Source organism: Ranitomeya variabilis, chromosome 4 (assembly GCF_051348905.1).
Source record: "Ranitomeya variabilis isolate aRanVar5 chromosome 4, aRanVar5.hap1, whole genome shotgun sequence".
NCBI classification, from domain to species: domain Eukaryota; kingdom Metazoa; phylum Chordata; class Amphibia; order Anura; family Dendrobatidae; genus Ranitomeya; species Ranitomeya variabilis.
Window position 1 is genome coordinate 605,621,475 of NC_135235.1, and position 72,089 is coordinate 605,693,563.

The window sequence follows — 72,089 nt, forward strand, 5'->3', positions numbered from 1 at the left end:
AATTGGTTCCAGGGGTACACGGGCAGCAGTGGTCTGGTCAACGGAGGCCGATTGTAATGAGTGTCTGCCAGTTAGTAGTCAAAAACAACAATTAAATGTGAATGTCTCGCATTAAAACAAAACAAAAACACTAAAGGGTGCAATCATTAGGTTCAGGGGTGGGATCCTCTGCGTTGTTTCAGACCTACTAATTTAGCGCAAAGTATTTACTGTGGTAAATAGAGGACACTGCCCCTGACTATGTTAAGTACCATCATACATGTCAACACAATGGTATTGTCAGTGGCAGGTATGGAAGGATGTCATCGCATAGACTAAACATTGGTGGAAGTGTGAGAGATAACTGTGGAAGTGGTAGAGCAATGTTTGACCTGGGGGTGGGTGAACTCTCTTGTGGCCGGCGGTACAGGCCCAGGGCCCCTCATGTTACAACAGTGTGTCTGACGTTGGGTGCGCACCACCACCGCCAGAGACACTTTATTGTACTATGAGGGACCCAGTAGCAATGCCGTCGACCAAAAGCGAGCACACCCACCTCTTCAGACAAACAACAGTCTCACGGGTGCTTGCGCCAAGTCGCGATATCACGGCCCCGTGTGGGGAGTTTGGCCATTTAGGGAGGTGTAAACATGTCGTATGCTGGACAATCAGCTGCAGAAAATTAGACATTAGAAAAGTAGTTCACAGTAGTCCACAGGCAAGAGCTTTTCATAGGAAAGCTAGGTGTCGGCCGGGCAAGGTGGGGCAAAAGATTTCGAAATCCAGTTGTGGTTCATTTTAATGAATGTTAGATCGTCAACATTTTGGGTAGCCAGACGAGTCCTTTTTTCGGTTAATATTGAACCTGCAGCACTGAATACTCTTTCTGATAGGACACTTGCTGCCGGGCAAGCAAGCTCCTGCAATGCATATTCTGCCAATTCTGGCCAGGTGTCTAATTTTGATGCCCAGTAATCAAATGGGAATGACGGTTGAGGGATAACATCGATAAGGGATGAAAAATAGTTAGTAACCATACTGGACAAATGTTGTCGCCTGTCACTTTCAATTGATGCAGCAGTACCTGTCCTGTCTGCGGTCATAGCAAAATCACTCCACAACCTGGTCAGAAAACCCCTCTGTCCAACGCCACTTCTGATCTGTGCACCCCTAACACTCCTAGTCTGCTGCCCCCTGGAGCTCGTGTGAGAACGATCACGTGCGCTGTGTGCTGGGAATGCCTGAAGCAAACGGTCAACAAGAGTTGATTGTTTGGTTGCTAATATTAGTTCCAAGTTCTCATGTGGCATAATATTTTGCAATTTGCCTTTATAGCGTGGATCAAGGAGGCAGGCCAACCAGTAATCGTCATCGTTCATCATTTTCGTAATGCGTGTGTCCCTTTTTAGGATACGTAAGGCATAATCCGCCATGTGGGCCAAAGTTCCAGTTGTCAAATCTCCGGTTGTGATTGGTTGAGGGGCAGTTTCAGGCAAATCTATGTCACTTGTGTCCCTCAAAAAACCAGAACCCGGCCTTGCCACGCAACCAATTTCCAGTGCCCCCGGGAAAGCTTCCGCATTAAAAATATACTCATCCCCATCATCCTCCTCGTCCTCCACCTCCTCTTCGCCCGCTACCTCGTCCTGTACACTGCCCTGACCAGACAATGGCTGACTGTCATCAAGGCTTTCCTCTTCCTCTGGTGCAGACGCCTGATCCTTTATGTGCGTCAAACTTTGCATCAGCAGACGCATTAGGGGGATGCTCATGCTTATTATGGCGTTGTCTGCACTAACCAGCCGTGTGCATTCCTCAAAACACTTAAGGACTTGACACATGTCTTGTATCTTCGACCACTGCACACCTGACAACTCCAGGTCTGCCATCCTACTGCCTGCCCGTGTATGTGTATCCCCCCACAAAAACATAACAGCCCGCCTCTGTTGGCACAGTCTCTGAAGCATGTGCAGTGTTGAGTTCCACCTTGTTGCAACGTCTATGATTAGGCGATGCTGGGGAAGGTTCAAAGACCGCTGATAGGTCTGCATACGGCTGGAGTGTACAGGCGAACATCGGATATGTGAGCAAAGTCCACGCACTTTGAGGAGCAGGTCGGAGAAACCAGGATAAGTTTTCAATAAGCACTGCACCACCAGGTTTAAGGTGTGAGCCAGGCAAGGAATGTGTTTCAGTTGGGAAAGGGAGATTGCAGCCATGAAATTCCTTCCGTTATCACTCACTACCTTGCCTGCCTCAAGATCTACTGTGCCCAGCCACGACTGCGTTTCTTGTTGCAAGAACTCGAACAGAACTTCCGCGGTGTGTCTGTTGTCGCCCAAACACTTCATAGCCAATACAGCCTGCTGACGCCAGTAGCTGGCCCATAATGGGACAACTGGTATGTAACAGTGTCATCTGCCGATGGAGTGGTTGGCTGACTGCGGTCTGTGGAAGAGCTGTAGCTTCTGCAGGAGGACGAGGAGGAGGGGGTGCGAACGCCTACAGCCAACTGTTTCCTAGACCGTGGGCTAGGCACAACTGTCCCGAAATTGATGTCCCCTGTGGACCCTGCATCCACCACATTCACCCAGTGTGCCGTTATGGACACATAACGTCCCTGGCCATGCCTACTGGTCCATGCATCTGTAGTCAGGTGCACCTTTGTACTCACAGATTGCCTGAGTGCATGGACGATGCGCTGTTTAACATGCTGGTGCAGGGCTGGAATGGCTTTTCTGGAAAAAAAGTGTCGACTGGGTAGCTCGTATCGTGGTTCAGCGTACTCCATCAGGGCTTTGAAAGCTTCGCTTTCAACTAACCGGTAGGGCATCATCTCTAACGAGATTAGTCTAGCTATGTGGGTGTTAAAACCCTGTGTACGCGGATGCGAGGATAAGTACTTCCTTTTTCTAACCAGAGTCTCATGTAGGGTGAGCTGGACTGGAGAGCTGGAGATCGTGGAACTTTCGGGTGTGCCGGTGTACATGGCAGACTGAGAGACGGTTGGAGACGGTATTGTTTCCGCCGGTGCCCTAGATGCAATATTTCCTCCTACAAAACTGGTGATTCCCTGACCCTGACTGCTTTTGGCTGGCAAAGAAACCTGCACAGATACTGCCGGTGGTGCGGAAAATGGTGGCCTTACAGTGACGGAAGGGATGTTGCGTTGCTGACTAGCTTCATTGGCCGAGGGTGCTACAACCTTAAGGGACGTTTGGTAGTTAGTCCAGGCTTGAAAATGCATGGTGGTTAAGTGTCTATGCATGCAACTAGTATTTAGACTTTTCAGATTCTGACCTCTGCTTAAGCTAGTTGAACATTTTTGACAGATGACTTTGCGCTGATCAATTGGATGTTGTTTGAAAAAATGCCAGACTGCACTCTTCCTAGCATCGGATCCCTTTTCAGGGATTGCAGACTGAGCTTTAACCGGATGGCCACGCTGTCCTCCAACAGGTTTTGGCTTTGACACGCGTTTTGGGCCAGATACGGGCCCGGCAGATGGAACCTGTTGCGATGTTGATGCCTGCTGCGGCCCCTCCTCCACCTCCGCTTCTGAACTACTGCCGCCTGCACCCTGTTCCCCCAATGGCTGCCAATCAGGGTCAACAACTGGGTCATCTATTACCTCCTCTTCGAGCTCGTGTGCAACTTCGTCTGTGTCACTGTGTCGGTCGGTGGTATAGCGTTCGTGGCGGGGCAACATAGTCTCATCAGGGTCTGATTGTGGATCAGTACCCTGAGAGGGCAATGTGGTGGTCTGAGTCAAAGGAGCAGCATAGTACTCTGGCTGTGGCTGTGCATCAGTGCACTCCATGTCAGAATCTACTTGTAATGGGCATGGCCTGTTAAGTGTTTCACTTTCTAAGCCAGGGACGGTATGTGTAAAGAGCTCCATGGAGTAACCCGTTGTGTCGCCTGCTGCATCCTTCTCTCTTGTTGTAGTTTTTGCTGAAGAGGACAAGGAAGCGACTTGTCCCTGACCGTGAACATCCACAAGCGATGCGCTGCTTTTACATTTACCAGTTTCAGAAGAGGAGGCAAAAGAGCTAGAGGCTGAGTCTGCAATGTAAGCCAAAACTTGCTGTTGCTGCTCCGCCTTTAAAAGCGGTTTTCCTACTCCCAGAAAAGAGAGCGTTGGAGGCCTTGTGTAGCCAGACGACGAAACTGGCTCCACAGCTCCAGACTTAGGTGGAATATTTGTATCCCCATGACCACCTGATGCTCCACTACCACTACCATCATTACCAGCTGACAATGAACGCCCACGGCCACGACGACCTCTTGCACCAGACTTCCTCATTGTTTTAAAAACTTAACCAAAGTAACTTTATTTGTTGCTGTCAAACAACTTACACGGTGAGCTACAACTTCAGTATGATTTCAATATCCCTTAACAGGTTGGTGAGACCACAAGGAAAATCAGGCACAATGTTACACACTCTGTTTTCTGTGGCACCAAATCACAGAGATGCCACACACGCAGGACTGTCACTCAAGCACAAATGTCAATATTAATCTCCCACTGTTTTCTTTTTTTTTTTTTCTTTTACAGGGAGACTTTAGAAACCAAATAATAAAAAATAAATAGGCTTTCTATGGCCCACTGAGTGAGAGATGGCACACACAGGAGTCAGGAGTGGCACACAAGCAGAAAGGGCAATATTAATCTCCCACTGTTTTATTTTATTTTTCTTTTTCAGGGAGACTTTAGAAACCAAATAATAAAAAATAAATAGGCTTTCTATGGCCCACTGAGTGAGAGATGGCACACACAGGAGTCAGGAGTGGCACACAAGCCCTGACTGAGGCCAATATTTTTCTCCCACTGATTGATGTAGTGTTTTTTTCTCAGGTAGAATTTAAAACCCAAATCAAGCAAAAAATTTAATAGGCTTTCTATGGCCCACTGAGTGACAGATGGCACACACAGGAGTCAGGAGTGGCACACAAGCCCTGACTGAGGCCAATATTTTTCTCCAACTGATTGATGTAGTGTTTTTTTCTCTGGTAGAATTTAAAACCCAAATCAAGCAAAAAAATTAGGCTTTCGATGGCACACACAGGAGTCAGGAGTGGCACACAAGCAGAAAGGGCAATATTAATCTCCCACTGTTTTATTTTTTTTTTCTTTTTCAGGGAGACTTTAGAAACCAAATAATAAAAAATAAATAGGCTTTCTATGGCCCACTGAGTGAGAGATGGCACACACAGGAGTCAGGAGTGGCACACAAGCAGAAAGGGCAATATTAATCTCCCACTGTTTTCTTTTTTTTTTCTTTTTCAGGGAGACTTTAGGAACCAAATAATAAAAAATAAATAGGCTTTCTATGGCCCACTGAGTGAGAGATGGCACACACAGGAGTCAGGAGTGGCACACAAGCAGAAAGGGCAATATTAATCTCCCACTGTTTTATTTTTTTTTTCTTTTTCAGGGAGACTTTAGAAACCAAATAATAAAAAATAAATAGGCTTTCTATGGCCCACTGAGTGAGAGATGGCACACACAGGAGTCAGGAGTGGCACACAAGCAGAAAGGGCAATATTAATCTCCCACTGTTTTCTTTTTTTTTCTTTTTCAGGGAGACTTTAGAAACCAAATAATAAAAAATAAATAGGCTTTCTATGGCCCACTGAGTGAGAGATGGCACACACAGGAGTCAGGAGTGGCACACAAGCAGAAAGGGCAATATTAATCTCCCACTGTTTTCTTTTTTTTTTCTTTTTCAGGGAGACTTTAGAAACCAAATAATAAAAAAATAAATAGGCTTTCTATGGCCCACTGAGTGAGAGATGGCACACACAGGAGTCAGGAGTGGCACACAAGCCCTGACTGAGGCCAATATTTTTCTCCCACTGATTGATATAGTGTTTTTTTCTCAGGTAGAATTTAAAACCCAAATCAAGCAAAAAAATTAATAGGCTTTCTATGGCCCACTGAGTGAGAGATGGCACACACAGGAGTGAGGAGTGGCACACAAGCCCTGACTGAGGCCAATATTTTTCTCCCACTGATTGATGTAGTGTTTTTTTCTCAGGTAGAATTTAAAACCCAAATCAAGCAAAAAAATTAATAGGCTTTCTATGGCCCACTGAGTGAGAGATGGCACACACAGGAGTCAGGAGTGGCACACAAGCAGAAAGGGCAATATTAATCTCCCACTGTTTTATTTTTTTTTTCTTTTTCAGGGAGACTTTAGAAACCAAATAATAAAAAATAAATAGGCTTTCTATGGCCCACTGAGTGAGAGATGGCACACACAGGAGTCAGGAGTGGCACACAAGCAGAAAGGGCAATATTAATCTCCCACTGATTGATGTAGTGATTTTTTTTCAGGTAGATTTTAGAACCCAAATCAAGCAAAAAAATAAATAGGTTTTTTATGGCCCACTGAGTGAGAGATGGCACACACAGGAGTCAGGAGTGGCACACAAGCAGAAAGGGCAATATTAATCTCCCACTGATTGATGTAGTGATTTTTTTTCAGGTAGATTTTAGAACCCAAATCAAGCAAAAAAATAAATAGGCTTTCTATGGCCCACTGAGTGAGAGATGGCACACACAGGGGTGGCACTCTAGCAGAAATGCCAATCTTAATCTCCCACACAAAAAAAAAAAACAAAACAGGGACTGTCCTACAATTACTATCTCCCTACAGTAATCTCAGCCAGGTATGGCAGGCAGCAATAAGGAGTGGACTGATGCACAAATTAAATAAAAAGTGTGGAGAAACAAAAAAGATAGCTGTGCAGAAAGGAAGGAACAAGACGATATGTGCTTTGAAAAAAGCAGTTGGTTTGCACAGTGGCGTACACACAGCAATACAGCTATCACGGAGCCTTCTAGGGCAGCCCAATGAGCTACAGCGCTGAGAAAAAAAAAATGTAGCTTCCAGTGTCCCTGCACACCGAAGGTGGTGTTGGACAGTGGAAATCGCTACAGCACAAGCAATTTGGTGGTTAATGGACCCTGCCTAACGCTCTCCCTGTTATGACCCCAATGGCGAGGGTCTCAGAGGAACGTGGAAGTCTGCAGAGTACAAAAATCCAGCTCATAGGGCAGTGGTAACTGGGTTGACCATATATCTACTCCTAACGCCAACACTAGAAGTAGCCGGGGATCATTCCTACGTTGATTCTAGATGACACGCGCCAGCCGGAGAATCTAGCTACCCCTAGTAGAGGAAAACAAAGACCTTTCTTGCCTCCAGAGAAGGGGACCCCAAAGCTGGATAGAAGCCCCCCACAAATAATGACGGTTAGGTAAGAGGAAATGACAAACACAGAAATGAACCAGGTTTAGCACAGAGAGGCCCGCTTACTGATAGCAGAATAAAGAAAGGTAACTTATATGGTCAACAAAAACCCTATCAAAATCCACACTGGAAATTCAAGAACCCCCGAACCGTCTAACGGTCCGGGGGGAGAACACCAGCCCCCCTAGAGCTTCCAGCAAGGGTCAGGATATAGATTTGGAACAAGCTGGACAAAAATACAAAACCAAAACAAATAGCAAAAAGCAAAAGGCAGACTTAGCTGATATAACTGGAACCAGGATCAGTAGACAAGAGCACAGCAGACTAGCTCTGATAACTACGTTGCCAGGCATTGAACTGAAGGTCCAGGGAGCTTATATAGCAACACCCCTAACTAAGGACCCAGGTGCGGATAAAAGGAATGACAGAAAAACCAGAGTCAAAAAACTAGTAACCACTAGAGGGAGCAAAAAGCAAATTCACAACAGTACCCCCCCCTTAGTGAGGGGTCACCGAACCCTCACCACGACCACCAGGGCGATCAGGATGAGCGGCATGAAAGGCACGAACTAAATCGGCCGCATGAACATCAGAGGCGACCACCCAGGAATTATCCTCCTGACCATAGCCCTTCCACTTGACCAGGTACTGAAGCCTCCGCCTGGAGAGGCGAGAATCCAAGATCTTCTCCACCACGTACTCCAACTCGCCCTCAACCAACACCGGAGCAGGAGGCTCAGCAGAAGGAACTACAGGCACAATGTACCGCCGCAACAAGGACCTATGAAATACATTGTGAATAGCAAACGACACAGGAAGATCCAGACGAAAAGATACAGGATTAAGGATTTCCAATATCTTGTAAGGCCCAATAAAACGAGGTTTAAATTTGGGAGAGGAGACCTTCATAGGAACAAAGCGGGAAGAAAGCCATACCAAATCCCCAACGCGTAGTCGGGGACCCACACCGCGGCGGCGGTTGGCAAAGCGCTGAGCCTTCTCCTGTGACAACTTCAAGTTGTCCACCACATGATTCCAGATCTGCTGCAACCTATCCACCACAGAATCCACCCCAGGACAGTCAGAAGGCTCCACATGACCCGAAGAAAAGCGAGGATGGAAACCAGAGTTGCAGAAAAAAGGCGAAACCAAGGTGGCGGAACTAGCCCGATTATTAAGGGCAAACTCAGCCAACGGCAAGAATGTCACCCAATCGTCCTGATCAGCAGAGACAAAACACCTCAAATAAGCCTCCAAAGTCTGATTGGTTCGCTCCGTCTGTCCATTAGTCTGAGGATGGAAAGCAGACGAAAACGACAAATCAATGCCCATCCTACTACAAAAGGATCGCCAGAACCTGGAAACGAACTGGGATCCTCTGTCTGACACAATATTCTCAGGGATGCCGTGCAAACAAACCACGTTCTGGAAAAACACAGGAACCAGATCGGAAGAGGAAGGCAGCTTAGGCAAAGGAACTAAATGGACCATCTTGGAGAAGCGATCACATATCACCCAGATAACGGACATGCCCTGAGATAGCGGAAGATCAGAAATGAAATCCATGGAGATATGTGTCCAAGGTCTCTTCGGGACAGGCAAGGGCAAGAGCAAACCGCTGGCACGAGAACAGCAAGGCTTAGCTCGAGCACAAGTCCCACAGGACTGCACAAATGACCGCACATCCCTTGACAAGGAAGGCCACCAAAAGGACCTGGCCACCAGATCTCTGGTGCCAAAAATTCCCGGGTGACCTGCCAACACCGAGGAATGAACCTCGGAAATGACTCTGCTGGTCCACTTATCCGGGACAAACAGTCTGTCAGGTGGACAAGACTCAGGCCTATCAGCCTGAAATCTCTGCAACACACGTCGCAGATCCGGAGAAATAGCTGACAAGATAACTCCATCTTTAAGAATACCAACAGGATCAGCGACTCCAGGAGCATCAGGCACAAAGCTCCTAGAAAGAGCATCGGCCTTCACATTCTTTGAACCTGGTAAATACGAGACAACAAAATCAAAGCGGGAGAAAAACAATGACCAGCGGGCCTGTCTCGGATTAAGGCGTTTAGCAGACTCGAGATACATCAGATTTTTGTGATCAGTCAAGACCACCACACGATGCTTAGCACCCTCGAGCCAATGACGCCACTCCTCAAATGCCCATTTCATGGCCAACAACTCCCGATTGCCCACATCATAATTTCGCTCGGCAGGCGAAAACTTCCTAGAGAAAAAGGCACAAGGTTTCATAACAGAGCAACCAGGGCCTCTCTGCGATAAAACGGCCCCTGCCCCAATCTCCGAAGCATCCACCTCAACCTGAAAGGGAAGTGAGACGTCAGGCTGGCACAAAACAGGCGCCGAAGTAAACCGGCGTTTCAACTCCTGGAAAGCCTCCACGGCAGCAGGAGCCCAGTTAGCTACATCGGAGCCCAGTTAGCTACATCGGAGCCCTTCTTGGTCATATCCGTCAAAGGTTTCACAATGCTAGAAAAATTAGCGATAAAACGACAGTAGAAGTTAGCGAAGCCCAAGAACTTCTGAAGACTCTTAACTGACGAGGGCTGAGTCCAATCAAGAATAGCTCGGACCTTGACTGGGTCCATCTCCACAGCAGAAGGGGAAAAAATGAACCCCAAAAAGGGAACCTTCTGTACACCAAAGAGACACTTTGAGCCCTTGACAAACAAAGAATTTTCACGCAAAATTTTAAAGACCAACCTGACCTGCTCCACATGCGAATCCCAATTATCAGAAAAAAACAAAATATCATCCAGATAAACAATCAAAAATTTATCCAGATACTTCCGGAAAATGTCATGCATAAAGGACTGAAAAACTGAAGGCGCATTGGAGAGCCCAAAAGGCATCACCAAGTACTCAAAATGACCTTCGGGCGTATTGAATGCGGTTTTCCATTCATCACCTTGCTTAATGCGCACAAGGTTGTACGCACCACGAAGGTCTATCTTGGTGAACCACTTGGCACCCTTAATCCGGGCAAACAAGTCAGACAACAGCGGTAAAGGATACTGAAATTTGACAGTGATCTTATTTAAAAGCCGATAATCAATACAAGGTCTCAAAGATCCGTCCTTTTTTGCCACAAAAAAGAATCCCGCACCAAGAGGGGAAGAAGACGGACGAATATGTCCTTTCTCCAGAGACTCCTTGATATATGAACGCATAGCGGTATGTTCAGGTACCGACAGATTAAACAGTCTTCCCTTAGGAAATTTACTGCCTGGGATCAAATCTATAGCACAGTCACAGTCCCTATGAGGAGGCAGTGCACTGGACTCAGACTCACTGAAGACATCCTGATAATCAGACAAATACTCCGGAACTTCCGAAGGCGTAGAAGAAGCAATAGACACAGGCAGGGAATCCCCATGAATACCACGACAGCCCCAACTTGAGACTGACATAGCCTTCCAGTCCAGGACTGGATTATGGGTCTGTAACCATGGCAGCCCTAAAACAACCAAATCATGCATTTTATGTAAAACCAGGAAACGTATCACCTCGCGGTGTTCAGGAGTCATGCACATGGTAACCTGTGTCCAATACTGCGGTTTATTTGCTGCCAATGGTGTAGCATCAATACCCCTAAGAGGAATAGGATTTTCTAATGGTTCAAGAGTAAAACCACAGCGCTTAGCAAATGAGAGATCCATGAGACTCAGGGCAGCACCTGAATCTACAAACGCCATGACAGGATAAGATGACAGTGAGCAAATCAAAGTTACAGACAGAATAAATTTAGGTTGCAAATTACCAACGGTGACAGGACTAACAACCTTAGCTATACGTTTAGAGCATGCTGAGATAACATGTGTAGAATCACCACAGTAGTAGCACAAGCCATTCCGGCGTCTATGAATTTTCCGCTCATTTCTAGTCAGGATTCTATCACATTGCATTAAATCAGGTGTCTGTTCAGACAACACCATGAGGGAATTTGCGGTTTTTCTATCACATTGCACCGAATTAGGTGTCTGTTCAGACAACACCATGAGGGAATTTGCGGTTTTGCGCTCTCGCAACCGCCGGTCAATTTGAATAGCCAGTGCCATAGTATCATTCAGACCTGTGGGAATGGGAAAACCCACCATAACATTCTTAATGGCTTCAGAAAGGCCATTTCTAAAATTAGCGGCCAGTGCACACTCGTTCCAATGTGTCAGCACGGACCATTTCCGAAATTTTTGGCAATACACTTCAGCCTCGTCCTGCCCCTGAGACATAGCCAGCAAGGCCTTTTCTGCCTGAATCTCAAGATTGGGTTCCTCATAAAGTAAACCGAGCGCCAGAAAAAAACGCATCAAGATCAGCCAATGCCGGATCTCCTGGCGCCAGCGAAAAAGCCCAATCCTGAGGGTCGCCCCGTAAGAACGAAATAACAATTTTTACTTGCTGAGCAGAATCTCCAGATGAACAGGGTCTCAGGGACAAAAACAATTTACAATTATTCACGAAATTCCTAAACTTAAACCTGTCTCCGGAAAACAGTTCAGGAATCGGTATTTTAGGTTCTGACATAGGATTTCTGATAACATAGTCTTGTATGCCCTGCACACGAGTAGCCAGCTGGTCCACACTTGTAATCAAGGTCTGGACATTCATGTCTGCAGCAAGCATAGCCACTCTGAGGTAAAGGGGAAGAAGAAAAAAAAAAACTCAGAATCTTCTTTCTTATAATCCCTCTTCTGCAATGCATTAAACATTTAATACTGGCCTGGCAAACTGTTATGACCCCAATGGCGAGGGTCTCAGAGGAACGTGGAAGTCTGCAGAGTACAAAAATCCAGCTCATAGGGCAGTGGTAACTGGGTTGACCATATATCTACTCCTAACGCCAACACTAGAAGTAGCCGGGGATCATTCCTACGTTGATTCTAGATGACACGCGCCAGCCGGAGAATCTAGCTACCCCTAGTAGAGGAAAACAAAGACCTTTCTTGCCTCCAGAGAAGGGGACCCCAAAGCTGGATAGAAGCCCCCCACAAATAATGACGGTTAGGTAAGAGGAAATGACAAACACAGAAATGAACCAGGTTTAGCACAGAGAGGCCCGCTTACTGATAGCAGAATAAAGAAAGGTAACTTATATGGTCAACAAAAACCCTATCAAAATCCACACTGGAAATTCAAGAACCCCCGAACCGTCTAACGGTCCGGGGGGAGAACACCAGCCCCCCTAGAGCTTCCAGCAAGGGTCAGGATATAGATTTGGAACAAGCTGGACAAAAATACAAAACCAAAACAAATAGCAAAAAGCAAAAGGCAGACTTAGCTGATATAACTGGAACCAGGATCAGTAGACAAGAGCACAGCAGACTAGCTCTGATAACTACGTTGCCAGGCATTGAACTGAAGGTCCAGGGAGCTTATATAGCAACACCCCTAACTAACGACCCAGGTGCGGATAAAAGGAATGACAGAAAAACCAGAGTCAAAAAACTAGTAACCACTAGAGGGAGCAAAAAGCAAATTCACAACACTCCCTGCTTCTAATGAAGCGGCAGCAACCTCTCCCTAAGCTCAGATCAGCAGCAGTGAGATGGCGGTCGGCGGGAACGCCCCTTTATAGCCCCTGTGACGCCGCAGACAGCAAGCCAATCACTGCAATGCCCTTCTCTAAGATGGTGGAGACCAGGACCTATGTCATCACGCTGCCCACACTCTGCGTTCACCTTCATTGGCTGAGAAATGGCGCTTTTCGCGTCATTGAAACACGACTTTGGCGCGAAAGTCGCGTACCGCATGGCCGATGCAACGCTGGGATCGGCTTGGTTTCATGAGACGCCGACTTTGCCAAAATTCGGCGACTTTTGAAAATGAACGACCCGTTTCGCTCAACCCTACTCATAACTACTTTCTTCACCTGATCCAGGATAATATCATCAAACGAAATATCACATTCATCTGAGCCGAGTCTCTTATCCACAACATTCAATACATGCGACACAAGCCCAGAATCAATCCATTTCTCATCATACAACTTACTATAAAACTCATTCACTCTGTGACAAAACACTCTGGGATCGCCTTTGCTGGGGTCAAAGGTCACGTGGTTTGCGCATTGAATTCTGAGGCGACAGCAGGTTTCCAAGTTGACTGACCTCAGGTCCGGTTTATTAAAGTGAAAGCAAATAGAAAAAACAAAACATAAAAATAAATCCTAGCCTGTCCGGTGCTAACTAAACAAATACGTTGCTATCTAACAACTGGGGGGCTTCTCCCTCCCAGCTAACATTACACAGATCATGAGCACAGCTCTCACTCACGTTTGTCTCACACAGACAGGCATTCTGTGTGCCCCAGGCTGACGCTGAAAACCCCCAGCTGGTCATCCTTTATTCCTACACTTATTAACCCCTGAGTATCCTGAAAATACTGAGCGGCCTAATTCACAAAGGACAAGTACCTGGGCGAGATATACCTGCCCCCGACTACCAGACCGACATGACTCTTACATATCCTCCCCCCCTGCTCAGACCACTCAGGTCGAGCAAGAATACTCTCGAAACAGTGTACTCGGGACAGGGCATCAGCGTTCCCCATCTGCACCCCGGGGCGGTGCTCCACCGTGAAAGAGTAAGCCTGCAGGGCAAGGAACCACCGGGTTACCCGACTATTACGGTCCTTGTGGAGGTGCATCCACTTGAGAGGGGCATGGTCCGTGAGCAGCCTAAACTTCCTACCTGCCAGGTAATATTTGAGGGAGTCGAGAGCCCATTTGATGGCTAGGCACTCTTTTTCAACCACGGCATACCTCTGCTCATGTACATTCAGTTTCCGACTGAGGTAGAGGACCGGGTGTTCGACTCCGTCCCTTACCTGGGAAAGTACAGCTCCGACACCAGTATCAGAAGCATCAGTTTGCACCACAAACTCGCTGCTGAAAGCAGGAGTCACTAGTACGGGCTGAGAGCACAAAGCCCGTTTCAGACTGTGGAAGGCCTCTTCAGCCGCTGAGGTCCATTTTACCATGACGGAATCCTTCCCTTTGGTAAGATCCGTCAAGGGGGTAGCCATGGCCGCAAAGTTGGGTATGAACCGGCGATAATAGCCGGCAATGCCCAGGAAAGCTTGAACTTGTTTCTTGTTCACTGGTTGCGGCCAGCCCTGAATTGCCTGTATTTTGTCGATCTGGGGTTTAACCACTCCTCTGCCAATCACGTAGCATAAGTATCGGGCTTCTTCAAGGCCGATCTGACATTTCTTGGGATTCGCCGTTAAGCCTGCGTCTCGCAGGTCATCAATCACCGCCTGTACCTTCTGGAGGTGAGCTTCCCAGTCCATGCTGTAAATTATGATGTCGTCTAGGTAGGCAAAAGCGTACTGCCTGTGGGGCCTCAAGACTCGATCCATCAATCTCTGGAACGTTGCTGGGGCTCCGTGAAGTCCAAACGGCATGTAGATATACTGGAACAGCCCTTCCGGTGTAGCAAATGCCGTCTTCTCTCTGGCTGCCTCGGCCAGAGGGATCTGCCAGTACCCCTTTGTTAGATCCAGGGTCGTAATGTATCGGGCTTTACCAAGCCGGTCGATCAACTCATCGACCCGGGGCATAGGGTACGCATCAAATTTAGAAACCGCATTCAGTTTCCTAAAGTCATTGCAAAACCGTATAGAGCCATCCGGCTTAGGTATCAACACGATTGGACTGGACCAGGCGCTGTGCGACTCTTCAATGACTCCTAGGTCCAACATTGCCTTCACCTCCCGGGAGACGGCTTCATGGCGTGCTTCCGGAATCCGGTATGGCTTCACATGAACTGTGACACCAGGCTCTGTGACAATCTCATGTTTCACTAGCCTAGTCTGGCCAGGTTTTTCCGAGAAAAACTGTTGGTTCTGTAACAAAAACTGCTTAACCTCAGACTTTTGTCGTTCAGAGAGAGTCTCGGCAATGTGCACCTCCGGTACGGTCGGTGAGCAAACCGGACGGGGCCGATCCGCTGTTAGGGCAGCGCGGTCTTTCCAGGGTTTTATCAGATTCACATGATAAATCTGTTCTGGTTTTCTCTTACCAGGCTGGTGCACTTTATAGTTCACTTCACCAACTCGTTCCATGACCTCAAAGGGGCCCTGCCATTTCGCCAGAAATTTACTATCCACCGTAGGGATTAGGATCAACACCCTATCCCCGGGTGCAAACGTACGGACCTTGGCGCCTCTATCATAACTTAGCCTCTGGGCTCCCTGGGCCTGTAACATATGTTCCCTAACAATGGGCATGACAGCAGCAATACGGTCCTGCATTTGCATTACATGGTCTATCACCGTTTTAAAGGGAGTGACTTGACCTTCCCAGGTTTCTTTTGCGACGTCCAACAGTCCACGGGGACGACGGGTGTATAATAGCTCGAAAGGCGAGAATCCTGTGGAAGACTGGGGAACTTCCCTAATGGCAAGCAGCAAATAGGGTAACAAGTAATCCCAGTTCTTCCCATCTTTGTCTATCGCCTTCCGGAGCATCTGTTTTAAGGTTTTATTGAACCGCTCAACCAACCCATCTGTTTGAGGGTGATAGACAGATGTACGCAACAGATCTATTTGTAAGAGTCTGCAGAGCTCCTTCATTACCCTCGACATAAAGGGAGTCCCCTGGTCGGTGAGTATTTGTTTTGGAATTCCTACCCGACTAAACACTTGCACCAATTCTTTGGCGATCGTTTTGGTAGCAGTGTTACGCAAAGGGATGGCTTCCGGGTAGCGAGTGGCATAGTCCATGATGACGAGGATATGTTGGTGCCCACGTGCGGACCGGGGAAGGGGCCCAACGAAATCCATCCCAATTCTCAAATGGGACCCCAATGATTGGGAGGGGTACCAAAGGGCTACAGAACCGAGGTTTAGGTGCCGAGATTTGGCACTCTGGACAGGACTCACAATAGTTACGCACATCATTGTCTATTCCAGGCCACACAAAACAATGCAATATCCTTTCTGTGGTTTTTTGTACCCCCAGATGTCCCCCCATTATATGTCCGTGGGCCAGGTCCAGTACCTTCCGCCGATAAGGTTTGGGTACCACTAACTGTTGCACAGTGTCTTCCCCTTTTTTTCCTACCTGGTAGAGTAAATCATTTTCAAGAACCATGTACGGGTACGCTAGCCTAGTGTCAGGTTCTATGGGTACGCTATCTATCACTTTTACATTTTTCCTAGCCTGAGTCAGGGTAGGATCTTTCATTTGTTCACTGTGGAAGTCATCCAACTGAACTCCCAAATCTGGCAGGCAGGGTGCGGGATGGCTGTCTGACTCCGTCTCTCGCTGAGTTTCCTCAGTTTCCTCAGTTTCCCCTGCCATAACTGAGAAGGGGTACTGAAGGTTAGATTCAACAACCTCCCCAGCAACGTCTTCCTGTGGGACCTCCTCTAGGAGTTCAGGACTTCCAGATGGCATGGGAAAAGATTCACAGCTACCGTGTCGGAGCAACTGATTTTCCCACAACTGCCAGAAATGGGGAAAATCCCTACCCAGGATTACATCCTGTAACAATGCGGGAACGAGTCCCACTTTGTGTTGCACAGACCCATAGGGGGTGGAAATCGATATGACCGCTGTTAAGTACGAGCAGGTGTCACCATGCACACACGTTACAGAAAATTTGTCAGACGAACCAGAAGGAAGTGCCACCAGACTAGCTTTCACCAGAGTCACCACACTTCCAGAATCTAGTAAAGCCACAACACTTTTCCCATCAACAGATAATTCACACAGGTGTTTTGCTATATCATTTTGACCCGCCTTCACATTCACCAGCCGTGTAACCAAAGACATGCGTTTCTTAGAGTCTATAACATCGCACTGCATGGGTTCAGTGGTAACAGGACAGTTCGCAGAAACATAGCCCTTCTCACGGCAGCGGAAACACCTAACAGGCCCCCTACTGAGACCACCGTCCAATACTCTCGGTCTCGGAGTGCGAGCAGTCCCGGGCTCCTCCCCCACAGTTTTTGGCGATTTTCCTTCACCCGTAGTCGCTGGAACAGTCTTACCGGTTCCACGAGGAGAAGGCACAGACCGGGTGCTAGCAGTTTCGTCGGGAAGTCCTTCTGCCACGGAATAACGCTCGACCAACTCCACAAGTTGATCCGCTGTCGTGGGATTTCCTTGGCTTACCCACTTTTTCAGAGCTGGAGGTAGCACTCTCAGATACTTGTCCAGGACAACCCGCTGGATTATTTCTGGGGTTGTCAGTACCTCGGGTTGCAGCCATTTCTTTGTCAAGTAAATCAGGTCGAACATCTGAGACCGCGGCGGTTTATCTGGCTGGTATGTCCACTGATGTACCCTCTGTGCATGGACAGCTGTTGTCACACCTAGCCCGGCCAGGATCTCAACTTTCAGCTTCTCAAAGTCCTGAGCGACTTCCGGGTCTAAGTCATGGTAAGCTTTTTGGGCCTCGCCGGAGAGAAACGGAGCAATCAAATCGGCCCATCGTGCCTTCGGCCACTTCTCCCTCAACGCTGTCCGCTCAAACGTTGTCAGGTATGCCTCAACGTCATCTTCTGCAGTCAGCTTTTGCCAGTATCGACTCACATGGATCCTTCTGGACTCTGCTTCTGGGTCCACCTCAGGCATGCTCACCAGGCGCTGCGCCACCTGTTGGAGAAGCTGGCGGTCTGCAACCGTCATGTCCAATAACTCCTTCAGCTGTGCGGCCATCAAGCGATTAGCTTCATGCTGTGCAGCAGTGGCCTGCTGCTGTACGGCAGTGGACTGTACTAGGGCTTTCACCATGTCTTCCATACTGTCGCCTGTGCCACGCGATGCCCGCATTCTCCACCACAATGTGACAAAACACTCTGGGATCGCCTTTGCTGGGGTCAAAGGTCACGTGGTTTGCGCATTGAATTCTGAGGCGACAGCAGGTTTCCAAGTTGACTGACCTCAGGTCAGGTTTATTAAAGTGAAAGCAAATAGAAAAAACAAAACATAAAAATAAATCCTAGCCTGTCCGGCGCTAACTAAACAAATATGTTGCTATCTAACAACTGGGGGGGCTTCTCCCTCCCAGCTAACATTACACAGATCATGAGCACAGCTCTCACTCACGTTTGTCTCACACAGACAGGCATTCTGTGTGCCCCAGGCTGACGCTGAAAACCCCCAGCTGGTTATCCTTTATTCCTACACTTATTAACCCCTGAGTATCCTGAAAATACTGAGCGGCCTAATTCACATAGGACAAGTACCTGGGCGAGATATACCTGCCCCCGACTACCAGACCGACATGACTCTTACAACCCCTTTCAAAACATTCGTCCCAGTCACACAAGATCCGTCTTCACCAACTATTTCACTCAAACCCAAAAGATGAAACAGACAAGGTCCTAAAAAAGGGGATCACCACAACAAGGATATGGCAAAAAAATATATACACAGCTTTATTGAAATATATATATACAAACAAGGGTAACAAACACATTGACATATAAAAACACTTAAAAAGCATACAAATGCTATACACAACAGCCCCTAATACGGCCGTACCCCACATAGGACTCGAGTCATGTACATATGATGTAATTACCTAGAACCAAATTGCTAATAGAATGAAAGAAATAGGCCAAGCTACATAGGCACTCCCCTGGGTACTGCAAATGGAAACAGACCACTAATAGTGTGAATGCAAAATAGCAAAAGTATAAAGCCCACATAGACATACAAGACCCCTGACGAAGCTGCTCGGTGTGGTGGCGATACGCGTTGGGTCTCCTTGTAGCCCACATTAGGACTCCTTTTCCAGGCGCTATAGGCTTGGGCATCATGTGCCCTGGGTAATATGCTATCTCTACAGCTCACACTATCTTGGTGCTATTTTTCTGTATAGTGGCATGTTAGATTGTTGGTCACATGCTATTGAGGCACTATGCTGTTATATTTTTTGCTGCTTGACATTTATGTAGCGTAATGTACACACCTGTCGTCTCTACATGCTAGGCAGGTTTGTGCATGTGTCTCCCTTATCTAGCACTTGCAGTGCAGGGATTTGTATGTCTATGTGGGCTTTATACTTTTGCTATTTTGCATTCACACTATTAGTGGTCTGTTTCCATTTGCAGTACCCAGGGGAGTGCCTATGTAGCTTGGCCTATTTCTTTCATTCTATTAGCAATTTGGTTCTAGGTAATTACATCATATGTACATGACTTGAGTCCTATGTGGGGTACGGCCGTATTAGGGGCTGTTGTGTATAGCATTTGTATGCTTTTTAAGTGTTTTTATATGTCAATGTGTTTGTTACCCTTGTTTGTATATATATATTTCAATAAAGCTGTGTATATATTTTTTTGCCATATCCTTGTTGTGGTGATCCCCTTTTTTAGGACCTTGTCTGTTTCATCTTTTGTGTATGCTCATATGTCTCAGGTCCTGGTGGTATCCCATGATCCGTGGTGCCCCCTTTCCATTATATGCATTTCACTCAAACCCAACTTCCTTCCATTCATTTTTAAAAAAAAAAATACCTCTTGCACTTTTCATTTTTTTCTAAATGCTCTATTTTAGTTCCTTAAATGATTTCCTTTCCTTTTTCATCCATAAGACATTTTAACTAATTCCTTGCAGCCACAAGCTGATCAGACATATCCATCCCACTTGCAACACACCCACACAACCAGTCAATCTTTCTGCTTAAATCATTAAATCTATTACGATATCTGGTAGCTTTCCTGTAGCCCCATTTTTTAAAGAAATGTTTAATCTGCAACTTCACCCAATCCCACCATTCAAGCACACCATCAAAATCACGCTTACCCCACCTCCAACTTGCATACCTTCTCTCCAACTCATTCATCACCTCTTCATCCTCCAACAACCTCAAATTCAACTTCCACACCCCTCCCCGATACAGTATGTCCCCATTCGCACTCAACACTCCACGCAGGCATTCATGATCAGAAAAAGGTACCCTATGTTGAACAAAACATATTTTTGGAAAATAACATCCTATCTATTCTAGATGTTATATTACCTCGGTCAGCATATGTTGGCGGTGGTGGAATGCCATACCCAAAAATTGCAGCATCAGAGAAAGAAAAATCAAGGATTAGTTGGGACAACTTTTTCTCTGTAATGTCCACATTTCCTTCTGTGGCACAATTAAAATCACCAACAAAAACAGTGGGTATTTTTCCTGGAAGAAAAAAATGCAATTTCTCAAGAAGAGCAAGTCGCTCTTCCTTTTTTGTAGAACAGTATAAATTAATAATTCTAACCTTCCACCCCCTATAAGTTAAAAAAACAATAATACACCGACCCACCTCCACAACCGTATAACTATCAATAGTAATATTTTTGTTACTAACTAAAATTCCCACCCCATCATTTTTATTAGAACCTGATCCCGACCAGACATGCTGGCCATATGGCCAGTCTTTATCCCCTGGAGATTCAGAAATCCTGCATTCTTGTAGGCAGTAGACATCTGCACTCAGATCCTTAAGATAGTCCAGAACAGTAGCTCTATGGGTGACAGATCTAGTTTGCCTAACATTAAGGGACACAATGTCCCTACCAGAATGATGTGGCATAAAAGGGAAATCCCTCAAAACCTGCAAAAAGAAACAAACAATGTTCAGCCCATATCAAGCACATCAAAGTTATTGGCACTTGATGGGATACCAAATGTCACTTCATCAGGAGAAAAGACATCTGACAGGTATACAGATAACCCACTGGACTATCACACACAGCAGCAACAGAGGGACGCTCAGTCCTTGGCTTCTTCCTGGAAACACTAGGCTCTTCCTCATCAGAGGACCTGGCAGCAGACAAGTCTCCTTGGCCACCACCCTCAGGTTCCTCCGAGGCAGTATGACACTAAGATATAGCTGGGGACTTAGACAAATCCATTTCCCCCTCTCCACGGACACCAGACTGGAGAGGGAGAGGTGACTCCACTTCTGAAATTTCCATGCCAAAGCCATCTGGCCCAGGAGGCTGGACCTGGGCATTCTCAAGTATGTCCTCAATCTCCGAGTCAACCTCTTCCTCACTGGGAGCAACTGCCTCCCCGATATCTGCTAGGGGGCTCAATGGGAGTTTCAGCAACATTAGTCGGAGCAGCAGGCCTGACCGCGGTCACTTGTGCAAAGGACCTAGGTGTGATTCTGGCCCTACACTCCCGAAGGACATGCCCATCCTCACCACAAGCATCACATTTTACCTGGTTCTTACAGTCTCTCGCCATGTGACCAGTCTCGTTACACCTCCTGCAGGTTGGCTGATTACTGCTGGACTCTTGGGTGTGGCCATATGTACTACACCTTCTGCAAAAGAAAGCATCAGGAAAATACAGAAAGCCAGTATCTCTTCCAATTGAAAAGTACATGGGCGGATAGTGAATACCCCCTGGTCCCTGGGGGTCCACCGCAAACCTGACAAAGTACTTGTATTTACCTGTCCACAAGCCCTCCTCTTTCTTGATCCTGTGAAAAAAGGCACAAAGATACAATGCCTCATCAGGAAAGCAGTAATACTATCCTGGGAGAAAAAAACGGATTGTGCATAAACACAACCACTGGGACATCCCCCTTAGAGTAACGAACGGTGAAAGTAAGTCCATCTAAAAGGGTGCTCTCTTTAATGCCATTCAAGGTTCTGAAGAGGTTTTGGCAAGCAGCCAGAGCAGAAAGGACCAGCACGTACGTTCCATCTTTCCTAAATTCTTGCAGAGAAACGATATCCGTCTTTTTTACCCTTCAGGGCTTCATAGAAGATGGCATTCACCAGGTAGGACAGGGAGAAGTGTCCCTTCTTTTCTTCAGCGATCTCAATTCAGAATCCATTCTTGACCCGGGGGTCCCCGGTCCCAGCAAATTTCAGCTTGACTCCTATAGTCACTCCTCAGGGATCGCCTTCCTGTTTCTTTCTCACTATCCCCTATGGCAGCATTTGGCTTAAGCCACTGAAGTGGCGATGCCAGAAGGCCGAGGGACAGCACTCAAAGAACCTCCTGGAAAGACACAAGATCTGAGCCAAAAGGCCAAGAAGCGATAACCTGAAATGGTTTGCCACTTCTGCCGCACCAAGGCCTAAAACTGACACCCATTGTGGAGACAGAGCAAAAGATTGCCAAGGGGAAGACATTTCCAGAAACTCTGGATGCATTCTCAATGACAGTTCTGCTGTGTGTGTGTGTGTTCAATCTGTGCACAACGCATTTTGAATCTGCATAACTCCACCTATTTTAACACACACTCCGTCCCCCTTTTGTTCTAAATTGTTCAACTGAATGCGAGAAACAGAGGGAAATTAAAAAACAGACAGGCGAGCAGTTGTCTTCCGAGCTCTCCTTGAGCTGGGCGTAGACCTTCCCCCTGCCATGTGGCCTGCTGCTGCTCCAGCAGCAGACTTAAGATAGCGGCCATTTTTCACTGCCTGTTATAGGCCAAGGGCCCATTGTGACACGTGAGAGTTCCGGAGACAATGGATAAAGGCTCATTGTGGCTGCACGTGAGGGTTCCGTGCTAAGATTCTATCTACTGCAGGCAGCGCTCCTGGTTGGTAAAAAACATTAGAATACTCACACAGGTGTAGATGGACAAGAAAAGCATATTCAAGATCAGCACAGGCACCATTTTTCCTTTTTTTTAAAAAAAATGCATATAATACACCGCATTTAAAAGTCAGTGGTCCACAAGAGGGAGACAATGTTTCACAAAAGAATTCATGTGTTCACAAATGTGGTATGTATGTCAAAACTACTCATTGGATACTTTAATTTATTGTTCAAAATATTTTTATTCAACAAGAAGGTGAAGTGTACAAACATTATAACGGTAACCATTGATATTAGTACCAACATTCTACTTCCCCCCCCCCCCTCATCAGTAGCTCCACTACCACTATGGTGATACCACAGCAGTTTATACATCAATTTGTATACAATGTGAGAAGGGGCAGAGCAGGTCACACTTACAAGAAAGAGCAAACAAAAAATAACAAAATATGTTAAGAGAAGAGAAAAAGAGAAAGAAAGAAAAGAAAGAACGGAGATCAGTACAGGTATAATGATAGGACTCCAACAACCTACTACCTAGTAAGTTTCCATTATAAGGAACGAGGTAGTACACCCTGTGACACCCACAGCTGTATGGATACTTTAATTTAAACACCAAGTGCTGACAGCAGGGGCCTAATTTTGTAGATGGCACAGTATATTTGCAACACTGCAACAAAGGACTAATACAGGCCTACATCTTAACACACCTGTTGCAACCAGTAAAGACAGATTGATTGATTGCATATTGAATGCAATACAAAGTTTGACATACATAGGTGAAAGCAAGGCAAGGCACACAAAATGTTGCAAATGGTCAAGTGAAATCGAGCAAAATGCTACATTTGGCATCTGAAATGTGCTTCTTTGACCCTGAAATTAATTCACATAAAGGGTTAAAAGACAACTTGCGCTGATTTCAATTCAATCTGTTTTTAGAAACCGGATCAGAGAAGGAGTGCACTGGTCCCGGAGATACTGCAATAACTGGTCAATGCTTGGAGTGGACAGAGCAAGCTCTTCTTCCATCTCCCTGTTCTAAAAATCCATTTAATATATGGTCCCCAAATAGGCAACGTATCAGATATTAAACTGATAAGAACAGATTTTTTTTTTAAACCACTCAGGTTTATATTTGAACAAACAGTAAACAAGACTTATTAAACAATATAAACTGTCGCTCATAAAAACATCATTGTGGTTATTTTATTCATAAACACAAAGAAACATGACACAAAACACAACAAAATCTCTATAGTTCTGTATCTGAACTTAAACATTTGTAAAGTAAAAAAACATAAATCTCAAGTATAATACTTGTAACCTTTATCAAAAGCAACAGTCGCAATAGTGTAAAGAACAATCATACAATCTAGGTTTATCCAAATGCCCATATAAGTGTCTTGGTATACTATATTTTCTAAAAAAAAAACCTTCTCATCTCTACTTAATTGTTTCTTAACACTGTCCAACAAATGAACTAAACGCTTTTCATTATGTAACTTCTCTAATATTTTATTATAATAACGTTTGTCCTTAATCTGTCCTTCTTCTTGCTTCTCCTTTTCCACTTGTGCTCCTCCTCCCTCTATAGTTCCTTCCATTTGACTTACTCCTCCCACATTACTTTCAACCTCTGATCCCCAATCCATTGAGGATTCTGTAACAACTTCCAGCTTTTTTCCTTCCACTTTATCTTCACTATTCTTCTGAACAGAGACTACACCGACAGTTCTCTCCACCACTTGCAAAGATTCTGCGCCTACCTCCATTTCTATTGATTGACTCTCATATACTCCTTTCTTCTTCTCCTTTCCATTTCGCTCCACTTTCCCCTCCTTTTTCTGACGCTTTTCCACTGTCTCTTCTAACTTTTTGCTCTCCTTCCTCTTAGGACACATGTTTTTACATGTCCCAATCCACCACACAGATTACATATCTTCTCCTTACTGCAGTCCTTGTACTCATGTCCTTCTTGATAACATTTCTTACAAAATATCTTCATGCAATCCTCTTTACTGTTACCATACTCTTTACAATTAAAGCAAAACACACCCATTCCAGCGAAAAACAAGTCGCCTGTGGCCGCGCCAATTTTAAAACGGGCTGGGGGTAGAACAAACTTGCCATTTCCATCTCTGTTCAACTCACAGCTCATCTTCCACTTGCTTGTCTGGAACCCACTCTGGTTGAAAACTTTGCCTTTACTAGTCACACTCTTACAATATTTCTCCAGAAACAAACAACATCTTTTTCAGTTATGTACGTTGAGTAAGACTTCACCGTAAAAAGCTTCCATCCAGAGTCATAGTGAGGTATCACCACGACTCCAGTCACTATTGGATCTTCCTTCATCTTACTCCATAACTCCAAAAATTTTTACAGAGGTACTTCCCCTCCAAATGTAATGTCATAATAACCCTGACAGGGATAATCCATTACAGATAGGATGTCTTCTTTGCTCACCTTAAATAGGCCCAACAACAAAGTGTCCATCAGGAATTCCAGCTCTTTCCTTCCTCGCCATTTCTCCAAAACAAAAACGAACAGCGTTCCGGATCCGCATATATTCTGGGATTCCTTCCATTTCACCAGCAAACGGTAACCCCAATTGCAGGAAACCTTCAGTACCGAAGTACCAGGCAAGGTGATCGCCTCTCGTTGTCTGGGGACTAAGCCGACCTGCCGATAGCAGCAAGGGGGTGAAGCTCCCTCCGCTAAGAGAGAGCGATCCCCCAAGGCCAACAAGCCGTGTACCCCAGACACCTCAGGCCAAGACCAAGGCAGCAACCGCTAGATCAGGTTTCAACAAAATTTTATTTTATCATAAGACGTACAACAAGAAAGTTAAAATGAAACCTTTTGTGCAAAAAAACATAGACATTTACAATAATAAATTACAACAACATGAACAACTTAATATAAAACAGTACTCCACATATAAAAACACCATCTACGATTTGCTACTCTCTTCCCCACATCTTTAACATCCTTTAAAAAATAAATAAACATTTCACTAAAAGCCAATTTAATACAATCTATTACAGAAATGGAGTCATGGTTAAAAAGTAAAATGTTTCTAACTTTCCAGATTGCACTTTAGGCACAGTTTATTATACACCAACATATTTTGAACTGGTGTGTAGTGGGGCAATTAAAAAGTCCATATAAAACATACTCGTAGCAAAAATCTTTAAGACCGCAAATTCTTTTTAAAAGTATCCCCAATCTCCCCCAAAGTTCTTGTGCAAAACAGCAGTTCCAGAAAAATGTGCAAAACTGTCTCATCCTCCCGGCAAAAGTCTCTTGGGCACTTTGCCCGCGCCACCAGGCCTCTTCTGTGCTGGAAGTCTCTGGTTGGGAGGCACTGGTGGGCAGCCATCCAGGCGAGGTCATTATGGATGTTGGCCAAGATCTTCCCAAAAGCGTTCCTCCACACACGCTTGGATCTACTCCATGAGAAGTTGCTCACAGGGGACACTCCTTCTTCTCTTCTCAGATGAACCATCAGTTTTTTTCTGGACCAGAAGAAGATCCGCATCCAAGTCTTTTAAGTTATGAGTCCTTATTACCTTCTCTAAAACAATAAAATGGTTTGGCGGGCATAATAAAATGGGTGCTGATAAACATGGCCTAAACCATCTTTTAAAGATAAAACCACAAGTATATTTTAGAAACAGACTAAAAGTAGAATAAGTGTTAAAAGCTTTAAAACAAAAACAAAAGAAATTTACATACAAATACAAATGCAAATCAGGGACATCTTTTCCTCCATTTTGTTGTTTCTTGTACATTTCTGTTCGCCTCAGCTTTTTCATTTTTGATCCCCAAATGAACATAAAAATACATCTCGTTAGTTTTTTTTAGCTTCAACTCAGAAGGAGGATATACCATGGCAACATAAAGCATCATAGGCAACAAAACAGATTTAATGATTAAAATTTTCCCTTCAATCAAGAAGCATCTCAAATTCCAGAAGGAGAGTTTTTTCACTATTTTATGCTGTACCTCCTCCCAGCTCACGTGTCCATCATTTTTAGCATCAAATATAATTCCCAAGATTCTTACATTGTTGTGCTTCAATTTTACTGCTGGTAGGTCATTTGTATCCCAGGAACCCAAAATCAAACATTCAGTTTTATTAAAATTCATTTTAAAACCTGAAGCCTGACTAAAAAAATTGGTGCACATTACCACTCTCCGGAGTGAAGCAGGATCTGTACAGATGTTAGTATCATCATCCATGTAGCCAAACACTTTGACTTGGGCCCCTCCTCCACCCGGGACAGGAACCCCCCGGACTACTTTATCTTTCCGGATCATACACAGCAGGGGCTCCATAGCGCAAATAAAAAGAATTGGGGATGATGGACACCTCTGCTTCACTCCAGATTCCAACGGGATAAAAAGTGTTGAAAAACCATTGACAGAAATTTGAGAAAACACATTATTATACAAACTCCTTGTTAGGAGTCGAGTTCCCACCGCTGCACAGGGGGAATCTCGAACCATATCTGCTGCGGTCTCCCATTCTTCTCCAGCCGCAGTGGAGTCTGCTCAGCGAAGATGTCGGTCCCAGCATCTTGCTCAGTCCCACTCTGTGCATAGGGTTACTACTGTTTTTCCAGCTTCTGCCATTGAAGCCAGTGCTGGGCAGCGGCAAGCAGACGCTTTTGGGACTAAGTCCTGCTTTTCCCCTTCTGAGCATGCCCAGGGCAAGATCTCTTATTGGAGATCGAGGGTCACATGCTCAGATACTGCAGCAGATCCCATTGGTCCTTCAGGAAGGTCCTGAAGGTGCTCAACTTCTGTGGCAGCTTCCCATTGGTCCTTTTTTGGAAGGTCCTGTTCATGCTGCAGCTATATAAGCTTCGCATGACCGCGCGGCCATACGCTAGTGTAAACGTGTGTGTGTTGATGTGTGAAAGTCGTTCATTAATTATCCCCTCCCTTGTGTATGACTGCTCGCGTAAGATGGATGATTGCTATCTAGCGCCCGACTTAGCCATCAGCACATGACACACAATACAGCGTCTAACTGCTGTGACCGCCAGTGCGGCGCCGTGCGCTTTCACAGCGCTTTCCTGACCCAAACCTGGGTGGTTAGTGGCGTCTGCCAGTGCGGCACCGCACGCACTCTCGTGCATCTTTAATATTATTTCTTTCATTCTGACACCCCAGTTGCAGTGTCGAGCGCAAGAGGTCTATATAAACTCAAATCCTGTGTCTTGGGATTGAGTTCTGAGACTCCTTGCTTGCGCTCTTGGTGCAGTACCGCAGCCCTGTGACGCAACAGGGTTGGCTTCCTTCACACAGGGTGAAGTTAACCCTTGTGTGTATCCACATTGTACCACCATATAGTCCATCATTACTTGGCAGCAGGTTCCATCTCTGCACGGTGGACCCCGGGCTGCGAACGCACCTTACTCTATCTTTCTTATTATTTGGTGTGTTCCGCTAGCCCTAACACTCATAATACGAGATAAAAACAAGTCAGGTATCGCCATTTGTTTTAAAACTTTAAAAAGATACTCATGCAAGACCCTGTCAAATGCCTTTTCAAAGTCCAGCGCCAACAGGGCCAGGCTTTGACCTCTATCCCTACAGTACCATATTGCATCTCTAATAAAATTTAAAATCTCTGCAATATTCCTCCCTGGTAGTCCACATACTTGTTCGGGTTGTATTAATTTATTAATCACAATTTTAAAACGACAAGCAATAATTTTAGCTAAAACTTTATAATCCATGTTGAGGAGGGTGATAGGCCTCCAATTCCTGAGGTCATCACGAGCGCCCTTTTTCTTATAAATTAAAGACACTATCCCCCTCCTCCATGACATAGGCAGCTCTAAACACATAAAAACCTCCTTAAAAAGTGCTAAATTATCCTCCTTTAAAACATCCCAAAAAGTCAAATAAAATTCAACAGGTAGACCATCTGCTACTGGGGCTTTCCCTTTTGAAAAACTTTTAAAAACACTAAAAAGTTATTCCATGCTAACATCTTCTATTAAAAAGCCCTGGTCTACAGAACTTAACTTAAAATCAAGGATATTAAGAGCATCTTGTAAAAAAATCATTATTTACACTTTTTTTTACTAAAAAAGAACTCTATAAAAATTAAAAGCCACCTTCTTCATACCTTGCACAGTTGTCTCTCTTCCAAGACAGGTGATCGTCTCTTTTTTCTCCATCACATTTTTAAAAAAGAAACTTGTGCACTTCTCACCTTCTTCTAAATGTTACACTTTAGAGTTAAAAATTATTTCTCTACCTTTTTTATCTAGGCACAATTGTATTTCATTTTTTAGGCTTGCAATATCGTCCTCCACCTCTAGTCTTATCTCTTTAAACTTATGGAGAGTCTGCAGTCTCATATTTAAATTTACTTAAAACTGCATTTTCAGCCACCCCTTCCTCTTTCCTTCCCTGATAAAGAAAAATCTTTATCTTTAATCCTTTCCCACCAAGATAGGATTTTAATATATGGAGGCTTTAGCTGTCTCCATTCCTGGTAGGCATTACAGAAATCTGACCTCACCTGAGGGTCCTCCAGCAAATGTACCCCCAGACGCCACAAACCTCTATTTATCCTCAGCTCCCCTTGATACTGTCTTTAAGCTTAAAATGTAATGATCAGAGAATAAATTAGGCACTAAAACAAATTGTACAGGGCTAAAATCCTCAGATAAAAACATGAAATCGATCCTTGAGGCCACTCCCCGACCGGACCATGTAAATCCTGGGTCCGTCGTCGAAAGCGACCTCCAGGCATCGCATAACTTAAAATCAGTCTGCAAACTATTAAGTAAAAAACAAGATTCATCTAGCTTACGAATTGAGTCACCCCCTCCTCGGCGCTCATTCACATTAAGACAATTAAAATCCCCAGCTACCAAGAGAGGAGATGACCCTACACAGAAACCCGGTAAAATTTCAAACAACTGTATACGCTCCTGTATGTCTGGAGCGTACACATTAATGACGCTGAAATTAAAATTATTAAAACACAAATGCACTAGGATAGCTCTGCCGGGTACAATCTCAGTAACAGAGGAGATCATGATGTTATTACCTAGGTAGAGCAGACCCACACCAGCAGACTTGGTCTCGTTCGAGCACGACCATACAGAGGGCCCTAGTTTCCAGTCCTTTTTTAGCTCATTATACCGGATACCATTCTGTCATGGACATTTGTCAAAATCTAAAGTCTCAAAAAAATCAAAAAGAGCAGCCCTGCGAACAGGGCTCTTTAGAGATCTAACATTAAGTGAGAGACACCTCATGGATGGCATTTATGTCATAGGGGAGAAGAGACATCCATAATTTCTCCCATGAGCTCATCAATCACCTCTGGCAGTGAGGTAAAGGAGTCAATGTTCTGGGGATCCGAGGAACCAGGTAGTGGATATCCCGGAAGAGTCAGTATTCAGCCACACGTCTCCGCTGGCAACACACACATCTGGAGACTCCGGATTGGGCTCCAGAAGAGTATTCCCTCGTATCTTCTTTCCAGAAGGCTCAGGCAGCTCACTCGTACAATCGTCCTCTGTAATAGCTACGTGGCCTCTTACTTCCTGGGGGACCTCCAGATCTGACATAGTGGCCTCATCCACACCATCACCTATAGGGAAAAAAACTGCAGTCTGCTGGCTCGAGTCCCTGGGAATGACTGGGGTCTTCGCCACAGTGCCCCCCACTGCCAACGTAGTGGGGGCGCTCTGCTCCAACACGCCAGCCTCATTCGGGACCATCAACACAAGGGTCTCCCCCCAACGGGAGAGTCCCCCTGCTCCAGTCCTTGGATGGTCCACCCTCTGCCCTTTTTCTGGGACTTTGACACAGGAGGGCCTCCCTGAGGGCCATCACACTCCTGCTCCATCCCCACCATCTCCTTATCGGCGCCCTTGGCCTTCTCAGCCGCCTCACCTGCAGTAGGAACAGTGGGACTTGGCTCAGGCCTTACTCCGGTCACTGGGATACTCGGCTCAGCTTGGACCGGAACAACAGCGTGTTCCTGTCTTGGCACGGGACCCTCAGCCGCCTCTGCATATGTCCGGATCTTGGACCTATGCGGACATCCTCGAAACGTATGTCCCTCCTCACCACACGGGTTGCAGGCTTTCTTCTGAGGGCAATCCTTGAAAGAGTGTCCGAACTGGCTCTGAACTGGCTACAGTTACTGCAGCCGAAAGCCCTCCCTTCCTCACAGTTCCACTAGGCATGCCCCATCTTGCCACATTTCCTGCAGTACATGGGTATACCTGCATAGTATACATATCCTCGGCTTTTCCCGATGGTGATGGTAGAGGGGGATGTTCTGTTCCTTCAATGCCTCTAAGGTCTCTTCTCAGTCGTACCTGGAATTTCCGCTTCCCACTCTAGAATCCGACGGCATTTTTCACTTTACCCTGGAAAACGACTTCATCGCAATAGCGACGCAGACAAGTTGCAATGTCAAGCATTTCCACAAAGGTCTTTAGGAAAATAAACAACTACCTGTACCTCCTCCTGGATGAACAGCAGGTTGAAGACCAGGTCTTCCAATTCATCTGCATGAATGTTCTCATTCACTTTTTGGACCAACTGCTAGCAGCAACCTTGGCTCCTAAAGGTAATGGTATAAATACCTTTCTGATCATTGTCCTGAAACCAAAAGATGTCTTCTCTGCTGAACTCCAGGATCCCAAGGAGGACGGTGTTGCAGATGTAGCGGATCTCCTTCTCCTTCCTGAATCTCTCCAGGACCTCAATAGGAATGGTGTTCCTCATCCGGGGTTCCCCTGATGCAAAAGAAAGTGCAGCCGGCATCCTTTCGAATAAGTACTCCAGCTGTAAATACAAAAAAAGGCTAGCGCCCTTTTAAGGCGATCGCAACTCGTTGCTCTGGACTAATCTTTTCTCCCTATAGGAGCAGGGGGGTGAAGCCCCTCCGAAGTGGAGCGATCCCCCCAGGCTGAGAGAGAGGGTACCAGAAGCACCCCACCTGACCACAATCTCTCAGACAAGCTGATCGCAGCCAAAAGGCCGAGAAGCGATACCCAGAAATGGTTTGCCACTGCTGCCGCACGTAGGCTTAAAACTGACAACCATTGTGGAAACAGAGCCAAAAGATTGCAGCAGGGAAGACATTTCCAGAAACTCTGGATGCATTCTCAAGGACAGCTCTCCTGTGTGTGTGTGTGTTCAAGCTGTGCACAACGCGTTTTGAATCTGCATAACTCCACTTATTTTAACACACCCTCCATCCCCTTTTGTTCTAAAGTGTTCAACTGAGTGCGAGAAAGAGAGGGAAATTCAAAAAAACAGACAGGCGAGTAGTTGTCCTCACAACCCTCCTGAAGCTGGGCATACAGCACCCCCCCGCCATGTGGTCTGCTGCTGCTCCATTTTACACTGCCTGTTATAGGCCAAAGGCCCATTGTGACACGTGAGAGTTCCGGAGACAATTGGTAAAGGCTCATTGTGGCTGCATGTGAGGGTTCCGTGCACAGATTCTATCTACTGCAGGCAGCGCAACTGGTTGGTAAAAAGCATTAGAATACTCACACAGGTGTAGATGGACAAGACAATGCATATAATACACTGCATTTAAAAGTCAATGGTCCACAAGAGGGAGACAATGTTTCACAAAAGAATTCATGCGGTCTGGTATGTATGGCAGAACTACTCATTGGATACTTCAATTTAAACACCAAGTGCTGACAGCAGGGGCCTAATTTTCTAGATGGCACAGTATATTTGCAACACTGTAACAAAGGCATAATACAGGCCTACATCTTAACACACCTGTTGCAGCAACCAGTAAAGACAGATTGATTGATTGATTGATTGCATATTGAATGTAATACAATGTTTGACATACATAGGTGAAAGCAAGGCCAGGCAAGACACACAAAATGTTGCAAATGGTCAAGTGAAATGAGAAATGTGCTTCTTTGACCCTGAAATGAATTCACATAAAGCGTTAAAAGACAACTCACGCTGATTTCAATTCAATCTGTTTTTAGAAACTGGATCAGAGAAGGAGTGCACTGGTCCCGGAGATACTGCAATAACGGGTCAATGCGTGGAGTGGACAGAGCAAGCTCTTCTTCCATCTCCCTGTTCTAAAAATCCATTTAATATATGGTCCCTAAATAGGGGACGTATCAGATATTAAACTCATAAGAACAGATTTTTTTGTAAAACTATTCAGGTTGTTTTATAAACAACAGTATGTAAGTCTTCCAGAAAAAACCATCACTGTTGTTGATTAAATATAACTCATCATCATGGTTATTCTTTATTTATTACTTCAGAATATAGGAACAGAAATCAAGTGTATAATAACAATAATGCACTCATTAGGGTCCTGGAGCTTCTGGTACTTCACCAGATAATGCCATTTTAAAACCTTCCAGGTTTGGAAGGTTTGGAATGGCATTTACAGGAATCATTTTTCTTTTGAATAATCCCAAATTTCTTACATCCAATAAGCTTTCCATTACACATACCATTATCAACCATAAAATTCTTTCATTCATCTTACCACATGCCCCCATTCCAAACATTGCTACCCTCCAGTTAATGTAACTCACACCTACTAGTTCTTTACAAAGACCACCCACACCTTTCCACACACTATACGCATAATCACAGTCCCACATCACATGTCTCACAGTTTCTCTCCACCGCATCCATCTCTTGGACATACATTCATTCTAATCAAATCCCTTCTTTTTTGTACCCCTCTTACAGGCAGTATATCGTTCATGGACATCCATACCACATCCTTCTGTTTATTCGACATTCCACATGTATCCAACTTTTTCCATGTATCCGTTACCTCATTGAACCTCAAATCCTTGATGTTACATTCATTCTCATTCGCTCTCATTTTTTTCCTTCTTTTGTTTTTTTAAACTCATTCATAGACACAGCCAACAAATCATTCTTCCTAATAACCTCTCAATCACCTCATACCACACAGGACACTTAAAGGCGACAGGCACGCTTCCATCTCTTTTCACCCAACATAACCCATACAACATCCATCCAGCCATATATCGCACCATATATGCACCTTTGTTTCTTTTTTCCAACCTTCCTCTAGTTTTAGGGTCGTGACTGACCCGTTTTAGGTTTTAAATGCATACAAATTCTACATACATTTGTTTATTGCATCAAGACTTTTTGACTTTCTTAGGAACTTATTTTTAAACAAAATACAATAAAATAAAACAATTTTACTAAATTGTAAAATGCTCTTATTAAAATTATAACATTTGTGTTGTTGGGGTCAATTTTGACCCAGGTCTAATATAAGAGTCAAAAAACAATAATAAGTCCCAAAACTGAACTCATAAACACAATATAAACCAGCCCACAACCAGCTCTACCTCCAACAACTTGAGTTAGGGACATGTCCAGGCATGTATGGCCAAATCAGCTTAGAGTTAGTACTTTGCAGAGTATGCATCTCCAGTTCTCTTGAGGTTCATTTGACAATATTTTTATATTGAAAATGAAGGGTATGCTCTCAAATGAAAGGCCCGGGGGCCACAACAAAAATATTAAAATCAATCCAGCCATGGATGAGTAACCCTAACAAGGTAACTAAGAGGTAAGAAACAAATTGGATCATAAATAACTGTTTTTAGGGTATCCTAGGAGTGATTTAAGACACGGGTCAAAACCGACCTGTTAACATAAGAAAGAGTAACCGAAAGCTAACACCATACAAAGGTTAAGAGTACCACTGTTTTAATATAATTGAGGTTCAAAAAAATTTCAATGTCTGGAAAATTCAGACCACCATTCTCACATGTTTTATATAGATGTTCTCTTTTTAATTTTTCAATTTTACTACCCCAAAAGAATGTAAATATTAATTTTTGTACTCTTTATTTTTTTGTATGGGGATGGAAAAACTCCAGCCACATACAGTAAAATGGGCAGTATCACTGCCTTAATTATGAGTACCTTTCCATTCAATGTCAGGTCACGCATACACCAAAAATTCAACTTTTTCTCTATTCGTAAACCACACTCATCCCAGCTTTCTGTCCCCCTTCAATCCTCATTATACCTTACACCCAGCACTTTAATTGGTCCTTCCATACATGTCACACCGTCCATCCTAATTCTACTATTGCCAAAACATTTAAAACAACATTTACCCCAATTTACCCTAAAAGCAGACGCACCACCGAAAAAATCCAATAATAACTTCACTCTACTCATTGACGCAATACTTTCACTCACAATCACCACATCATCCATATATCCCAGTACCTTAACATTCTTTCCTTTACTTCCAGGTATTAACATTCCTCTTATGATTTTTTTCTCTCCTAATCATACATAACAATGGTTCAATGACGCTGATAAACAATACAGGGGACATAGGGCACCCCTGTCTGACTCCTGACCTGATCAGGAATTTATCACTCAACCATCCATTCACTAAAATTTCACTTGACACCTCCTCATACAGACATCTCACACCACTTAAGAATTTTTTTGGGGAAACCCATTTTTTTCAACACTTCGAACATAAACACATGCGACACTCTATCGAAAACTTTCTCAAAATCCAAAGCCAACACCATATACTTCTGCTTCCTATCTTTACAGTCACCCAGTACATTTCTCAACAACATCAGGTTATCATTTATACATCTCCCAGGCACAGCACAAATTGGTCATCTTCCACAACCTTACCAATTACTTCACGCATACGATTCGCTGGTATTTTACTATAGACTTTATAGTCCGAATTTAGCAGTGTAATTGGCCTCCAATTCCCCAATTTTTTCCTTTCCCCTTTTTTATAGATGAGCACAACCACGCCTTCCTTCATTGATTCACACAGTTCCCCATTCTCCCATATATACTTACATACTTCTGTCAGATCCCCACCCATGCACTCCCACGCTTTCACATGCAATTCTATTGGTAATCCATCTTTCCCTGGTGTTGTATTTTTCTGAGCACTAAACGCCACCTTTTTGACCTCATCCAGAATCACATCATCACACAGGTCCTCACATTCATCATTCTCTAATTTTTTCTCCATGCTGTCTAACACTTCAGTCATCAATCCAGAGTCAATCCATTTTTCTCTGTACAGTGTACCATAGAAACCCTTCACCTCCTTCATCACACCCTCCCCAGTTACACTTGTTATGATCCGGTGACCCTGGAGCCGCATGTGACTATCTCTGGAGTTAGTGGTACCTGTACTGACCACAATCCTAATACTGACACCGCAACTAGAGGTAGCCGTGGGATGTACCTAACACTCCCTAGACACCTCGACACAGCTGGAGGACTAAATACCCCTAGAGATAGAAAAGGAAAAACTATCTTGCCTCAGAGAAAATCCCCAAAGGATAGACAGCCCCCCACAAATATTGACTGTGAGAGGAGAGGGAAATAACATATGCAGACTGAAATCAGGATTTAGCAGAGGCCGCTCTAGCTAAATAGAAAGGATAGGACAGAGTACTATGCGGTCAGTATTAAAACACTAGAAAATATCCACCACAGAAAATACAAAATCTCCACATCTAACTAAAGATATGGAGGGTATATCTGCATCTCCAGAGATACCAGCTTGGCTGAACAAATCCTTAAACAGACCAAGCTGGACAAGACAAAACATGGAAATGAACTGAACTATAAGGCCCACAGCATGTGGACTGCAAAAAACAAAGCCAGAACTTATCTTTGTTGAAATGAACAGCAAAGCAGGAGAGACCAGGCTGGGATGTGAATCCTCCAGGAACAATGGGCAACTGGCACTGACTAAACGGTCAAGCAAGACTAAATAGCCCAGTCAGACTTGCAATAAGTGGACACACCTGATGAATGCTGCAATCCAAAGACAGCAGCGCTACCACTTATAACCACCGGAGGGAGCCCAAGAGCAGAATTCACAACAGTACCCCCCCTTGAGGAGGGGTCACCGAACCCTCACCAGAGCCCCCAGGCTGATCAGGATGAGCCAAATGGAAGGCACTAGTGATGGGTAAAATGCGATTTTTGGGTGAGCCGACTCTTTTGGATCGGCTCACCAAAAAGAACCGGTTCTTTTGGCTCCCAAAATGGCTCTTCATTTTTTACCTTTGCATTTTAATTTACAGCCAAATTCTGGAATGTTTTAATCCATCATTTTAGCAAAAATCTTCACACATGGCCATTTATGACATAAAAGAGTATAATTTCCAGAATAACCAGATTTTATATTATTTGCTGTAAAAAGTAACAAACACAAAATCAACCTGCAAATCAGCAACAGAATACGACTTTGCACGTAGCCTTACAGTGACACATTTTAGGCCATGTTCACACTGGGCGGAATAGAGCCGGATTGTCCGCTCGGATTTTTCAGTCGGAATTGGCCGTCATTGCTTTTAAACTAGGCTTAGCCCATAGGATTAGGCAGCAATGTTAAAGCAATGTAAAATAGTAAAATCCCTGTGCACACTTGCAAGCGGATTCTTCAGTCCAGATCTGTCCGCTTGGACGGATTTTTCATTCCGCTGCATGCTGTAGCTCTCGTCGGATCAGTCGCGGAACTCCATTGGGGTCAATTACAGGACAAAATTGCGCAATCAAATTCCGCCGGTAAATCCGATGCCAAAAGCAGTGCATCGGATTTACCGGCGGAATTTTAGCGGAGAATCCGAGCGGACAAATCCTGCTCTATTCCGCCCAGTGTGAACATGGCCTTAAGGGTAATTTTTATAATAACATTTTTTTATATTCTGTTTTGCATGTAAACATTAACAAATATAAAACGTGCAAACATATAACAAATGCTCAAAACAGCAGCGGAAAACCATTTTTATAAGTGCAACGTGATAAGATTGTCATTAGGGCAGATTGGCATTAAGAAAGACTAGGTGCTGTAGCTTGGATGAGCTGATCCGGTTTCTTCTCTCTGTTATTATCTGCCCTGCTTTGGAGAAGATTCGCTCAGAAGGGACGGATGTCGCTACAATGCACAGTCTTCTAGTCATTACCTTGACAAGTCGTGGGTATATTGAGGCCTTGCTCTCCCACCATGTCAGTGGGTCTGCCGCTCTTTGGATCAGGGGTTCCTCAAGATATGACCTGACTTCCAGCATTGCATCAGCTGAGGGATTTCTTCTCGCAGCATCTTCTGTTGCCCTTTCATCAAAGACCCTCCAAACAGCTGACATTTGTGGTGGCTCTACTTGTGGTGCCCTTGCTCCCACTTCTTCTGGTCCTCCTGGTGGAGGTGGCTGGCTGTTGAGGCTGCATCTCGCTGCTGCTGCTGTTATTCTTTGCAGAGCTTCATCAACAGCTCTATTATCAGTAAAGGCCGTCTTTTTGAACCTCGGGTCCAGTACTGTGGTTTCCGACAGTATTGTATTATATTCCATTCTTTGGAACTTCCTGTCCATAGATGCGCACAGGGCAGCAACCAACTCTTTCACTTTCTCTGTATTTATTCCTCCATCTCTCTGGTGGTTGGCTGTCAATCTCTGCAGACCCTTGCACAGCAGCAGCATTTTAGAGGCTGTAACATAGCTTTCTGAACTGATCTCCACAGTGACCTGGTCAAAAGGCTCCAGAATAATGCATGCCTCTCTCACGACCTCCCATTCTTCTTGGCTCAGAATTTCAACAGGTGCATTCATAATGGCCAGGGTAGAGATAATTGCATCCTTGGACTCCAGAACCCGTTTAAGCATATGAAATGTGGAATTCCATCTTGTCACACAATCTTGCTTGGGCCTTAGCTCAGGCATACCCATTTGCTGTTGAGTAGATTTTAGCTTCATTGTGGCTGTTGTACTTTTATGGAAAAATTCCACAATTGACTTTACTTTGTCCACAGTGGGTTTTATCTCCTTTAGAGAATCTTTTACTATTAGGTTAAGTGTGTGTGCAAGACATGGGTGATGGTTCCATTTCAAATTTTTAATGGCTTTGGTAATATTAGCTGCATTATCAGTAACACAGCAAATGACTTTGCTTTCTACCTGCCATTCTTTCGCCACCCTTAGAAGTTCATCTGCCAAGTTCTCTGAAGTGTGCCTGTCACTAAACTCAAAACAGTCCAGAAGACAGGAGACCATTTTATAACTGTCAATGAAATGACATGTTACTGACATGAAGGAAGTGGTGGCTCTGGATGTCCAGCAGTCAGTTGTCAGGCAAACTGCTGCAGCCATTTGAACCTTTCCTTGTAATGAGGCACGTTCTCTTTCATACAGCTTTGGAATAAGTGTTTGGCTGAGTGTTTTTCTGGTTGGAAGAGCATACACTGGATTGAGAGCATGTACAAAACTTTTAAATCCCTTGTCCTCCACAATTGTCAGTGGTTGGAAGTCTTTTGCAATCATCTTAGCTAGCTCTTCATCAACTGCTTTCTTTCGTGCTGGGGTCATTACTTTATCTGGCATAAATTGGAGTATAGAGCTCTGGGTTGTTGTAGGTCGTGGTCTAGCTGATGCCTGAGTGGTGGTTGCAGACACTGCAGCAACAGTTCCAATAGATGCACTGGTGTTTCCATGTTCCTCAATCTGCACAGTTGGATGTACATTTCTAATATGTCTGTGAAGGTTGGTGTTGGACCCTGCTCGATATGACAGTTTGAACTTACAAATTTTACATTCTGCTTTTGTGTTGTCAATGTTATCAAAATGCATCCAAATGCTGCTTCGTTTGTGGCTGTCACTCATATTGCTATCCGCTGTACTCCTCTCCTCTACAGGCTGGAAACCTCCCTCCTTGTTTATTTGTCTTTAATAAGACAACACACCTTAGTATGCTGCAAAAACTGCTTGTTGTAATCTGCATCCGTCCACATCCAGCAAGAGTAGGGCAGGCTGCCAGGAACACAGTATGTGTTATAAACAATCACAAGAGGACAAGGTTCAGGATGATGCAGAGTTCCAGAGTATGGAGAGCTGTGACTGGCTGCTCAATCTTAGGTCAGTCACATGCTCCTCCTTCATCTACATTAAAGGGAACCTGTAAGGTAGTTTTATGATGGTCTCAAGATGTGATAGCAACTTTAAGAATTGACACATACACTAATTCCAACAGTCTGTCACATAGAGTACAGTTTGTTTTTGTGAACTTTAATGTGAATGGGCAGGCAGGCTTGAGGGCAATGGGGGAGGCTAGGCTGTGAGTACTGCATGCATGCAGCAAGTGGCCGCAACGGGCAGGAGGATGCATTGTCAGTCTCCGCTTTGGGGTTGTGGCTAAATAGGATCAGTGACTGTCTGTGGAACTGGCAAGGAGCCGTTTAAAATTCATATGGCTCCTTGCCAGGAGCCGACTCATATGGTTCACTATAAAGAGCCGGCTCTTTGAGCCGGCTCATTCAGGAGCTACCCATCACTAGAAGGCACAAACCAAATCGTCAGCATGAACATCGGAGGCAACAACCCAAGAATTATCCTCCTGGCCATAACCCTTCCACTTGACAAGATACTGAAGCTTCCGCCTTGAAAAACAAGAATCCAAGATCTTCTCAACCACATACTCCAACTCCCCATCAATCAACACCGGGGCAGGAGGATCAACAGAGGGAACAACGGGCACCACATATTTCCGCAACAACGATCTATGAAAAACACTATGGATGGAAAAAGAGGCTGGAAGGGCCAAACGAAAAGACACTGAATTGATAATCTCAGAAATCCTATAAGGACCAATAAACCGAGGCTTGAACTTAGGGGAAGAAACCTTCATAGGAACATGATGGGAAGACAACCAGACCAGATCCCCAACCTGAAGCCGGGAACCAACACACTGACGACGGTTAGCAAAACGCTGAGTCTCCTCCTGAGACAACACCAAATTGTCCACCACATGAGCCCAAATTTGCCGCAACCTGTCAACCACAGAGTTCACCCCAGGACAATCGGAAGGCTCAACCTGCCCTGAAGAAAAACGGGGATGAAAACCAAAATTACAAAAGAAGGGTGAAACCAAGGTAGCAGAACTAGACCGATTATTAAGAGCAAACTCGGCCAAAGGCAAGAAAGCCACCCAATCATCCTGATCAGCAGACACAAAGCATCTCAAATAAGTTTCCAAAGTCTGATTAGTTTGCTCGGTTTGGCCATTTGTCTGAGGATGAAATGCGGAAGAAAAAGACAAATCAATGCCCAGCCTAGCACAAAAGGCCCGCCAAAACCTAGAAACAAACTGGGAACCTCTATCGGACACAATATTCTCTGGAATGCCATGCAAACGAACCACATGCTGAAAAAACAACGGAACCAAATCGGAAGAGGAAGGCAACTTAGGCAAAGGTACCAAATGAACCATCTTAGAAAACCGGTCACAAACCACCCAGATAACCGACATCCTCTGGGAAACCGGAAGATCTGAAATAAAATCCATAGAAATATGCGTCCAAGGCCTCTCAGGGTTCGGCAAAGGCAAAAGCAACCCACTAGCGCGGGAGCAGCAAGGCTTGGCCCGTGCACAAGTCCCACAGGACTGCACAAAAGAACGCACATCCCGTGACAAAGAAGGCCACCAAAAGGACCTACCAACCAAATCTCTGGTACCAAAAATCCCAGGATGGCCAGCCAACACAGAACAATGAACCTCAGAAATCTCTTTAGTACTCCATCTGTCAGGAACAAACAGTTTCCCCACTGGACAGCGGTGAGGTTTATCAGCCTGAAATTCCTGAAGAACCCGTCGTAAATCAGGGGAGATGGCAGAAAGAATCACCCCTTCCTTCAGAATGCCGACCGGCTCAAGGACCCCAGGAGAATCAGGCAAAAAGCTCCTAGAGAGGGCATCAGCCTTAACATTCTTAGAACCCGGAAGATACAAGACCACAAAATCAAAACGGGAGAAAAACAGGGACCATCAGGCCTGCCTAGGATTCAGCCGTTTGGCAGACTCGAGATAAATCAGATTCTTATGATCGGTCAAGACCACAATACGGTGCTTGGCCCCCTCAAGCCAATGTCGCCACTCCTCAAATGCCCACTTCATAGCCAACAACTCACGATTGCCGACATCATAATTGCGTTCCGCAGGTGAGAACTTTCGAGAAAAGAAGGCACACGGTTTCATCAAGGAACCATCAGAATTCCTCTGAGACAAAACGGCCCCTGCCCCACTCTCAGAAGCGTCAACCTCAACCTGAAAAGGAAGAGAAACATCCGGCTGACGCAACACCGGGGCCAAAGTAAATCGGCGTTTAATCTCCTGAAAGGCAGAAACAGCCGCAGAGGACCAATTCGTCACATCAGCGCCTTTCTTCGTCAAATCGGTCAGGGGTTTAACCACACTGGAGAAGTTGGCAATGAAACGGCGATAAAAATAGGCAAAGCCCAAAAATTTCTGAAGGCTCTTCATGGATGTGGGCTGGATCCAATCGTGAATGGCCTGAACCTTAACCGGATCCATTTCTATAGATGATGGAGAGAAAATGAAGCCCAAAAAAGAAACCTTCTGTACTCCAAAGAGGCACTTAGACCCCTTCACAAACAAAGCATTATCACGAAGTATCTGAAATACCATCCTGACTTGTTTCACATGAGACTCCCAATCATCGGAAAAAATCTAAATATCATCCAAATATACAATCATGAATTTTTCAAGATAACTCCGAAAGATATCATGCATGAAGGATTGAAACACAGATGGAGCATTAGAAAGCCCGAATGGCATCACAAGGTATTCGAAATGGCCCTCGGGCATATTAAACGCAGTTTTCCATTCGTCACCCTGCTTAATACGAACAAAATTATATGCCCCTCGAAGGTCAATCTTAGTAAACCAACTAGCCCCCTTAATCCTAGGAAACAAATCAGAGAGCAGAGGCAAAGGGTATTGGAATTTGACCGTGATCTTATTCAAGAGGCGGTAATCAATACAGGGTCTCAAGGAGCCATCCTTCTTGGCAACGAAAAAAAAACCTGCTCCCAATGGTGAAGAAGATGGCCGAATATGCCCATTCTCCAAGGACTCCTTAACATAACTCCACATGGCGGCATGTTCTGGCACATACATGGTTAAAAAGTCGGCCCTTAGGGAACTTACAGCCTGGAATCAAGTCAATAGCACAACCACAGTCCCTCTGCGGTGGAAGGGAACTGGACTTGGGCTCATCGAATACATCCTGGAAATCTGACAAAAACTCAGGAATTTCAGAAGAGGGGGAAGAGGAAATTGACGTCAAAGGAACTTCACCATGAACCCCCTGACAACCCCAACTAGTAACAGACATAGATTTCCAATCTAATACCGGATTATGCACCTGTAACCATGGGAAACCCAGCACAATAGCATCATGCAAATTATGTAACACCAGAAAACGACAATCTTCCTGATGGGTTGGCGCCATGCACATGGTCAGCTGTGTCCAAAACTGAGGTTTATTTTTAGCCAACGGTGTAGCATCAATGCCCCTCAAAGGAATAGGATTCTGCAAAGGCTGCAAGGGAAAACCACAAGGTCTGGCAAATTCTAAGTCCATTAAGTTCAAAGCGGCGCCTGAATCCACAAATGCCATGACAGAAAATGACGATAATGAGCAGATCAGGGTTACAGATAACAGAAATTTAGGTTGTACAGTACTGATGGTAACGGAACTAGCGATTCTCTTCGTACGCTTAGGGCAATCAGAAATAACCGTGGAATGGGAGCTCCTTTCTTGCGTTTATCTGTCCTAGGGTGCCAACCTCCATATGCTAGGTAGGTGTAAGATACTAGGAGCATGTTTAGGGCTAGCACCGAGATAGGCACATGATACTATCCCTCCAACTGATTATTTTGGTGCACTAGTCCTTTTTTTTGTTTTGTTTTGTCTTTGATTTTTCCGTCTCCTTTTTCTGCCCTGGGCCCTCGCCGTCTCTCGGATGTCCTTAATTTATGGTCTAATATGGGCTTTGGCCTTTAGGATGTATGATTATGCAGGATTATTTTTTGCCATTTTTGCCATTTTTTCTATCTGTATGATTGGATTGCTGAGGTCATCCGCCTCTTGATTCATAGTTCTCCCTCTCTTTGTTTAACTCGCACTTGTCGTACTTCTAGATTCCCCCTCCTATTAGGAGGTTTAGGTAGAATCTGCATTAGGTAGAAATGCCCTTGTAGTATGGAGCACGGAGAGGCACGCATTTGTGCTATTTTCCGATGACGCAAGGGTTAACACATTTCTTATATGAGGGCGCAGCCTCAGGTTGCTTGTTTATTTTTACCTGGTCTATGGCAGCGCTGTATTTGGACTCCAGGAGTCACCTAGCAACGGAGACGCTCAGACCAGTGTTATAAAGTTTGGTCTTGTGGCGCGTTGCTATGGAAGCAAATAGCGCGTCACTGGAAGTGATTTATGCGGTCCAGCGTTGTGTTACATGCCGGGCGCCTAGGAAATGATGTGAGCCCGGGAGCGTAGGTATGAGCTCAGCGGGCTATTTAATAGCAGCGATCATCACGTGGAAGTGATCTTTGTACCCCGCATCCAAACTCCCCTAGAAAGTCGGGGAGGTTACATGGATTTTTTCCCCTGATGAGTTGATATACGAAACGTGTAGGGAAATGCATGGTCTATTTGGGGTTGAGCTTTTTTATTGGCAACGTGGGTCAGTGTGTGGCTGAGATTTGCCCCCCCTCGGATACAGTGCCAATACCAGCTGATCTCATCCATATTGAAGGAAGAAAGAGGTGAGATCGTTCTGATTTAAATACCGGTCGTGGTTCTTGCAATTTGGAGATATTGCTTATATAGAATACAGGACTGAATATTGTATACCTATGGATCTCATGTGGTGAGAGATCTGGTTCCCCGGAGACTGATATTATTATTCTTCAAATCTCGGGGGATTGTTTTTTGTTTAGGCATTCCTATGGATGTGTTTTTTCTTGTGAGTCCGTTTTTTGGTTACTAGTTGGTACCATTTTTAATAATATTTATTAAAAGTTAATTTTTATTGTTTTATACTAATCACACCCTGCTTTGCTAATACATTCTTTGATTGATGGTTACCGATATATCCTTTTAGTGTTTGGGGCATGGCTGGTTTTCTAACAAGGGGGATTAATACTGAATGTTGGGTAGCGGAGGCAAAGGAAGTTTTCTCAGACCGCAATTTTGTGCAGCCAAAATATACACCATCATACAATAATGCATTTAAAGAGCTAACTAAGGTTTACAAAAACCAGATCTGCAGTTGGTGGGAGGTTCAAAGCTTGGAAAATTATATTAAGGCGGGCATAGTTCCCCGCCATTTGATAAGTAATTTACAACCAGGATTTAGATACAGGAATGCTGGTCTAAATGAACAATGGGAAAAAGAGGCAACTCTTAGTTCCCTGAGATTTATGAATATCCTCCTAGAAGAGGAGAAAAAAACATTGGCAGCTTTGAATGTGAGTCTTGGTGAACAGATAGAGATCACAAAAATTTTTTCTGTAGAACCGGACTTCTCTTCTAAAGAAACAGTCCTACAGAATTCTGTGGAACGATACTAATTCCATCTTAAAGAAAGGAAACACCGGAACTTTGTAAGAGATTTACAAGAGTTCAAAGAGAATAAGGCGTACCAACTACCACAGAATAGACCACCTAATAGGGCTTTTGAAACTGACATCTCATCCACAGATACGGATATATCCAACTCTGACACACGTCCAAAAAATACTAGAGGTAAACAAAAAGGGAGGGGTAACTCACGAGGGCGTACAAATGATAGGTCAGGAGGGGCTCGTTTTTTAGATCGAGAGTATTTTTTAAGGACCAGGTCCAATCCCAACGGCAATTGACACAATCCTTGGTCCAACGGGAATTGATACAACCCTCAGTCCAACAGGAATTCATAGTACCCTCGGTCTTACGAGAATTGATACAACCGTTGGCCCCCCAAGTGATAAACCTCTCTTCTAGAAATCTGAATGATTTAGAAATTGAGGTGTTGAACAAGGGTCTTAACTTTGTACCTACCTCTAATTTTCAAAGTTTTGAAGGTATTTAAGACTTACACCTCTTCACAAGAAAGCTTAAATGGAAAAAGTTTTTTATTAGAGAGGATAAACGGACGTGCAGAGATATGGATATACCAGATTCCCTATTAGCAGATGTGAGATTTTTGTACAACCTAGCGGACTCCACTCCGGAATCTACAGGTGTGGGTCCGTTTACCAAGCTCAAAAACAAAAGTAAAAAAATGCCTCCAACGCAGAGTGACAGGTCTGCAATTGACATTTTTGAAGAGCTGGTAACCAGAGATTTGGAGAGATTAGAAAATGAACCAATGGCTGGAAAGTATAATCTCTCTAAAATAGAGATGGAGACTTTAAGGGGCCTAGAGAAGGACCCAAGATCATAATTAAACCCTCAGACAAGGGGCAAACACGGTTATCATGAATCATGAGGACTATGTGGTTATGTGTGAAAAGATTCTTAAAGATCCTAAAAATTATGAAAAGATCTCCTTAAATTCTACTTCCCTGTTTAAAAAACAACTCAAGATGATTTTGGATAAGGGCCTATCTGATTGTTTGATTGATAAACACGAATATGATTTCCTTTTGCCTCAGTACCCAGTGATGGCAACTTTTTATTGCCTGCCGAAGGTCCACAAGGGACTGGTCCCCCTCAAGGGGAGACCTATAGTCTCTGGGATCAATAGTTTATGTCACCATGTTGGGATTTACCTTGATGAAGTTTTAAAGAACTACGTAACATCGCTAAATTCGTACACGAGAGATTCAATGGATCTATTAAGAAAAATAGATGGTCTAATTTTAGAACCAGGGGCCCTGCTCTGTAGCATCGATGTGGAGGCACTGTACTCCTCCATAAACCACAATGATGGCCTGCGGGCTGTGGAGTACTTCATTAGAAGCAGGGGCCAACAATATCTGGGACATAATAGGTTCATTATGGATTTACTTGAGTTCTGTTTGACTAAAAATTTCTTTTTGTTTAATGGTTCTGTCTTCCACCAGCTCAGGGGCACTGCAATGGGTAACTCTTGTGCACCTACGTATGCAAATTTGCTCCTGGGCTGGTGGGAGGAGACCATTGTTTTTGGGGATCCCTTTATGGAAGAGCAAACCAATATAGTTTTTTGGTCCCGCTATATTGATGATGTGCTGCTAATTTGGAATGGGGATGTGACAGGCTTGACGAATTTCTTGTCGAAGTTAAACAATAATGATTTGGGTCTATTCTTCACCTTTGAGTATCACAGGGAACAGTTACCGTTTTTGGACTTATGTGTCCAGAAAGGGCCAGATGGACAACTGAGCACCAGAACTTATAGGAAACCGACCTCAACGAATGCCCTTCTCAGATGGGATAGTCAACATCCGACACCTCTGAAGAGGGGCATTCCTAAAGGCCAATATCTGAGAGCACGGCGCAATTGTTCCTCGGAGGAGGAATATAAAATACAAGCTGATGATCTGCGGATGCGTTTTTTGGCCAGGGGATACCCGGAGGGGATCCTTAGAAAGGCTTACAATGAGGCCAATAAAGTTGACAGGAGTAGCCTTTTGGTACCAGCTCATAAAAGGGAAGATACCTCTGTGTTCAGATATGTCACTACATATAATAATGGGGCTCAGAAAATACGGACTGTCTTGCAGAGACACTGGCCGGTCTTGGCCATGGACGAGGACATTGGAGAGATGGTGGGGGTTTTTCCCAGCATTACTTTTAAAAAAGGCAAATCTGTTGGCGACAGATTAATACGCAGCCACTACACACCACCGGTGAAGGATACGTGGATTCCAAGCTTACCGAAGGGGTGCCACAGATGCAGTGGCTGTGTGGCATGCCCCGTAATCGCAACAGGATCCAAATTCTCCAGTGGAGTAACTGGGAGAGAGTATCAAATTTACCACTTCATAAACTGCAGATCCAAGGGGGTAATATATAGAGCAGTATGCCCATGCGGTTTAGAATATTTAGGGAAAACAATCCGCGAATTCAGAAGACGTGTCAGAGAACATCTGAGGGATATAGCTCTAAAAAGAGATACACCCCTAGCCAGACACATAAATAACGAACATAATGGCGATATACTGAATCTGAGATTCATGGGGATTGACAGGATTGGTGCACCTAGGAGGGGAAGGAATTGGGACCAAATGCTACTACAGTGCGAAACAAAGTGGATTTTTCGCCTAAAGACGCAAACACAGAGAGGCCTTAATGAAGTATTGACATATAATTGTTTCTTGGAAGGCTAAATATAACTATATGAAATGAATTATTTTCTTCCTTCTATCTGCTTCTCTCACTAGGGCTTGTGAGGGCCATTAATAATGCGAGCCGCCGTGGAATGGGGGCGCCTTTCTTGCGTTTATCTGTCCTAGGGTGCCAACCTCCATATGCTAGGTAGGTGTAAGATACTAGGAGCATGTTTAGGGCTAGCTCCGAGATAGGCACATGATACTATCCCTCCAACTGATTATTTTGGTGCACTAGTCCTTTTTTTTGTTTTGTTTTGTCTTTGATTTTTCCGTCTCCTTTTTCTGCCCTGGGCCCTCGCCGTCTCTCGCAAATGTCCTCGGTTTATGGTCTAATATGGGTACAATGTCCTTGCCGTCTCTCGGATGTCCTTAATTTATGGTCTAATATGGGTACAGTGTCTTTGGCCTTTAGGATGTATGATTATGCAGGATTATTTTTTGCCATTTTTGCCATTTTTTCTATCTGTATGATTGGATTGCTGAGGTCATCCGCCTCTTGATTCATAGTTCTCCCTCTCTTTGTTTAACTCACACTTGTCGTACTTCTAGATTCCCCCTCCTATTAGGAGGTTTAGGTAGAATCTGCATTAGGTAGAAATGCCCTTGTAGTATGGAGCACGGAGAGGCACGCATTTGTGCTATTTTCCGATGACGCAAGGGTTAACACATTTCTTATATGAGGGCACAGCCTCAGGTTGCTTGTTTATTTTTACCTGGTCTATGGCAGCGCTGTATTTGGACTCCAGGAGTCACCTAGCAATGGAGATGCTCAGACCAGTGTTATAAAGTTTGGTCTTGTGGCGCGTTGCTATGGAAGCAAATAGCACGTCACCGGAAGTGACTTATGCGGTCCAGCGTTGTGTTACATGCCGGGCGCCAAGGAAATGACGTGAGCCCGGGAGCGTAGGTATGAGCTCAGCGGGCTATTTAATAGCAGCGATCATCACGTGGAAGTGATTTTTGTACCCCGAATCCAAACTCCCCTAGAAAGTTGGGGAGGTTACATGGATTTTTTCCCCTGATGAGTTGATATACGAAACGCGTAGGGAAATGCATGGTCTATTTTGGGGTTGAGCTTTTTTATTGGCAACGTGGGTCAGTGTGTGGCTGAGATTTGCCCCCCCCTCAGATACAGTGCCAATACCAGGTGATCTCATCCATATTGAAGGAAGAAAGAAAGAGGTGAGATCGTTCTGATTTAAATACCGGTCGTGGTTCTTGCAATTTGGAGATATTGCTTATATAGAATACAGGACTGAATATTGTATACCTATGGATCTCATGTGGTGAGAGATCTGGTTCCCCGGAGACTGATATTATTATTCTTCAAATCTCGGGGGATTGTTTTTTGTTTAGGCATTCCTATGGATGTGTTTTTTCTTGTGAGTCCGTTTTTTGGTTATTAGTTGGTACAATTTTTAATAATATTTATTAAAAGTTAATTTTTATTGTTTTATACTAATCACACCCTGCTTTGCTAATACATTCTTTGATTGGTGGTCACCGATATATCCAATCAGAAATAACATGAGCAGAATCGCCGCAGTAAAAGCACAACCCATTCTGACGTCTGAATCCTTGTCGTTCAGCTGTAGACAAAATCCTATCACACTGCATAGGCTCAGGACTCCGCTCGGAAGCCAACGCCACAGTGTGCACAACTCTGCGCTCACGCAAGCGCCGATCAATCTGAATGGCCAAAGACATAGAATCACTCAGACCAGCAGGCGTGAGGAACCCCACCATGCTTTTTTGGAAGTGCATTTGAACAGCAAGGAGGCTTGTTGTTGAAGGGAAATAGAGGAAAAAAAAAAACAATCTTTAAATCTTCAGCATAGCGAGTGTGAGCGAGCTGAGTGTGACTTGAGCGTAAGTGTGAACGGCGGTAAGTGTGACTTGTGACTCAGTGACTTTGGAATCAGGGAGTTTCCAAAGGAGGAATTGCTGTTCCAAGTGTTAATTAATACTTTGTATTTTTTTATTTTTTTATTTAACATTTCTGTCTGGTGCAATCCCCATTAGGAAATGTGCTCCACAATTGTTAATGCCATCCAGTGCACATCTTGCCACATGTATGCAGTCCTTGATCAGCCGGTCGAGGGTGCATACTGCTGTGCGAGATGTGAGCACGTTGTGCATTTGGAAACCCAGATACTGGATCTAAATGTGCAGCTGGCAACACTGAGATCCATAGACAATATGGAGAGGAGTCTTCTGCTCACAGAGCAGACGCTCAATGGGATAGATGAGGAGGGGGATGGTAGGATGGAGCTGCAGGACAGTGAGGCAGTTAGCTGGGTGACAGTTAGGAAGCGGGGTAGAGGGAAGAGTGCCAGGGAGGCTAGTCCTGATCTGGCACACCCCAATAAGTTTGCTAAGTTGGCAGATGAGGGGGGTGCCAGTACAGGGGTAGCATTGCTGCAGCCAGGCATGTCCTCTGAAAGCCGGAGGAGTGACTGCTCCAGTAGGGAGGGAAATAGGAGAGCAGGGCAGGCCAGACAGGTGCTGGTAGTGGGGGACTCAATTATTAGGGGAACAGATAGGGCAATCTGTCACAAAGACAGGGATCGTCGAACGGTGTGCTGCCTACCTGGCGCTCGAGTCCGACACATCACTGATCGGGTGGACAGATTACTGGGAGGGGCTGGTGAGGACCCAGCGGTCATGGTGCACATTGGCACAAATGACAAAGTTAGAGGTAGGTGGAAGGTCCTTAAAGATGATTTCAGGGAATTAGGCTGCAAGCTGAAAGCAAGGACCTCCAACGTGGTATTTTCTGAAATACTGCCTGTACCACGTGCCACGCCAGAGAGGCAACGGGAGATTAGGGAGGTTAATAAGTGGCTCAAGAATTGGTGTAGGAAGGAGGGGTTTGGGTTCCTGCAGAACTGGGCCGACTTCTCAGTTGGCTACAGGCTCTACGCTAGAGATGGGCTGCACCTCAATGGGGAAGGTGCAGCTGTGCTGGGGGAGAAAATGGTTAGAAGGTTGGAGGAGTGTTTAAACTAGGGATTGGGGGGGAGGGTATTCATTTTATAGGAGGGGAAGATAGTGCAGATAGAGACCTGGGCACAAATATGGAAGCTGGGGGTGGCGGAGGCATGGAGGGTGGGGTTAGAACAGTTAGTAATTTAAGAAAGAATAGAGGTACAGAGAGGAACATCAAGTTCATGTATACTAATGCCAGAAGCCTCGCCAACAAAATGGACGAATTAGAACTAATGTTGTTGGAACATAATTATGACATGGTGGGGATATCTGAAACATGGCTGGATGAGAGCCATGACTGGGCTGTTAACTTGCAGGGCTATAGTCTGTTCAGAAATGACCGTACAGATAAGCGAGGGGGTGGGGTGTGTCTGTATGTAAAATCGACCTTAAAACCCATCCTGCGTGATAATATAGGTGAATCTAATGAAAATGTAGAGTCCCTGTGGGTGGAGATAAGGGGAGGGGGAAAAAATAATAAATTACTGATAGGGGTTTGTTATAAATCTCCAAAAATAATGGAAGCAATGGAGAATATCCTCATAAAGCAAATAGATGAAGCTGCGACTCAAGGAGAAGTCATTATTATGGGGGACTTCAACTACCCTGAAATAGATTGGGGAACAGAAACCTGCAGTTCCAGTAAAGGTAATCGGTTTTTGACAACTATGAGAGACAATTACCTTTCACAACTGGTTCAGGACCCAACAAGAAGGGGGGCACTGCTAGACCTAATATTAACCAACAGGCCAGACCGCATATCAAATATAAGGGTTGGGGGTTACTTGGGGAATAGTGATCACAAAATAATAAGTTTTCAGGTCTCCTTTAATAAGATGTGTAGTAGAGGGGTGACAAGGACACTAAACTTCAGGAGGGCAAATTTCCAACGGATGAGAGAGGATCTTGGTGCAATTAACTGGGACGATATCCTGAGGCATAAAAATACACAAAGAAAATGGGAGACATTTATTAGCATCCTGGATAGGACCTGTGCACAGTATATACCGTATGGGAATAAACATACTAGAAATAGGAGGAAACCAATATGGCTAAATAAAGCTGTAAGGGGCGCAATAAGTGACAAAAAGAAAGCATTTAGAGAATTAAAGGAAGTAGGTAGTGAGGAGGCATTAAATAAATACAAAAAAATTAAATAAATTATGTAAAAAGCAAATCAAGGCAGCAAAGATTGAGACAGAGAGACTCATTGCTAGAGAGAGCAAAAATAACCCCAAAATATTCTTTAACTACATAAATAGTAAGAAACTAAAAAATGATAGTGTTGGCCCCCTTAAAAATAGTCTGGGTGAAATGATGGATGAGGATGAGGAAAAAGCCAATATGCTAAATGACTTTTTTTCATCAGTATTTACAAAAGAAAATCCCATGGCAGCCAATATGACTAGTGATAATAATCCCCAATTTAATGTTACCTGCTTAACCCAGCAGGAAGTACGGCGGCGTCTAAAAATCACAAAAATTGACAAATCTCCGGGCCCGGATGGGATACACCCCCGAGTACTGCAGGAACTAAGTACAGTCATTGATAGACCATTATTTTTAATCTTTAAAGAGTCCATAATAACAGGGTCTGTACCACAGGACTGGCGTATAGCAAATGTGGTGCCAATATTCAAAAAGGGGACAAAAACTGAACTCGGAAATTATAGGCCAGTAAGTTTAACCTCTACTGTGGGTAAAATCCTGGAGGGCATTCTAAGGGATGCTATACTGGAGTATCTGAAGAGGAATAACCTCATGACCCAGTATCAGCACGGGTTTACTAGGGACCGATCATGTCAGACTAATTTGATCAGCTTCTATGAAGAGGTAAGTTCCGGTCTGGACCAAGGGAACCCAGTAGATGTAGTGTATATGGACTTTTCAAAAGCTTTTGATACAGTGCCACACAAAAGGTTGATACATAAAATGAGAATAATGGGGATAGGGGAAAATATGTGCAAGTGGGTTGAGAGTTGGCTCAGGGATAGGAAACAAAGGGTGGTTATTAATGGAGCACTATGTGCTTAATTCTAAAACTCTGGGCAAAACCATCAATGAAAAAGACCTGGGTGTATGGGTGGATGACAAACTCATATTCAGTGGCCAGTGTCAGGCAGCTGCTACAAAGGCAAATAAAATAATGGGATGCATTAAAAGAGGCATAGATGCTCATGAGGAGAACATACACTCACTGGCCACTTTATTAGGTACACCTGTCCAACTTCTTGTTAACACTTAATTTCTAATCAGCCAATCACATGGCGGCAACTCAGTGCATTTAGGCATGTAGACATGGTCAAGACAATCTCCTGCAGTTCAAACCGAGCATCAGTATGGGGAAGAAAGGTGATTTGAGTGCCTTTGAACGTGGCATGGTTGTTGGTGCCAGAAGGGCTGGTCTGAGTATTTCAGAAACTGCTGATCTACTGGGATTTTCACGCACAACCATCTCTAGGGTTTACAGAGAATGGTCCGAAAAAGAAAAAAAATCCAGTGAGCGGCAGTTCTGTGGGCGGAAATGCCTTTTTGATGCCAGAGGTCAGAGGAGAATGGGCAGACTGGTTCGAGCTGATAGAAAGGCAACAGTGGCTCAAATCGCCACCCGTTACAACCAAGGTAGGCCTAAGAGCATCTCTGAACGCACAGTGCGTCGAACTTTGAGGCAGATGGGCTACAGCAGCAGAAGACCACACCGGGTACCACTCCTTTCAGCTAAGAACAGGAAACTGAGGCTACAATTTGTACAAGCTCATCGAAATTGGACAGTAGAAGATTGGAAAAACGTTGCTTGGTCTGATGAGTCTCGATTTCTGCTGCGACATTCGGATGGTAGGGTCAGAATTTGGCGTAAACAACATGAAAGCATGGATCCATCCTGCCTTGTATGGAGCATCTTTGGGATGTGCAGCCGACAAATCTGCGGCAACTGTGTGATGCCATCATGTCAATATGGACCAAAATCTCTGAGGAATGCTTCCAGCACCTTGTTGAATCTATGCCACGAAGAATTGAGGCAGTTCTGAAGGCAAAAGGGGGTCCAACCCGTTACTAGCATGGTGTACCTAATAAAGTGGCCGGTGAGTGTAATTTTACCTCTATACAAGTCACTAGTGCGACCACACTTAGAATACTGTGCACAGTTCTGGTCTCCGGTATATAAGAAAGACATAGCTGAACTGGAGCGGGTGCAGAGAAGAGCAACCAAGGTTATTAGAGGACTGGGGGGTCTGCAATACCAAGATAGGTTATTACACTTGGGGCTATTTAGTTTGGAAAAACGAAGACTAAGGGGTGATCTTATGTTAATGTATAAATATATGAGGGGACAGTACAAAGACCTTTCTGATGATCTTTTTAATCATAGACCGCTGACAGGGACAAGGGGGCATCCTCTACGTCTGGAGGAAAAAAGGTTTAAGCATAATAACAGACGCGGATTCTTTACTGTAAGAGCAGTGAGACTATGGAACTCTCTGCCGTATGATGTTGTAATGAGTGACTCATTGCTTCAATTTAAGAGGGGACTGGATACCTTTCTGGAAAAGTATAATATTACAGGGTATATATATTAGATTCCTTGATAAGGCGTTGATCCAGGGAACTAGTCTGATTGCTGTATGTGGGGTCGGGAAGGAATTTTTTTCCCCATGATGGAGCTTACTCTTACCACATGGGGTTTTTTTGCCTTCCCCTGGATCAACATGTTAGGGCATGCTAGGCTATGGGTTGAACTAGATGGACTTAAAGTCTTCCTTCAACCTTAATAACTATGTAACTATGTAACTATGTATAACATGTTTAACAAATTCAGAAAGACCCTTTCTGAAAATTGCTGCCAAGGCATCCTCATTCAATTTAGTCAGCACAGACCATTTTCTAAATTTCTGGCAATACGATTCTGCCGCTTCTTGACCCTGACACAGGGCCAACAAGGTCTTCTCAGCATGATCCACTGAATTAGGTTCATCATACAATAACCCTAGCGCCTGAAAAAAGGTGTCTACATTAAGCAAAGCCGGATTCCCAGATTCCAGGGAAAATGCCCAATCCTGGGGGTCACCACGCAGCAGAGAGATGACAATTTTAACCTGCTGGATGGGATCACCCGAGGAACGGGGTTTCAGAGCAAAAAACAGTTTACACTTATTTTTAAAGCTCAAAAATTTGGACCTATCTCCAAAAAACAAATCAGGAGTTGGAATTCTAGGCTCTAAAACCGGAGTCTGAACGATATAATCGGAAATACCCTGTACTCTAGCAGCAAGTTGATCCACATGAGAAGCCAATCCCTGAACATCCATGCCAGTGCCAAACTCCTGAGCCACCCAGAGGTAAAGAGGGAAGAAAAGACACAACAGACTACAGAAAAAAAATGGCTCAGCACTTTCCTACCCTTCTTCTGAGATGCATTTAACTCATTGTTGGCCAGTTGTACTGTTATGATCCAGTGACCCTGGAGCTGCATGTGACTTTCTCTGGAGTTAGTGGTACCTGTACTGACCGCAATCCTAATACTGACACCGCAACTAGAAGTAGCCGTGGGATGTACCTAACACTCCCTAGACACCTCGACACAGCCGGAGGACTAAATACCCCTAGAGATAGAAAAGGGAAAACTATCTTGCCTCAGAAAATCCCCAAAGGATATACAGCCCCCCACAAATATTGACTGTGAGAGGAGAGGGAAATAACATACGCAGACTGAAATCAGGATTTAGCAAAGGAGGCCGCTCTAGCTAAATAGAAAGGATAGAACAGAGTACTATGCGGTCAGTATTAAAACACTAGAAAATATCCACCACAGAAAATACAAAATCTCCACATCTAACTAAAGATATGGAGGGTATATCTGCATCTCCAGAGATACTAGCTTGGCTGAACAAATCCTTAAACAGACCAAGCTGGACAAGACAAAACATGGAAATGAACTGAACTATAAGGCCCACAGCATGTGGACTGCAAAAAACAAAGCCAGAACTTATCTTTGTTGAAATGAACAGCAAAGCAGGAGAGACCAGGCTGGGATGTGAATCCTCCAGGAACAATGGACAAGTGCACTGACTAAAGGGTCAAGCAAGACTAAATAGCCCAGTCAGACTTGCAATAAGTGGACACACCTGATGAATGCTGCGATCCAAAGACAGCAGCGCTACCACTTATAACCACCGGAGGGAGCCCAAGAGCAGAATTCACAAAAACACTCTCATCATTCTCATCCAATAACTCATCCATGTCCATTTTTTTCCCATTCATTTTTTTGAAGAAATATCTGGTACATTTTTCATTTTTTTCCAGATGTTCTATTTTTGTCCTGTACATTATTTCTTTTCCCTTTCTCTCAATCAGACGTTTTAGCTAATTTTTTGCTTCCACTAATAGGTCATTTACATCAATCCCAGACATACTGCATTTTCTTAGCCATTCAATCCGCATATTTAAATCTTTGAATTTATTTCTATACATGGCACCTTTTTTTATAGCCCCATTTTCTGAAGAATTTTTTAATTTCCTGCTTTACCCAATCCCACCATTCTAACACACATGCAAACCTATTTTTACAGTATCCCCATCTTTCATACTTCTTCTTAACCCACCCCTTAAGCCCCGAGGGTGGTTTGCACGTTAATGACCAGGCCAATTTTTACAATTCTGACCACTGTCCCTTTATGAGGTTATAACTCTGGAACGCTTCAACGGATCTTGGCGATTCTGACATTGTTTTCTCGTGACATATTGTACTTCATGTTAGTGGTAAAATTTCTTCGATATAACTTGCGTTTATTTGTGAAAAAAACGAATATTTGGCGAAAATTTTGAAAATATCGCAATTTTCCAACTTTGAATTTTTATGCCCTTAAATCACAGACATATGTCACACAAAATACTTAATAAATAACATTTCCCACATGTCTACTTTACATCAGCACAATTTTGGAACCAAAATTTTTTTTTGTGACGGAGTTATAAGGGTTAAAAGTTGACCAGCAATTTCTCATTTTTACAACACCATTTTTTTTTAGGGACCACATCTCATTTGAAGTCATTTTGACGGGTCTATATGATAGAAAATACCCAAGTGTGACACCATTCTAAAAACTGCACCCCTCAAGGTACTCAAAACCACTTTCAAGAAGTTTATTAACCCTTCAGGTGTTTCACAGGAATTTTTGGAATGTTTAAATAAAAATGAACATTTAACTTTTTTTCACACAAAATTTATTTCAGCTCCAATTTGTTTTATTTTACCAAGGGTAACAGGAGAAAATAGACCCCAAAAGTTGTTGTACAATTTGTCCTGAGTACGCTGATACCCCATATGTGGGGGTAAACCACAGTTTGGGCGCATGGCAGAGCTTGGAAGCAAAGGAGCGCCATTTGACTTTTCAATGCAAAATTGACTGGAATTGAGATGGGACGCCATGTTGCATTTGGAGAGCCCCTGATGTGCCTAAACATTGAAACCCCTAACAAGTGACACCATTTTGGAAAGTAGACCCCCTAAGGAACTTATCTAGATGTGTGGTGAGCACTTTGACCCAACAAGTGCTTTACAGAAGTTTATAATGCAGAGCCGTAAAAATAAAAAATCATATTTTTTCACAAAAATGATCTTTTCACCCCCATTTTTTTATTTCCCCAAGGGTAAGAGAAGAAATTAGACCACAAAAGTTGTTGTGCAATTTGTCCTGAGTACGACGATACCCCATATGTGGGTGTAAACCATTGTTTGGGCGCATAGCAGAGCTCAGAAGGGAAGAAGCGCTATTTTACTTTTCAATGCAAAATTGACTGGAATTAAGATGGGATGCCATGTTGCATTTGGAGAGCCCCTGATGTGCCTAAACATTAAACCCCCCCCACAAGTGACACCATTTTGGAAAGTAGACCCCCTAAGGAACTTATCTAGATGTGTTTTGAGAGCTTTGAACCCCCAAGTGTTTCACTACAGTTTATAACGCAGAGCCGTGAAAATAATTTTTTTTTTTTTTTCACAAAAATGAAATTTAGCCCCCAGTTTTGTATTTTCACAAGGGTATCAGGATAAATTGGACCCTAAAAGTTGTTGTCCAATTTGTCCTGAGTACGCTGATACCCCCTATGTGGGGGGGAACCACTGTTTGGGCGCATGACAGAGCTCGGAAGGGAAGGAGCGCCATTTGGAATGCAGACTTAAATGGATTGGTCTGCAGGCGTCACGTTGCATTTGCAGAGCCCCTGATGTACCCAAACAGTACAAACCCCCCACAAGTGACCCCATATTGGAAACTAGACCCCCCAAGGAACTTATCTAGATGTGTTGTGAGAACTTTGAACCCCCAAGTGTTTCACTACAGTTTATAACGCAGAGCCGTGAAAATAAAAATTATTTTTTTTTTCACAAAAATGATTTTTTAGCCCCCAGTTTTGTATTTTCACAAGGGTATCAGGATAAATTGGACCCTAAAAGTTGTTGTCCAATTTGTCCTGAGTACGCTGATACCCCCTATGTGGGGGGGAACCACTGTTTGGGCGCATGACAGAGCTCGGAAGGGAAGGAGCGCCATTTGGAATGCAGACTTAAATGGATTGGTCTGCAGGCGTCACGTTGCATTTGCAGAGCCCCTGATGTACCCAAATAGTACAAACCCCCCACAAGTGACCCCATATTGGAAACTAGACCTCCCAAGGAACTTATCTAGATGTGTTGTGAGAACTTTGAACCCCCAAGTGTTTCACTACAGTTTACAACGCAGAGCCGTGAAAATAAAACATATTTTTTTTCCCACAAAAATGATTTTTAGCCCCCCAAATTTTTATTTTCCCAAGGATAACAAGAGAACTTGGACCCCAGAAGTTGTTGTTCAATTTGTCCCTAGTACGCTGATACCCAATATGTTGGGGTAAACCCCTTTTTGGACGCACGGGAGAGCTCGGAAGGGAAGGAGCACTGTTTTACTTTTTCAACGCAGAATTGGCTGGAATTGAGATTGGACGCCATGTCGCATTTGGAGAGCCCCTGATGTGCCTGAACAGTGGAAACTCCCCAATTCTACCTGAAACCCTACCCCTAACCTCACCCCTAACCGTTTACTGAACATTTTCTGACAGTCATAAGTGCCACGTATATAAGTGCCACGTATATAAGTGCCACGTATGTAAGTGCCACGTTTGTAAGTGCCACGTATGTAAGTGCCACGTATATAAGTGCCACGTATATAAGTGCCACGTATATAAGTGCCACGTATATAAGTGCCACGTATATAAGTGCCACGTATATAAGTGCCACGTATATAAGTGCCACGTATATAAGTGCCACGTATTTAAGTGCCACGTATTTAAGTGCCACGATATTTCAGTGCCACGTATTTCAGTGCCACGTATTTCAGGCACTGAAAAATACGTGGCACTTAAATACGTGGCACTTAAATACGTGGCACTTAAATACGTGGCACTTAAATACGTGGCACTTAAATACGTGGCACTTAAATACGTGGCACTTAAATACGTGGCATTTATATACGTGGCCACTGAAATATCGTGGCACTTATATACGTATATACGTATATAAACGTATATTTCAGTGCCACGTATTTCAGTGCCACGTATTTCAGGTTAGGGGTAGGGTTAGGGTTTTTTGTTTTTTTCTTGTTTTCTTGTGTTTTTCTATAAAAACGCATGCGTTTTACAGCGTTTACATGCATTTTTTTCACACATGCGTTTTTTTTAAAAAACGCATGCAGATAAAAACGCAAGTGTGAAACCAGACTAAAAGACGCTTTTTATAGCAAAAAAGTTTTTGCGTCTCCACATTTTGAGACCTATAATTTTTCCACATTTTGGTCCACAGAGTCATGTGAGGTCTTGTTTTTTGCGGGACGAGTTGACGTTTTTATTGGTAACATTTTCGGACACGTGACCATTTTTTATCACTTTTTATTCCGATTTTTGTGAGGCAGAATAACCAAAAACCAGCTATTCATGAATTTCTTTTGGGAGAGGCGTTTATACCGTTCTGCGCTTGGTAAAATTGATAAAGCAGTTTTATTCGTCGGGTCAGTACGATTACAGCGATACCTCATTTATATTATTTTTTTATGTTTTGACGCTTTTATACGATAAAAACTATTTTATAGAAAAAATAATTATTTTGGCATCGCTTTATTCTCAGGACTATAACTTTTTTATTTTTTTGCTGATGATGCTGTATGGCGGCTCGTTTTTTGCGGGACAAGATGACGTTTTCAGCGGTAACATGGTTATTTATATCCGTCTTTTTGATCGCGTGTTATTCCACTTTTTGTTCGGCGGTATGGTAATAAAGCGTTGTTTTTTGCCTCGTTTTTTTTTTTTTTTTCTTACGGTGTTTACTGAAGGGGTTAACTAGTGGGCCAGTTTTATAGGTTGGGTCGTTACGGACGCGGCGATACTAAATATGTGTACTTTTATTGTTTTTGTTTGTTTTTTTTAGATAAAGAAATGTATTTATGGGAATAATATTTTTTTTTTTTATTATTATTTATTTAGGAATTTTTTTTTTTTTTTTTTTACACATGTGGAAATTTTTTTTTTTACTTTTTTACTTTGTCCCAGGGGGGGACATTACAGATCGCTGATCTCACAGTGTGCACAGCACTCTGTGAGATCTCCGATCTCACTTACAGCCGTGCAGGCTGCAGCTTTCATCTGCAGCCTGCTCCGACCCGGAAGTGCTCCCTGCAGGACCCGGATACAGCCCCTCGGCCATTTTGGATCCGGGGCCTGCAGGGAGAAGACGTTCGGTACGAGGTGAGTACATCACCTTGTACCGATCGTCTCAGGGAAGCCCGCAGGGAGCCCCCTCCCTGCGCGATGCTTCCCTGTACCGCCGGTACACCGCGATCATGTTTGATCGCGGTGTGCCGGGGGTTAATGTGCCGGGGCGGTCCGTGACCGCTCCTGGCACATAGTGCCGGATGTCAGCTGCGATATGCAGCCGACACCCGGCCGCGATCGGCCGCGCCCCCCCCGTGAGCGCGGCCGATCGCGTATGACGTACTATACCGTCACCGGGAATTAAGGCCCACCCCACCTCGACGGTATAGTACGTCATACGGGATTAAGGGGTTAAAATCACTCATCACTCTTTCATCCTCCAGCAGCCTCACATTCAGCTTCCAGACTCCCCTGGCATGCACAAACCTCCCCTTTTCTTGGAACAGACCCCTCAAGTAATCGTGGTCTGAAAAGGGGACCGAACCTTGTTCAAAATTAAAACACTCCAGATTTTTGGAAAAAAACATCCTGTCAATTCTTGACTCAATCCCTCCTCTGTCTGCCTTATACGTAGGTGGTGGATTGTCTGAATTTACCATAGCGGCATCTAAAAAAGAAAAATCAGAAATTAAATGAGATAATTTTTTCCCGGTTACATCACCGCTATCATCTGTGACACAGTTAAAGTCAACAACAAAAATTGTAGGAATCTTTCCTGGTAAAAATAAAGCTAATTTCTCTAGCAGAGCAAGACGCTCTTCCTTTCTGGTAGGACTATATACATTCACCACTCTGACCCGCAGCTGCCTATACCTAATAAGAGCTATAACACACCGCCCCACCTCCACCACTGTATAACTGTCCATACAGTACTGCTTGTTTCCCAGCAGGATCCCCACACCATCATTTTTATTTACATGTGACCCAGACCATATGTGCTGCCCATGGGGCCAGTCCTGATCATTCGGAACTTCCGATAATCCGCACTCCTGCAGGCAGTAAATGTCCGCTACCAGATTTTTCAGATACTTTAGCACAGTAGACCTGCATCCTTTAGACTTTCTGTCTCACATTCAGGGATACAACTTTAAGTGCAGCTTTGGCAGCCATGTCAGCACATTTTGGTAAAAGTTATTACAGACTCTCCACTTCTGTGTCAGCCTTGTCCTTCTGGAGGCAGGCAGGCGGACAGGTAACAGCTGGGAGAAGGAACCCCCTCTAAAAAAGCCATGTCAGGGGAGAAGCTGATGGCAGGGTACTCCCTGTCACTGATAGGACTTGCACTGCTCTCATCTGCATAATGGTATGACAGGCGGGGCTTCTTCACAGCTTGGCCAGTGTCCTCATCTGCGGACCTCCCTGCTGCTGTGAAGTCCCCCTGCTCCTTCACTTCACACTCACTGTCACTGCCATTCTCCTCCTCCTCTCTCTGCACTGTGTCCCAGGAGACCTGAGGTGTTCTGTTCACCTCCATGTCTCCCTCCCCACAGGCAGAGAGATGTCCTGGGAGCTGAGCTCCGTTTCTAGCTCCGCCCCCGTGACACCTCCTGTGCAGTCACAGATTCCTCAGCCTCTGTAGCCACGCCCCCCGCTCTCTCCTCAGGCTGCCTGTCTGTGTCCGGAGCTCTGGGTGAGTCACACACAGCTGGCTGCTGATTACCTGAGGGAAGCTGATTACCTGCAGCTGCAGGGGAGATTTTCTTGTCAGTAGTAATGGCTCCTGCCTTGCCATGAGGTCTGCGTTCCTGCAGAGAATTGCCACCAAGGACTGTAGGGCTGGCAGACGCTACCTGGGCATACAGCCTGGCTCCAGCAGCACTGTTTGCCCTACAATCCCTGTACATATGTCCTGCCTCCCCACAGCCATTACACACTATGGGGTTGGGGCAGTCTTTAGCATAATGTCCAGGTAAGTTACATTTTCTGCAGAGCATTGCAGTGGGACAGTTATCCACAATGTGTCCATACTCATTGTATCTCCTGCAGTAGAAGGGGGCTTCAGGGAAAAACAAGTACCCACTATCCCTCCCAATAGAGAAGTTTAGAGGGGGATAATGGATCCCCCCAGGGCCCTGAGGGTCCACACCAAACCGGACAAAGAATTTGTGCTTTCCAGTCCAGAGCCCAGACTCCATGCTGATGACTCTGTGGGCGTACTGGACATAGGAACAGTGTCTTTTTAGGAATTTCACTATTTCCTCCAGGGGCACAAAGGGATTGTGCATGAATACTACTAGGGGTATGTCCCCTCTAGAATAAAGGACAGTAAAAGTCAGTCCTGTGAGTAGGGCATTCTCAGTATGGTCTCTCAGTGCTCTGTATAAATTCTGGCAGGCTCCAGCAGATGAAAAAATAAGCACATACCGTCCATCTTTCCTGAATTCCTGCAGGAAGACAATGTCCTCCTTCTTCACCTTCAGCGTGTCATAAAGGATCATATTTACCAGATATCCCAGTGAGAAATGCATCCTCTTTTCCTGCGCGAAATCCATTACGGACCCGGGCGTCTCTGGTCCCTGCGAAGCAGACTACCACTCCCATCTTCTATAAATTTGCCTTCTCTTTCCTCCACTCCTCCCAGCACGGCATCCCTGCTTAAGCCATATAATGACTAAACCAAGGCATTTTTTTTCTATTATACCAAATCAGATAGGCAGAGCTTACTGCTCAATCAAATCAGCTTAAAAAAAGCTTCAAATGATACTCACCTTCATCATACATGGTATATATTCAAAATTAAATCACAACAACTCCAATAAGACACTAATTAAACTTCACAAGAAATCTCCACTTCTTGAATTTCCAAACTCCTTCAGCATCAATAACACTTCCTCGTTTCTGGTCCCACAGGTAAATCACATATCATTCATACTAGCAGACAACAAATCATACTTTCTAACAAATTTCTCAACACAAGCATACCACATCGGACACTTAAAAGCATCTGGCACACTTGCATTCCTTTTCACCCACTTCAAACCATACAACATCCATCCAGCTGAATACTTCATCATATAAGCACACTTATTACCTTTCCCCAAACATACTACAAACATTTTCACATAACTAATCCCCAAAAAGGACTCAACACTCAAAAAATTCAAGCCGCCATTCACACATAACTTATACACAGACTCCCGCTTCAATTTCTCCATGCAACTTCCCCAGAGAAAATTAAAAATCAATTTCTCAGTTTTCCTGATTTTCTTAAACGCAGTAGGATACACATTCCCAACAAATAACAAAATAGGTAAAATAACCGCCTTAATAATTAATTAATAATTAAGACATTCCCAGTTAGAGTCAATTCTCTTAACCTCCAAAAATTCAATTTACGCACCACTCTCTCCCCACACTCATCCCAACTTTCATTTCCCTTCAAATCATCATTGAACTTAATCCCAAGCACCTTCATTGGACCATCCTCACATTTCACACCATCCATCCTAACATTCCTATCACCAAAACATTTAAAAGAACTCTTAGCCCAATTAACCTTAAAAGCTGAAACACTACAGAACAGACTTAATATGATCCTTGCCCTACTCATTGCAGCCATACTCTCATTCACTATCACCACATCATCCATATAACCCAAAATTCTGACATCCTTCCCACCACTCCCAGGAATCAACAAACCTCTCATAACCTTATCCTTCTTAACCATACACATCAACACCTCAATTACACTAATGAACAAAAGAGGGGACATAGGGCACCCCTGACGTACTCCAGACTTAATTCTCACTTTATCATTCAAACACCTATTCACCAAAAATTCACTCATCACATTACTATACAAACTCCTAACACAGCTCACAAAATTCCTCGAATAACCCATCTTGACCAAAATATGAAACATAAAACTATGCAACACATGGTCAAAGGCTATTTCAAAATCAACTGAAAGTACCAGACATTTCTGTTAACAATATCCAATCACATAACACAGCAAAACCAAATTCTCAGTCATACTTCTCCCTGGCACCGAACACACTTGATCTTCATCCACCACACAACCAATCACTTCCCTCATCCGATTAACCAGCAACTTACTAAAAACCTTATAGCCATCATTTAGGAGCGTGATCCGCCTCCAATTGCCCAAATCCTTCCTCTCACCTATCTTATACACCAGAACCACCACTCCTTCTCTCATTGAATCACTCAACATATTCTCCCGAAACATATACTGACACACTTCCACCAAGTCAACCCCAATCGTATCTCATTCCTTCACATACAATTCCACAGGCAAACCATCTTTTCCAGGAGTTTTATTCTTGCCTTCAGACATAACTACTTTTTAAACTTCATCCAACACAACTTCATCATCCAATATTCCACACTCATCCTCTCCCAGTCGGCCATTTAAACACCCCAACGCATCATTCATCATCTGATCATCAAATCATTTTTCCCCATACAACTCCTTATAGCACAGCACAGAATCATCCATCACATCTTTACCACTTACACACATGCCTTCACCATTCACCACCTCATGCATTTCCATTTTCTTACCAAACACTTTTTTGAAAATAAAACCTTGTACATTTCTCTTTTTTTTCCAAGTGTTCAATCTTATAACGGAAAATAATATCTTTACCTTTTACCTCAATAAATTTCTTAATTTCATCTTTCACCTGAGACATCAAATCATCCACTCCAATTATCCTCAACTTTCGCAACCACTCCAATCTGACACTGAGCTCATTAAATTTCGCCCGATTCATAGCAGCTTTACTCCTACCCCATTTTTTAAAGAAAATACCAATCTTACACTTCAACCAATCCCACCACTCGAGCACATTCATTAAATCACTTTTTTTTATCCCTCCACCTTACATACATGCTTTTAAAGTCCATGCATAATTCTTTTATCTTCCAACAAACGCACATTAAGCTTCCACACACCTCCACCATATACGAAATTACACTTCCCTTCCAACCGTGCTCTCAAATACACATGATCAGAAAAAGGGACAACTTCCTGCTGGAAATCCCTACAAACAATATTTTGAGAAAAAAAAATATGATCTATTCTAGACTCTATACCTCCCCTGTCAGCCTTATAGGTCGCAGGAGGAGGTTTACCGAGGATAACTTCTGCAGCATCCTGGAAAGAAAAATCTGACACAAGACTCTTGAGTTTATTACCTGTGATATCTATCTTATCCCCCTCCATCACACAATTAAAATCTCCAACAAAAATTACCGGCATTTTCCCAGATTAAAAAAACACACAATTTCTCAAAAGTTTCCAGCCTCTCCCCCTTATCTACCGGTGCATACATGTTAACCACCCTCACCCTCCAACCCCTACAATTAAGCTCACATATTACACACCTTCCTGCTTCCACCACTGTGTAACTCTCTACCTTAACCCCTCTACCATTCACCAAAACCCCCACCCCAGAATTTTTATTACTTACAGACCCAGACCACACACTCTGACCCAAAGGCCAAACATTGTCACTTAAGGGATCAGAAATCCCACATTCCTGAATGCAATACACATCCACATTCAGATTACTCAAGTAGTCCAATATTGCCACTCTCCTAGGTACAGACTTAATCTGCCTTAAATTTAGTGACAATATGCTGAGAGGATGTAAAGACACCATTTGTCAATTTGGGGACCCAAGGTACGACAACACAACCACCTGTACATTATCCTAATCCTTCTGGAGGCAGCACGTTTGATGTGCAGATGTCGTAGTTCACTCCTTCCCCTAAAAAAGAGTCCCCTTGGGGATCAGATGCAGTAGGATACATCCGAGCTGGACTAACACTGCAGTCACTCAATGGAGAAAAGGATGGCTCCATTTTTTTCTTCTTCTTAACAGAAGAACCTCCCTCCTCGTCGGAGCTACTATCCTTCTGCTGAAAGTCAAAATCCCCCTGACCTTCCTCCATCTCAGTGTCTGACACATCCGCACTCCAATCCACAAGTGGTGTTTTAGACAGGTCTGTCTCCTCTTCCCCGTGCAACGTGACTGCCATGCCAGGGATTTCAGACTCCAGGTCCTCCACCAGGGACACCTCCATACCTCCTTCACCAGTTACAGTCTCAGTATCGCTGTCATCTGAGGCAACAGAAACAGCCTACTGTACTGGAGGCTCAGGTGCCAACTCCATATTCCCTCTTTCGTTCACACGAACCCTCTCAGGAAAACAATCCTGTGCCTCCTCTTCATCCAGGAAAGCCACAGTGGACAGCGGTACAGACGATGGTGTACCTGCTGGAGCCGGAGACTGTGCTCTCCTCCTCCGTGCCGCAGCTGCATATGAACCTGGGCATGATTTACAGTCTCTGAAAGAATGCCCCTTCTCTCCACAGAGGTTGCAGACAATGATATTTTTACAAGTAGAAGAGAGGTGACCCACCTCATTGCATGTCCTGCAAATAACGCCTTTTATGTTACAAGCATCTTGGGTATGCCCGTACCTCCTGCAATGCCTGCAAAACATGGGTGCATTAGGGAAGAAAAGGTACCCTCTCTTCCGCCCAATGGAAAAATTCAATGGAGGATAGTGGATACCCCCTGGCTCATCAGGACTTGCACGAAACATGACCATTAGTTGGTATTTCCCCGACCATATAGCCTCCTCATTCATTACCTTAATGCCAGCCTTACAAATGTAACAATGTCTTTTAAAAAGGCATAAATCAACTCCAGCTGTACATGTGGATTGTACATGAACACTGTCAGAGGTACCTCCTTAGCAGCATAGAGAATCACGAAAGTCAGCCCATCCAGGTATAGATGCTCCAGATTCTTTTTCAGAGACTCATACAAATTGTTACATACAGCCATTGAAGTTAAAACAAGATTATACTTGCACTTGAACTGTTGCAGGCACAGGATCTCCTCCTTCTTCACTCCAAAAAGTTCAAACAGGACCTTCTTCACCAAAAACTGAGGGAGAAAATTTCTTCTTTCCCTTCTTCCACATCGATTTGGATACCAAATTTCACACGAGCCTCGCGGGGCCCTGCGTAACGTAAGGGTCCCATGATCGCTGGTCGTGTCCACTGGTCAACTCCTTATAGCAGCATGTAGCTTAAGATGTAAAACGGTGATGCTACAAGGCCAGGAGCTAACGTTAAGACAGCCATCTGACAGACGCACTACAGATCGTGCCAAAAGGCCGAGAAGTGATAACCAGAAATGGTTTGCCACTTCTGCCGCAAGTAGTGTAGCAGAGGGAGGTCTCGTCAAACTTAATTTGACAGGTGGGCCCGCCCCTATCAAAGTGTGTAACTTCACCCCTCCCTGTCTGTCTGCTTTCCCCTTTTGATACAGTCCCCTTTTGATACAGTTTGATATTATTACAGTATTTGATACAGTGATTATTATCACAAGATTTGATACATTGTTTTTATATCCTATTAGATTTTCATTTTATATGTAGCTTATGTGAGCTTGCTGTTGTAATCAGAGCAATGTATTTTATTACCAATGTTCACATATAGTGAATAGGGCTGGTGTTTCTGATTATGTATATGACCATGTTACAACACCAGCAAGTATGTTTCATTTTATATGTAGTTGATGTGAGATTGCTTCTGTAATTAGAGCAATGTATTTTATTCCCAATGATCACATATAGTGCAAAATTGTGTTTTATAACACACCATGCCGTTTATATAATTTTATATCCTAGTCGTGTATTTATTTGAAACTGGGAATCTCATTTTTACACGTGGTTTATAACACCAGTCTCATTATATGGGCATATTATGTATATGGCCATGTTACAACACCAGCAAGTATGAAGCGGTGTGTTTTATACGTTTATAAAAAAGCAAAGACACAATATTGTAAAAGTTTAAAAGATTTTATTGTTGTAAAATAAATACATCTCAAAGACATTTCAATAATATAAAAATTCTAACAGTATAAAAAGCAAAAACATTATATAGTACAATGAACATACACCAGCACACTTCTTACAAAATAAATAAGTAAATAGTATCACAAGTACAATTATCATACATCATTACACTTCTTACAAAATAAATAATATAGTGTTACAAGCCAAGTACAGCATTATCCAGTGCATTCTTTACATCGTGAGCCACATGGATTGTAGTATCGGTAGAGACCTTTTTTTAGGTAGCAGAGTTCTGCGTGTGGTACCTAATGACGGTGAATGTAAAGATTGAATTGTACGGGGCAGCGGGGCTAGCTTCTGTGGTGTAGATACAGCGCGTGTCTCACTGGTGGAAATTTTTAATTCATCTAAAAGCTTCCTAGTAGTGGGATTACCCACAACTGTAGATGGTATATTTAGCTCGGCCATAGCCTGCATAAATGAATCCCAAACTGGAGGTAAATTTCTGCTGGTCAGAGCATGACTCTGTGTTGAACTACGTATCAAATCCAGTAAGTTAGACCCGGGTATTTCGGATCCTTTGAAAATAAATTCAGCTTTATTATTCCTGGCTGTAATATTTTTATTCTGCAGTAACCTATTTAGTATAAATTCAGAGAATACAGACTTTCTGACAGCGGGGGTTGCTTTCACCAGAGTTTTTAAGAGAGCCCAATTACGCCGGAGTCTCTCAGACATCTTTACATCACAACGCACACAGCGTAGAATGTCTGATACCAGGTAAAATTCACTTTTTAGAAGTGTTTTTCTTTTGAACATAGACAGCAGGCAACGCTGGTGGAAACAATCCAGTCCTTAAGCGAAGATCCTCAGGGGTATTAGCTCTCAAGTCTACAAGCAAATACCCATAAGGCTCCCGCGTGGCATCCTCAAAAGCTTCTAGGAAAAAACTTGTTTTTCCGGGATACATCTGACGAGCTAGAGTTAAAATTTGTAATTTATCTCGGGGGTTATTAAAAAGCACCATGTACTCTGTGTTTAAATTTATCGTGCGGCTTTTCTTACCCTGACAAAATATGTTTTGTACCAGGTAGAAAATGCTGAGATTTTTGTGGTGCACATACTTGGCAAAGGCTTTTTCTATCTCACAATTTTCACTAGCACTCTCCATGAGATCTTCAACAATAGCCAAATTCACCTTCTCTGGCGGGAATAATTCGTCATCTACGAATGTATTCGGCAGACCCTCCACAAATCTGGTGTTGGGAAAAGAGAGAGATTTCGTCATATAGTTTTTGCAAACACGAAAAAACCAAACAATATTATCAGGTTTGGGTATGTTTTAGTTTTGTTTACAAAGGGGTACAGACTGGTGAAATCATAGTAATGTAAAGTCTCCCCTTCTTCCAGATGGTGATAGAGCTTAATGGTGTTAGTTCGGCCGCCATAAAGCGCATCACAAGGGTCTAAAGGAACGGGAAATTCGATCTGGTGGAGAAATGTTTGAAGGTTAGAATCATTTTCAACCATTTCATTCCACTCATGCTCCCACATCACTCTTATTGTGTACCAGCAGCACTGTAAGTAACGCTTTTTAGCTAAAAAGGCATAATATAACTGACCGTAGAACGTGTTTGTGACCTTATTCGTGTCATTTTCATTATAGCACACGGGACACCTGTGGTAAAAACACCCCTGAAATTCAAAGGCCATGTGTTAGGCCGGCCTCACTCTCAGCGTATGTAAATACGGTCCGTTTTTTACGGCCTTAATACGCAGAAAAGTCCCCAAAATAGTGGTCCGTATGTCATCCGTAGGCATGGTATGTCAGCGTATTTTGCGCATGGCATTCTCCGTATGTAATCCATATGGCATCCGTACTGCGATATTTTCTCGCAGGCTTGCAAAACTGACATCTAATGGATTTATGTGCTCAAATGTTCATTAAAACATATATACAGTATATATATATATATATATATATATATATATGTCATTGAGACACATATATATATATATATATATATTCTGTATTTATATTTAATTCAGCGCGATATATGTGAAAAGCCGGTAATTCAATTGTTGGCTTCTCATTTCTCCTTCCCAAACCCGACAGGATATGAGACATGGTTTACATACAGTAAACCATCTCATATCCCCTTTTTTTTGCATATTCCACACTACTAATGTTAGTAGTGTGTATGTGCAAAAATTGGGTGCTGTAGCTGCTAAAATAAAGGGTTAAGTGGCGGGAAAAATTGGCGTGGGCTCCCACGCAATTTTCTCCGCCAGAGTGGTAAAGCCAGTGACAGGGCAGATATTAATAGCCAGGAGAGGGTCCATGGTTATTGGTCCCCCCCTGGCTACAAACATCTGCCCCCAGCCACCCCAGAAAAGGCACATCTGGAAGATGCACCTATTCTGGCACTTGGCCACTCTCTTCCCACTCCCGTGTAGCGGTGGGATATGAGGTAATGAAGGGTTAATGTCGCCTTGCTATTGTAAGGTGACATTAAGCCAGATTAATAATGGAGAGGCGTCAATTATGTCACTCTCGCTCTGCAAAATAATAAACCAACAATATACATACCTTCTGTTGATCTGTCACGTCCCACGAAGTAAATCCATCTGAAGGGGTTAAATCATTTTACAGGCAGGAGCTGTGCTAAAGCACTCGCTCGTGCCTGTAAACCCCGGGTGCCGAAAGGAAAGCTGGGTGATCTGTACTTACATTGAGTTGCGGTGATGCGCCCTCTGCTGGATGAACTCATATGAACTCGAGCGTGGGAACTTTTCCAAGGCTCCAGTTCATGAGGACATCCAGCAGAGGGCGCCTCACCGTGACTCAAGGTAAGTACAGATCACCCAGCTTACAGGCACGAGCGAGTGCTTTAGCACAGCTCCTGCCTGTAACATGATTTAACCCCTTCAAATGGATTTACTTCGTGGGACGTGACAGATCAACAGAAGGTATGTATATTGTTGGTTTATTATTTTGCAGAGCGAGGGTCTTCAGGTGGATTGAGAGAGCAATAAAATATTAAAACAACCTGTGTGTTTATTTCATTAAAATACTTTTTGATAATGTGTGTGTGTTTTTTTAACCCTTTCATACAATTGGATTAATAATATAATTGTTCCCTTTTTTCCGCCCAGTCTTCAAAATTTTTTTTGGCTCGCATCCAATTATTTTTATCCTCGTCTAACAGTGAGTTTTTATACATTATATACGTGGTCCTAACTTCGTTGCTTGCCATTAAGAACTGGTCTTTTATGCGCTTCTTTAACCTCTGTGTGTGAGCTATAATGTTTCCCCTTAGTACCGCCTTTGCAGTTTCCCAATATAATCTAGAATTTGATTTATGTTCCCCGTTATGAGATGCAAATTCCGTCCACCATTCCCTCATCCGTTTCACAAAGTCATGATCTTTTGTCATGGTTTCTGGGAAACGCCATAAATAGTCTGTCCCTTTCCGATGTGTGTCAGCCAAATCTAGAGTAACAGGGCTATGATCCGAGATCACCATGTCCTCAATATTAGTATCCAGCATTT

The 72,089-nt window shown here is 44.0% G+C and overlaps 1 protein-coding gene, 1 non-coding gene and 1 pseudogene across 2 annotated transcripts; all 3 read right to left on the reverse strand.

The window, feature by feature from the left end:
- Positions 1–23,721: 23,721 nt before the first annotated feature.
- LOC143770721 (U2 spliceosomal RNA) lies at positions 23,722–23,908 on the reverse strand. Its single transcript, XR_013214715.1, has one exon. It is a non-coding gene; the product is annotated as a U2 spliceosomal RNA (small nuclear RNA).
- An 8,887-nt stretch (positions 23,909–32,795) lies between these two features.
- On the reverse strand, positions 32,796–32,965 carry LOC143770743 (U2 spliceosomal RNA; annotated as a pseudogene).
- A 4,667-nt stretch (positions 32,966–37,632) lies between these two features.
- LOC143768129 (E3 SUMO-protein ligase ZBED1-like) lies at positions 37,633–39,471 on the reverse strand. Its single transcript, XM_077256816.1, has one exon. It carries the CDS (start codon positions 39,469–39,471, stop codon positions 37,633–37,635), a length of 1,839 nt encoding a protein of 612 aa, XP_077112931.1.
- Positions 39,472–72,089: the final 32,618 nt, after the last annotated feature.

Bases quoted from the DNA above. Each gene is read 5' to 3' on its own strand.
- LOC143768129 (XM_077256816.1), bottom strand. From the start codon at position 39,471: ATGAGTGACAGCCACAAACGAAGCAGCATTTGGATGCATTTTGATAAC.